A 72,089-nucleotide genomic window follows, 5' to 3' on the forward strand; every position below is an offset into this window, starting at 1 on the left:
TGATGCTGCCACCTTGTGAGGACGGAGATTTCTGCCACTTCTTTGAAAGCACCTTTCCCAAATTGCATACACGGATAGATTGTAGGGCTGGGTGAATACCTTTTGATGATATAGTATAGAATTTATTATTTAATAGTACTTTGCAATCAAAAATCATGTTTAAATAGGAAGGGGTTTAAATAATTTCAACATGAATTTTACTTGGAACTACTCTTAGCTAATTAGTAATATATATATATATTTACTTATTTTTACTTATTATATATAATATAAATATAGAAATTAGCCTAAATTACTACAGGCAGAAGAAGATGGGCGGTGCCTGTGGCTCAAAGGAGTAGGGTGTTGGCCCCATATAACAGAGGTGGTGAGTTCAAACCCAGCCTCAGCCAAAAACTGCAAAAAATAAAAAAAGAAGAAGAAGAAAAAGGGAAATGAGGAGAAATTAAAAATAGAAAGGCTTTAAAATCATTAACACTAAGAAAGTCATTTATTTTTTGTCACTTGCGTTTAGATTGAATTTACATATAATAGTCTAATTAATTTTCTTTTTTTTTGTTTTCAAAGTTTTTATCATATATGAGTGATGACATTTTAGATAGATTTTGTCTCCATTGATAGTATTATGTAATTGTTCTTCTTTATCTGTTAATATAATGAGTTACATTATTGGTTTTCTTTTTTTTTTTTTCTTTATTGTTGGGGATTAATTGAGGGTACAATAAGCCAGGTTACACTGATTGCAATTGTTAGGCAAAGTCCCTCTTGCAATCATGTCTTGCCCCCATAAAGTGTGACACACACTAAGGCCCCACCCCCCTCCCTCCATCCCTCTTTCTGCTTCACCCCCATAACCTTAATTGTCATTAATTGTCCTCATATCAAAATTGAGTACATAGGATTCATGCTTCTCCATTCTTGTGATGCTTTACTAAGAATAATGTCTCCCACTTCCATCCAGGTTAATACGAAGGATGTAAAGTCTCCATTTTTTTTTTAATGGCTGAATAGTATTCCATGGTATACATATACCACAGCTTGTTAATCCATTCCTGGGTTGGTGGGCATTTAGGCTGTTTCCAAATTTTGGCGATTGTAAATTGAGCTGCAATAAACAGTCTAGTACAAGTGTCCTTATGATAAAAGGATTTTTTTCCTTCTGGGTAGATGCCCAGTAATGGGATTGCAGGATCAAATGGGAGGTCTAGCTTGAGTGCTTTGAGGTTTCTCCATACTTCCTTCCAGAAAGGTTGTACTAGTTTGCAGTCCCACCAGCAGTGTAAAAGTGTTCCCTTCTCTCCACATCCACGCCAGCATCTGCAGTTTTGAGATTTTGTGATGTGGGCCATTCTCACTGGGGTTAGATGATATCTCAGGGTTGTTTTGATTTGCATTTCTCTAATATATAGAGATTATGAACATTTTTTTCATGTGTTTGTCAGCCATTTGTCTGCCATCTTTAGAGAAAGTTCTATTCATGTCTCTTGCCCATTGATATATGGGATTGTTGGCTTTTTTCATGTGGATTAATTTGAGTTCTCTATAGATCCTAGTTATCAAGCTTTTGTCTGATTGAAAATATGCAAATATCCTTTCCCATTGTGTAGGTTGTCTCTTTGCTTTGGTTATTGTCTCCTTAGCTGTACACAAGCTTTTCGGTTTAAGGAAGTCCCCTTTGTTTATTTTTGTTGTTGTTGCAATTGCCATGGCAATCTTCTTCATGAAGTGTTTCCCCAGGCCAATATCTTCCAGTGTTTTTGCTGTGCTTTCTTGGAGGATTTTTATTGTTTCATGCCTTAAATTTAAGTCCTTTATCCATCTTGAATCAATTTTTGTGAGTGGGGAAAGGTGTGGGTCCAGTTTCAGTCTTTTACATGTAGACATCCAGTTCTCCCAACACCATTTATTGAATAGGGAGTCTTTCCCCCAAGGTAGGTTCTTGTTTGGTTTATCGAAGATTAAGTGATTGTAAGATGTTAGTTTCGTTTCCTGGTTTCCAATTCGATTCCAAGTGTCTATGTCTCTGTTTTGTGCCAGTACCATGCTGTCTTGACCGCTATGGCTTTGTAGTACAGACTAAAATCCGTATGGTGATGCCCCCAGCTTTATTTTTATTACTAAGAAGTGCCTTAGCTATACGGGGTTTTTTCTGGTTCCATACAAAACGCAGAATCATTTTTTCCAAATCTTGAAAGTACGATGTTGGTATTTTGATAGGAATGGCATTGAATAGGTAGATTGCTTTGGGAAGTATAGACATTTTAACAATGTTGATTCTTCCTGTCCGTGAGCATGGTACGTTCTTCCATTTGTTAATATCCTCTGCTATTTCCTTTCTGAGGATTTCATAGTTTTCTTTATAGAGGTCCTTCACCTCCTTCGTTAGGTATATTCCTAGGTATTTGATTTTCTTTGAAACTATGGTGAAGGGAGTTGTGTCCTTAATTAGCTTCTCATCTTGACTGTTATTGGCGTATACAAAGGCTACAGACTTGTGGACATTGATTTTATATCCTGAAACATTACTGTATTTTTTGATGACTTCCAGGAGTCTTGCGGTTGAGTCTTTGGGGTTCTCTAAGTATAAGATCATGTCATCAGCAAAGAGGGAGAGTTTGACCTCCTCTGCTCCCATTTGGATTCCCTTTATTTCCTTGTCTTGCCTAATTGTATTGGCTAGAACTTCCAGCACTACATTGAATAGTAAAGGTGACAGAGGACAACCTTGTCTGGTTCCAGTTCTAAGAGGAAAAGCTTTCAGTTTTACTCCATTCAGTAAAATATTGGCTGTGGGTTTGTCATAGATAGCTTCAATCAGTTTTAGAAATGTGCCACCTATGCCTATACTCTTCAGTGTTCTAATTAGAAAAGGATGCTGATTTTATCAAATGCTTTTTCTGCATCTATTGAGAGGATCATGTGATCTTTATATTTGCCTCTGTGAATATGGTGGATAACGTTTATGGACTTGCATAAGTTAAACCAGCCTTGCATCCCTGGGATGAAGCCTACTTGATCATGATGAATGACTTTTTTGATGATAAGCTGTAATCTATTGGCTAGGATTTTGTTGAGAATTTTTGCATCTATATTCATGAGTGAGATTGGTCTGAAATTCTCCTTTTTGTTTGGGTCTTTTCCTGGTTTTTCTATCAGGTTGATGTTTGCTTCATAGAATGTGCTGGGGAAGATTCCTTCTTCCTCAATTTTTTGGAATAATTTCTGCAGTACAGGAATAAGCTCTTTCTTGAAGGTTTGATAGAATTTTGGAGTGAAGCCATCTGGATCAGGGCATTTTTTGGTTGGAAGATTTTTTATTGTTTCTTTGATCTCAGTGCTTGAAATTGGTCTGTTCAGGAGCTCTATTTCTTCCTGGCTGAGTCTAGGGAGAGGGTGTGATTCCAAATATTGATCCATTTCCTTCACATTGTCAAATTTCTGGGCATAGAGTTCTGGTAGTATTCAGAGATGATCTCTTGTATCTCTGTGGATCAGTTGTTATTTCCCCTTTATCATTTCTGATGGAGGTTACTAGAGATTTTACTTTTCTATTCCTCGTTAGTCTGGCCAATGTTTTACCTATTTTATTTATTTTTTCAAAAAACCAACTCCTTGTTTCATTAATTTTCTGAATGATTCTTTTGTTTTCAATTTCATTGATCTCTGATTTGATTTTGGATATTTCTTTTCTTCTACTGAGTTTAGGCTTAGACTGTTCTTTTTCCAATTCCATAAGATCTCTTGTTAGATTGTTGATGCGCTCTCTTTCTGTTTTTCGAATATAGGCATCTAAAGCGATGAATTTTCCTCTCGAAACTGCTTTTGCAGTATCCCACAGGTTTTGGTAGCTTGTGTCTTCATTGTCGTTATGCTCAAGGAAGTTAATGATTTCCTGTTTTATTTCTTCCTGCACCCATCTGGTATTCAACAGAAGATTGTTTAATTTCCATGCCTTTGGAGCATTTTTGTTAGAGTTGAGTTCCACCTTTAGTGCCTTATGGTCTGAGAAGATACAAGGTAAAATTTCAATTCTTTTGATTCTGTTGATATTTGTTTTGTGTCCCAGGATATGATCAATTTTGGAGAATGTTCCATGGGGTGATGAGAAGAATGTATATTCTTTATCTTTGGGATGGAGTGTTCTATATGCGTCTATCAAGCAGAGTTGTTCTAGGGTCTCATTTAAATCTCTTATATCTTTGTTTAATTTCTGTTTAGAGGATCTGTCCAGCTCTGTAAGAGGAGTGTTAAAGTCCCCTGTTATGATGGTATTATCAGATATCGTATTGCTCAGACTGAGTAAGGTCTGTTTCAAGAATCTGGGAGCATTTAAATTGGGTGCATAAATATTTAGAATTGAAATGTCTTCTTGTTGTGTTTTTCCCTTGACCAATATAAAGTGACCATGTTTGTCTTTTTTTACTTTAGTTGCTTTAAATCCACATGTATCTGAAAATAAGATTGCAACTCCTCTTTTCTTCTGAATTCCATTTGCCTGAAAAATTGTCTTCTAACCCTTGACTCGGAGCTTTAATTTGTCTTTTGAAGCCAGTTGTGTTTCTTGTAGACAGGAAATGGATGACTTGTGTTTTTTAATCCAGTCAGCCAATCTATGTCTCTTCAGTGGGGAATTCAAGCCATTAACATTTATTGAGATAATTGATAAGTGTGGTAGTATTCTATTCGTCTTATTTTGTGAGAGTGCATTGCTTAGTTTTATCTTTTGCATCAGTGTGGAGGATAGGTTCTGTCCTTTAATTTCTGAGTTCTTACTTTGCTGCTGATCCATTGTGGTGGTCAGTGTGCAGAACAGGTTGAAGTATTTCCTGTAGAGCTGGTCTTGTTGTGGCGAATTTCCTCAATGTTTGTATATCCGTAAATGATTTGATTTCTCCGTCAATTTTGAAGCTTAGCTTAGCAGGGTACAGAATTCTGCACTGGAAATTGTTCTGTTTAAGTAGATTAAAGGTAGATGACCATTGTCTTCTTGCTTGAAAAGTTTCATTAGGGTCACTCTGATGGATTTGCCCCTGTAGGTCAACTGGCGCTTACTCCTGGCAGCTTGCAGAATCTTTTCTTTTGTCTTGACTTTGGACAGGTTCATCACAATGTGTCTTGGAGCAGCTCGGTTAGATATCCCTCTGAAAGCAGTGTGTCAGAATCTTTGGTGATATTTGGGAAATGTTCTTTTATAATATTCTCTAGTATGGCTTCCATTCCTCTGGGGCATTCTTCTTCCCTTTCTGGGATTCCTATAACTCATACGTTGGAGCGCTTCATAAAGTCCCATAATTCTGACAGTGAACGTTCTGCTTTCTCTCTCTTCTTTTCTGCCTCTTTTACCATCTGAGTTATCTCAAGATCTTTGTCTTCTACCTCTGAAATTCTTTCTTCTGCATCGTCTAACCTGTTGCTGATACTTTCCATTGCATCTTTAAGTTCCCTAATTGACTGTTTCAGTTCCTTCAGCTCTGCTATATCCTTGTTATATTCTTCATATCGTTCGTCTCTTATTTGATTCTGTTTTTGGATTTCCTTTTGGTTATTTTCCACTTTATTAGCAGTTTCCTTCATTGTTTTCATCATTTCCTTTATTGTTTTCAACATGTGTATTCTAAATTCCCTTTCTGTCATTTGTAACATTTCTTTATAGGTGGAATCATCTGCAGTAGCTACCTCATGGTCCCTTGGTGGGGTTGTTCTGGACTGGTTCTTCATGTTGCCTGGAGTTTTCTGCTGATTCTTCCTCCTGAGTGATTTCTTTTATCTGTTTCCTTGCCCTAATTTTCCTTTCACTTCCTCTTGCTCTTTAAGTTCTCGTTCCTGTGGACTAAGGGTTACAGGACCAGAAGGGTGAGATGGTTGAAGAGCAAAAAAGGGATGAAAGAAAGGAGGACCAAGTGATAACAAAAAAAAAGAAAAATAGTGAAAGGAGAGGGGGTGGGTAAAAGGAATATTGACAAAAAGAAAAGAGGCACAGAAAGAGGGAGACAGAGCAATGTAGGTGTACAGTAGGATACTTTGACACAACCTTAAAAAAACCCCACCTTCTGTTGGTGCCCAGTTGGGTGGTTCCCTTGAGGTCAGCAGGTCTTTGCTAACCTGATCAGACACAATACCTCACCTCCAGCAAGTAGAGAGCTAAGACAAAAATGCTATAAATCAAACCAAAACAAGCAAATAGAAAACTTTACGGGATAAAATTGGGTGAAAAAACAATTAATAGCAGTAGAAACACTAGAAAAATGAAGTTCTAGTTATTGAAAAAGGCAGCAATGGAAAATTATGATTAAACTAGAATAATTGAGAAAGAAAAAGGATCTGTATGGAAAAGGTTGAAATTGAAAAACAAAACAACATCAAAATAAACAAAAAAACAACCAAACCAAAAAAAAAAAAAAAAAACACAACCAAAAACAAAGCAGTATGTATATGTTATTGAATATTGTCTGGGCAACATGTGGTCTTCTGGGGCATGAGTTGTTAATCACAGTTCTGATATGACTGGAGGCTGCTAGTTTCTCAAACCCCAGCAGGTAGACACCCTAAATCTCTCTTCAGCCCACTTAAAAGGCACTTTGAACTTGTAAACTTGCTGAGCAGAAGCTTTCCCAGGAAAGTGCTTGTCGCTGGAATCACTGCTGAAGTGGCTATCCACTTACCCAGTGTGCCAAAACTGGTCTCAGTCTGCCCCTGAGATTTAGGGCTGCAAGGTGGCTCAGACCCCACCCTTAGGCTACTTGGTCACTGGGTTACTAGCTCCCACCCGATTCTAGCTCTGCGACCCTGAGGGCGGAGCTTGCCGGGGCAGATCGCTCCCAATGGCTCCCTGTGACCCACAGCCAAACACTATTAGCTCCGTCTGGCTCAGTGGCTCAGACTGGGGCCCTAGACAATGGCCAAAGTTCTCTGCACTCCCGCTCAGGCTCTCCCCAAGGCAGTTCAACTGAGTGCCAAGTCCAAAGACACCAAAACAGTTCACAAGGCCTTTCTGGTTTGCAGTCTCGCTGCTACTGAACTTACAGTTGCGGGCGGGTTTAGACGGATTGAACACATGCAACCACTTGCCATTTTTCCATTGTTTTAGTCCTCCTCTTGGGGTCCAGAAGTCTCTCGCTGACTCCCTGTATCCTCACAGGGGTGATGATAGGCAGATCCCACCAGCCAGAGATGCCTGGAGTCCTATGTCCCCAGACTCACGGTGCCCAGATGCAAGGAAGCTGTTACTCGGCCGCCATCTTGCTCCTCCTCAATAGTCTAATTAATTTTCAAAACTATTATGAAAGTAAACTAGACATCAAAAATGTACTTTTGTTTATAAGGCAATTTGTTTTGTTTTGTTTGTTTGTTTATTTGTTTTTCTTTCCTTTTTCTTAGAAGAACAAATAAGGGACGGGAATCAGAGTGAAATGCTTTTCCTGGTCAGATTACCGGCAATCATTGAACCAAAAGACTTTATAGAGAAAGGCAAAACTGAGTCAGTGGCTTGCTATTTTATTTATTTTTTATTTTTCATGAATTTTTTTGTATTGAATTATTTTTAGTGTTCATTTGAAGTTTTTCTTGAATATTTATTTACTTTTTGAGACAGAGTCTCACTTTGCCACCCTTGGTAAAGTGCTGTAGCATCACAACTCACAACAACTTCAAATTCTAGGGCTTAAGCAATTCTTTTGCCTCAGCCTCCCAGGTACCTGGGACTACAGGCGCCTGCCACCACACCGACAATTTTTTTTAGAGACAGGATCTTGCTGTGGCTCAGGCTTGTCTTAAACTCCTGAGCTCAGGCGGTCTACCCACCTTGGCCTCCCAGAGTTCTAGGATTATAGGCCTGAGCAACTACGCCTGGCCTGGCTGGCTGTTTTAGATAAGTGATTTAGAAAAGAGTGAACATGAGGTTTAAACCATTGTTAATGTTAGAGAAATTAAGAAAAATTAATGGCATATAATTTTCTCTATGAGGGAGTTGCACCAAAGTAGTTATCAATGCAGGCCTGGGTGCAAAATTACTAAAATGCATCTTCCTTGTCTCTGCATACATTTCTTTCTCCTTGAGTTCAATTAGCTAAAATTTATTTCAGTTTTTCTTTCTTTTAAATTAGGCTGTGAGAAATAATGTGTGTGGACGTCTGACTCTTACTGAACTGTCTTACAATGCAGAGCTCCTAGAAAGAGATTAGAATGTCATAGTTTTGAAGAAAGTTATAATTTCTTTTACTTTCAAACAGAAATGCATAAAATTGATTATTATATAACCAGGAACACAATGCAACCTAAAGCTACAGAGATTTCACCTTACAACACTCAAGAAACAATACTTGAAAAGAAGCATCACTGTATTTGCATACTGTTAAAACCCATTTTATTTGTTTTTTGGGAGATTTTTGATGCTGATTTTAAATTCAGCATCAACATTATTTAAAACATTGCATTTTCCACTCACAATACAGTGCTTTTAAAACATAATATTATTTCCTTCCCCTGTACGCATGTTTCATTTTCAAGCATTGAGGTTGCATTCTCAATACCAGTAATTCGCTATAGCAGCCCAACTTCAAATCTGCCACATAATTTGCTACAAATCTGGATCTTTCTATGTGTTGCTGTGTGGAACAATGCGACATCTACACTTTGGTTGGTTTAATCAACCTCTTCGATGGTGGGGCTGGAGGAAGCACCACCAGAAGGAGGACGCCACCACCAGGGAGGCCCCCAGGCGTTTCTCCCACACTCTGGCACAACTTGGTAATGATGGGGCTGCAGACTTTTTCCAGCTCTGTATGCTGATGTTCAGTTTCTTCCTTCTCCGCTGTCTGGTTCTTATCAAGCCAGTTGCTAATCTCATTACACAGGTCAGGAATCTTCTCTTTGTCCTTATTGTTGATCTTGCCTTGAACTTCCTCATCTTCAACAGTTGCTTTCATGCTGCAAGCGAGCACAGGACTCATGAATTCTTGATGAAACCTTGTCCCTCTGCTTCTCATGTTCAGCCTTGTACTTCTCAGCTCCCTGCACCAGACATTCAATGTCTTCCTTGCTCAAACGTCCCTTGTCCTTAGTGATGGTCATCTTATTCTCTTGTCCTGTACTCCTCTCCACAGCAGAGACATTGAGAATGCCGTTGGCATCAGTCTGAGGAACGCCACAGGGGCAGGAGGTACAAACTTGCCAAGCAAGTAGTCATCCTCAGTAATGGCCCACTCACCTTCATAAACCTGGATGCTGGTTCTACCCATATTTTTGGATGGGTAAAATGTCCTATCTGTGAAGGTCTGTGTCTGCTTAGTAAGCATGGGAGTAGTGGGCTCACTGAGCACAGTCATAACTCCACCAGCAGTTTCAAGACCGAGAGAAAGAGGAGTGACATCCAATAGTAGCAAATCTTGAACATTCTCAGATTTGTTACCAGACAGGATGGCCGCCTGGACAGCTGCACCGCAAGCCACAGCCTCATCAGGGTGGATGCTCTTATTCAGTTATTTTGCACTGATGAAGTCTTGGAGAAGCTTCTGAGTCTTTGGAATATGGGTAGAACCAGCAGCCAGGATAATGCCACGAATCTGTGGCTTGTCAAGTTTTGCATCTTGAAGGGTTTTCACTACAGGGTCCAGGGTGCCACGGAACAGATCCGCATTCAGTTCTTCAAATCAGACAGGGGTAATGGAAGTAGAGAAGTTGATTCCTTCATAAAGGGAATGAATCTCAATACTGGCCTGGGTGCTGGAAGACAGAGTACGCTCAGCACGTTGGCAAGCAGTACGGAGGCGCAGGACAGCTGTCTTATCCTCACGGACACCCTTGTTTGCACTCAAACTTAGCAATAAAAGGTAAAATGGTTGACCATTTGGTTGCCAAAGTCTTCTCCACCCAAGTGAGTGTCTCCAACTGTAGATTTGACCTCAAAGACTCCATCCTCAACAGGGATGACTGACACCTCCAGGGTGTCAGTCAAGGTCAAAGTTCAGCACATTTCTTTCGGCTCCAACCTTTTTGTCTGAGCCATAAGCAAAGACAGCAGCAGTTGGCCTGTTTACCATCCTGAGAACTCTGAGACCAGCAGTGGTTCCAGCGTCTTTGGTGGCCTGACGCTGAGAATCGCTGATGTCAGCCGGAACTGTGACCACAGCACTGGTAACAGTCTTTTCAAGGCAGGCTTCTGCAGTTTCCCTCATCTTTGTCAGAACCATGGGCAACGCTTCCTCTGAGCAGAAATCTTTGTATTCTGCTTGGAACTTGGGCCTGCCAGCGTCGTTCACCACCTGGCAGGGCCAACGCTTCCTATCAGACTGGACACCATCCTCATCAAACCTGCATCCGATCAGACACTTGGCATCTGAACATCTAAAACTGTGTGCATGGGGTTCATTGCAACTTGATTTTTTGCAGCATCCCCAATCATTTGTTTGGCATCAGCAAAGGCAACCTAGCTTGGAGTGGTTCAGTTTCCTTGATTATTGCAATTATCTTGACTTCTGGAGACACCCCCACAAGAGTAAGTGGTACCAAGATCAACACCAACTGCAGGTTCCTGAGACTCTGTTACTCACAGAGCTGGCTCAGGCTGTGAAGGACGCACAGAAGACGCAGGAGCCGCCAGACCTCAGTGAGGCATTTTATTTATTCATCAGGGAGAAAAGCTTGCCTTTTAAAGCTCGTTTTCATTTATAGTTGACAATCAAATGGACCATTCTGGTTCTGTAAGTTATATCAAGTTATTTCCCATTGTATTTCAAATATATCCCTTTAGCTAAAATCTGCCGAAATTGAGTTTGTCATTTGCAACTAAGGGAGTTGAAGGGTTTCTGTGCATGACATACTTTTACCTTTAAAATTAATATTCCCGTTTTACCTATTTCTTATACTTTCATAATTAACAGATCATTTGTAAGAGAGTCATTTAAACGCATAGTTTTTTGTTTTCCATAGATTCAGCCTAACCTAATCACTACTCCCCAATTTCCTACTGGTTCATTTTCACTAATTTAAACCATTTTCAAGGAATCCCATTTACTGTGGAAATCACTTCAAGTAAATAACCCACTTTCTTCAGCCACTGGATCTGTTTCTCACTGTCTGAAAACCCCAACTTGGTAATTTGACCTAAAAAATTACACTAAGGGAGCAGAAAAAAAATATTTGGAAGGGATAATTTATCCAAGATGGGGTTTGACTCTCATTAGAGCCCTTGAAACTATCTGGAAACATGTGAATTCAGCAAAAATCCTTCTTAGAGTAAATTAAGGAACGTATTACGATGCCTATGATTGAACAGGCTGATGAGTTTTAACTATGCCCTGCTGCCTGATAACTTCCTTGAAAGAAATTTCATCTTATTTTTGCAAAGGCTTGGAATTGCTTCCAGTAATATGTGAAACTCATCAGTTTCTATTTATACTTCTTTAATATTTAGGCCTCGATGGGCATCAGTGCACTCAGCACCCTACAGAGACTCATGGTCTTGTTTACATATTGACTCGACCTGGACTGGCATTTGTGATAATGATCCGAAGACATTTATATTCTTTACAAAACTGCCTAATAAAACGTTGACATTTGTTTGTTTGGAAGGCTGCACTTTATGGTGTTTTAATTACAGCCTTACATTATTACCTTTTTAATTACTTGAGGGCATATAAGTTAGACATGTTATGGTTCTTTATTAAAAAAAGAAGAAAAGAAACAAGAAGAATATCAAACGGCAATTATCATTGTTGCTCAAACATTGCGAACGTGAACTTGTAATATAATGTACTACCTCCATTACTGAAATGTTCCTTGATAATTATTCATAGACACAGCAACTACTGCGATCTTATTTTTTACCAATGCTTTTTATTGAAAATACTTGTCCCTGAACAGATAATAAATTTTCTGCATGCTTTTTGTACTGAGTGTACTGTGGGGAAATATCACAGTGATCAAAAAGCTCATTTTCTAAAATGGCAGTAAGTAAAAATAGATGTTTATGCATGAAGCAACCTGACTTTTAAAATATTTTCAGTAGTATGATTTTAGTGCTGATCACATAGGTCAATGCAGATTGAGGCTTACATTTTGGATTTAATTAGCACAGCAGTGCTAAAAAGCTAGGGAAAATAACAAACAGGTTTCAAATACAGGCAAATTAAGTGATTGAGTAGCAGCCGTGATTAGAGCATCAATATCGCATTACTGCTCGAGTTTCACCACAGGAATAGAAAACAGAAAGAAAAGCGTGTTGGTTTGTTTAGGTCATTTCACTAATAGTTTTTGCTTATAGCACTTCATGTGAATTTATAAGATTATCACAAAAATGAAAAAATAGATTGACTATCTAGTAGCAATAGTGTTGTACACTTTGTAGAACCCTGAGATTTTTTGTGCTTAACCCAAGGCTGTAATTCACTGCAAAAAAAAAAAAAAACCTCTGGAGACATCAAATTCTACCAGAACTATTTCCATGAAGCACTTAAAATTGTCAATACTAACTTATGGCAGCCGTCACACATCCTGCCAGCCACGTCCTGAAATCTCAGTGGTGTTTATACTTCGACTCAGAATATCAAACAGCATTATACCAAAACGTGTGTTATCCAAAGCTTCAGATTCCCTTTCTGTCTAGACACTGAGTGTTCCTACCTAAAGCTGCAATCTTTGAGTGTCGTGCTTCCTGCAAAATTGGTGCCGTTCTGGGGGGATTTGGGATGTCTATTTTTGTTTGCCGTTAATACAGTCACTTAAGGTGCCACACAATTAGTGTTTGCATGATACAATTTTTTTATCCTTTTCTTCTGACTTCCCTGTGTCCTTGTATTGAAAGCAGATCCGTAATACGGCCCACACACCAGTCTACAAAAGCCGGTGTTACTGTGAGTCCTGGAGCACAGTTGTACTTGTTGAAACATCCCTTATGTGAAAGTGGGAAGATGAGGAGGCAGAGACTTGGACCTGGGAATTTTCTACCCATACTCTGCCAAGGAGGAGAGGCCAGAACAGGAGAAATTCCTCTTCCTAAAACTGACTTGAGTTTCTAGCTTCTCAGCATGAGAGCCTGTGTGGGTATTGCCATTGAAATAATATTAAACTCATGAATGATTCTTTTCTAGAGAACAAAATTTTCAATCTGCCATTTTATAAATAATACAGTCCCAAAATATCTGACTTTATTTTTATTTATTTATTTTTATTATTATTAAATCATAGCTGTGTACATTAATGCGACCATGGGGCACCATACACTGGTGTTATAGACTGACACATTTTCATCACACTGGTTAACATAGCCTTCCTGGCATTTTCTTAGTTATTGTGTTAAGACATTTACATTCCACATTTACTAACTTTCACCTATACCCTTGTAAGATGCACCGCAGGTGCAGCCGAGTAACAGCTTCCTTGCATCTGGGCACCGTGAGTCTGGGGATATAGGACTCCAGGCATCTCTGGCTGCTGGGATCTGCCTATCATCACCCCTGAGAGGATACAGGGAGTCAGCGAGAGACTTCTGGACCCCAAGAGGAGGACTAAAACAGTGGAAAACCGGCAAGTGGTCACGTGTGTTCAATCCGTCTAAACCCGCCCGCACCGGTAAGTTCAGTAGCAGCGAGACTGCAAACCAGAAAGGCCTTACCTGTGAACTGTTTTGGTGTCTTTGGACTTGGCACTCAGCTGAACTGCCTTGGGGAGAGCCTGAGTGGGAGTGTGGAGAACTTTGGCCTTTGTCTAGGGCCCCACTCTGAGCCGCTGAGCCAGACGGAGCTAATAGTGTTGGGCTCTGGGTCACAGGCAGACATTGTGAGGGATCTGCCCCGGCAAGCTCCGCCCTCAGGGTCACAGAGCTGGAATTGGGTGGGAGCTGGTAACCCAGTGACCAAGTAGCCTAAGGGTGGGGTCTGAGCCGCCTTGCAGCCCTAACCCTCGGGGGCAGAGGGAGACCAGTTTTGACACACAGGGTAAGTGGATAGCCACTTCAGCAGTGATTCCAGCAACAAGCACTTCCCTGAGAAAGCTTCTGCTCAGTAAGTGAACAAGTTCAAAGTGCCTTTTAAGTGGTCTGAAGAGAGATTTAGGGTGTCTACCTGCTGGGGTTTGAGAAACTAGCAGCCTCCAGTGGTATCAGAACTGTGATTAACATCTCATACCCCAGAAGACCACGTGTTGCCCAGACAATATTCAATAACATATACATACTGCTTTGTTTTTGGTTGTGTTTTTTTTTTTTTTTTTTTTTTTTGGTTTGGTTGTTTTTTTTGTTTATTTTGATGTTGTGGATTGTTGTTTTGTTTTTTAAGTTCAACCTTTTCCATACAGATCCTTTTTCTTTCTCAATTTCTCTAGTTTAATTATAATTTCCCATTGCTGCCTATTTCAATAATTAGAACTTCATTTTTATTAGTGTTTCTACCGCTATTTTTTTTTTTTCCAGCCAATTTTATCCCGTAAAGTTTTCTGTTTGATTGTTTTGGTTTGATTTACAGCATTTTTGTCTTTCCCCTCTACTTGGTGGAGGTGGGGTACTGTGTCTGATCAGGTTAGCAAAGACCTGCTGACCTCAAGGGAACCACCCCACTGGGCACCCCCAGAAGGTGTTTTTTTTTTTTAAGGTTGTATCAAACTACCCTACTGTACACATATATTGCTCTGTCTCCCTCTTTCTGTGCCTCTCTTCTTTTTGTCAATATTCCTTTTACCCACCCCCTCTCCTTTCTCTATTTTTCTTATCACTCGGTCCTCCTTTCTTTCATCCCTTTTTTGCTCTTCTCATCCCTTCTCACCCTTCTGGTCCTGTAACCCTTAGTCCACAGGCACGAGAACTTGAAGAGCAATAGGAAGAGAAAGGAAAATTAGGGCAAGAAAACAGATAAAAGAAATAACCCATGAGGAAGAATCAGCAGAAAACTCCAGGCAACATGAAGAACTAGTCCAGAACAACCCCACCAAGGGACCATGAGGTAGCTACTGCAGAGGATTCCACCTATACAGAAATGTTAGGAAAGACAGAAAGAGAATTTAGAATACACATGTTGAAAACAATGAAAGAAATAATGGAAACAATGAAGGAAATTGCTAATAAAGTGGAAAATAATCAAAAGGAAATCCAAAAACAGAATCAAATAAGAGATGAACGATATGAAGAATATAAAAAGGATATAGCAGAGCTGAAGGAACTGAAACAGTCAATCAGGGAACTTAAAGATGCAATGGAAAGTATCAGCAACAGGTTAGATCATGCAGAAGAAAGAATTTCAGAGGTAGAAGACAAAGTTTTTGAGATAACTCAGATATTAAAAGAGGCAGAAAAGAAGAGAGAGAAAGCAGAACGTTCACTGTCAGAATTATGGGACTTTATGAAGCATTCCAACATATGAGTTATAAGAATCCCAGAAGGGGAAGAAGAATGCTCCAGAGGAATGGAAGCCATACTAGAGAATATTATAAAAGAAAATTTCCCAAATATCACCAAAGATTCTGACACACTGCTTTCAGAGGGCTATCGGACCCCAGGTCGCCTCAACTCTAACCGAGCTTCTCCAAGACACATTGTGATGAACCTATCCAAAGTCAAGACAAAAGAAAAGATTCTGCAAGCTGCTAGGAGTAAGCGCCAGTTGACCTACAGGGGAAAATCCATCAGATTGACCGCAGACTTCTCTAATGAAACTTTCCAAGCAAGAAGACAATGGTCATCTACCTTTAATCTACTTAAACAGAACAATTTCCAGGGCAGAATTCTGTACCCTGCTAAGCTAAGCTTCAAAATTGATGGAGAAATCAAATCATTTACGTATATACAAACATTGAGGAAATTCGCCACAACAAGGCCAGCTCTACAGGAAATACTTCAACCTGTTCTGCACACTGACCACCACAATGGATCAGCAGCAAAGTAAGAACTCAGAAATTAAAGAACAGAACCAAACCTCCACACTGATGCAAAAGATAAAACTAAGCAATGGACTCTCACAAAATAAGATGAATAGAATACTACCACACTTATCAATTATCTCAATAAATGTTAATGGCTTGAATTCCCCACTGAAGAGACATACATTGGTTGACTGGATTAAAAAACACAAGCCATCCATTTGCTGTCTGCAAGAAACACACCTGGCTTCAAAAGACAAATTAAAGCTCCCAGTCAAGGATTGGAAGACAATTTTTCAGGCAAATGGAATTCAGAAGAAAAGAGGAGTTGCAATCTTATTTTCAGATACCTGTGGATTTAAAGCAACTAAAGTCAAAAAAGACAAAGATGGTCACTTTATATTGGTCACGGGAAAAATACAACAAGAAGACATTTCAATTCTAAATATCTATGCACCCAATTTAAATGCTCCCAGATTCTTGAAACAGACCTTACTCAGTCTGAGCAATATGATATCTGATAATACCATAATAACAGGGGACCTTAACACTCCTCTTACAGAGCTGGACAGATCCTCTAAACAGAAATTAAACAAGGATATAAGAGACTTAAATGAGACCCTAGAACAACTGTGCTTGATAGACGCATATAGAACACTCCATCCCAAAGATAAAGAATATACATTCTTCTCATCACCCCATGGAACATTCTCCAAAATTGATCATATCCTGGGACACAAAACAAATATCAACAGAATCAAAAGAATTGAAATTTTACCTTGTATCTTCTCAGACCATAAGGCACTAAAGGTGGAACTCAACTCTAACAAAAATGCTCCAAAGGCATGGAAATTAAACCATCTTCTGTTGAATACCAGATGGGTGCAGGAAGAAATAAAACAGGAAATCATTAACTTCCTTGAGCATAACGACAATGAAGACACAAGCTACCAAAACCTGTGGGATACTGCAAAAGCAGTTTTGAGAGGAAAATTCATCGCTTTAGATGCCTACATTCGAAAAACAGAAAGAGAGCTCATCAAAAATCTCACAAGAGATCTTATGGAATTGGAAAAAGAACAATCTAAGCCTAAACTCAGTAGAAAAAAAGAAATATCCAAAATCAAATCAGAGATCAATGAAATTGAAAACAAAAGAATCATTCAGAAAATTAATGAAACAAGGAGTTGGTTTTTTGAAAAAATAAATAAAATAGATAAAACATTGGCCAGACTAACGAGGAATAGAAAAGTAAAATCTCTAGTAACCTCCATCAGAAATGATAAAGGGGAAATAACAACTGATCCACAGAGATACAAGAGATCATCTCTGAATACTACCAGAACTCTATGCCCAGAAATTTGACAATGTGAAGGAAATGGATCAATATTTGGAATGACACCCTCTCCCTAGACTTAGCCAGGAAGAAATAGAGCTCCTGAACAGACCAATTTCAAGCACTGAGATCAAGGAAACAATAAAAAATCTTCCAACCAAAAAATGCCCTGGTCCAGATGGCTTCACTCCAGAATTCTATCAAACCTTCAAGGAAGAGCTTATTCCTGTACTGCAGAAATTATTCCAAAAAATTGAGGAAGAAGGAATCTTCCCCAGCACATTCTATGAAGCAAACATCACCCTGATACCAAAACCAGGAAAAGACCCAAACAGAATTTCAGACCAATCTCACTCATGAACATAGATGCAAAAATTCTCAACAAAATCCTAGCCAATAGATTACAGCTTATTATCAAAAAAGTCATTCATCATGATCAAGTAGGCTTCATCCCAGGGATGCAAGGCTGGTTTAACATACGCAAGTCCATAAACGTTATCCACCATATTAACAGAGGCAAAAATAAAGATCACATGATCCTCTCAATAGATGCAGAAAAAGCATTTGATAAAATCCAGCATCCTTTTCTAATTAGAAAACTGAAGAGTATAGGCATAGGTGGCATGTTTCTAAAACTGATTGAAGCTATCTATGACAAACCCACAGCCAATATTTTACTGAATGGAGTAAAACTCAAAGCTTTTCCTCTTAGAACTGGAACCAGACAAGGTTGTCCTCTGTCACCTTTACTATTCAACATAGTGCTGGAAGTTCTAGCCAATACAATTAGGCAAGACAAGGAAATAAAGGGAATCCAAATGGGAGCAGAGGAGGTCAAACTCTCCCTCTTTGCTGACGACATGATCTTATTCTTAGAGAACCCCAAAGACTCAACCACAAGACTCCTATAAGTCATCAAAAAATACAGTAATGTTTCAGGATATAAAATCAATGTCCACAAGTCAGTAGCCTTTGTGTACACCAATAACAGTCAAGATGAGAAGCTAATTAAGGTCACAACTCCCTTCACCATAGTTTCAAAGAAAATGAAATACCTAGGAATATACCTAACGAAGGAGGTGAAGGACCTCTATAAAGAAAACTATGAAATCCTCAGAAAGGAATTAGCAGAGGATATTAACAAATGGAAGAACATATCATGCTCATGGATGGGAAGAATCAACATTGTTAAAATGTCTATACTTCCCAAAGCAATCTACCTATTCAATGCCACTATCAAAATACCAACATCGTACTTTCAAGATTTGGAAAAAATGATTCTGCGTTTTGTATGGAACCGGAAAAAAACCCGTATAGCTAAGGCAGTTCTCTGTAACAAAAATAAAGCTGGGGGCATCAGCATACGGATTTTAGTCTGTACTACAAAGCCATAGTGCTCAAGACAGCATGGTACTGGCACAAAAACAGAGACATAGACACTTGGAATCGAATTGAAAACCAAGAAATGAAACTAACATTTTACAACCACCTAATCTTTAATAAACCAAACAAGAACATACCTTGGGGGAAAGACTCCCTATTCAATAAATGGTGTTGGGAGAACTGGATGTCTACATGTAAAAGACTGAAACTGGACCCACACCTTTCCCCACTCACAAAAATTGATTCAAGATGGATAAAGGACTTAAATTTAAGGCATGAAACAATAAAAATCCTCCAAGAAAGCATAGGAATAACACTGGAAGATATTGGCCTAGGGAAAGACTTCATGAAGAAGACTGCCATGGCAATTGCAACAACAACAAAAATAAACAAATGGGACTTCATTAAACTGAAAAGCTTCTGTACAGCTAAGGAGACAATAACCAAAGCAAAGAGACAACCTACACAATGGGAAAGGATATTTGCATATTTTCAATCAGACAAAAGCTTGATAACTAGGATCTATAGAGAACTCAAATTAATCCACATGAAAAAAGCCAACAATCCCTTATATCAATGGGCAAGAGACATGAATAGAACTTTCTCCAAAGACGACAGACGAATGGCTAACAAACACATGAAAAAATGTTCATCATCTCTATATATTAGAGAAATGCAAATCAAAACAACCCTGAGATATCATCTAACCCCAGTGAGAATGGCCCACATCACAAAATCTCAAAACTGTAGATGCTGGCGTGGATGTGGAGAGAAGGGAACACTTTTACACTGCTGGTGGGACTGCCAACTAGTACAACCTTTCTGGAAGGAAGTATGGAGAAACCTCAAAGCACTCAAGCTAGACCTCCCATTTGATCCTGCAATCCCATTACTGGGCATCTACCCAGAAGGAAAGAAATCCTTTTATCATAAGGACACTTGTACTAGACTGTTTATTGCAGCTCAATTTACAATCGCCAAAATGTGGAAATAGCCTAAATGCCCACCAACCCAGGAATGGATTAACAAGCTGTGTTATATGTATACCATGGAATACTATTCAGCCATTAAAAAAAAAAATGGAGACTTTACATCCTTTGTATTAACCTGGATGGACGTGGAAGACATTATTCTTAGTAAAGCATCACAAGAATGGAGAAGCATGAATCCTATGTACTCAATTTTGATATGAGGACAATTAATGACAATTATGGTTATGGGGGGGGAAACAGAAAGAGGGAAGGATGGAGGGGGGTGGGGCCTTGGTGTGTGTCACACTTTATGGGGGCAAAACATGATTGCAAGAGGGACTTTACCTAACAATTGCAATCAGTGTAACCTGGCTTATTGTACCCTCAATGAATCTCCAACAATTAAAAAAAAAAAAAAACACATTGTACCCCACATATGCATAAATGTATTCATGATCTGTGTGTATATGACTTAATAAAAGGAAAAATTAAATAAAAAATTAGCTGGGCATTGTGGTGGGGGCCTGTAGACCCAGCCACTTGGGAGTCTGAGGGAAGGGGATTTCTGGAGCCCAAGAGTTTGAGGTTGCCGTGATCTGTGACACCAAGCACTCTACCGAGTGTGACGAAGTGAGACTCTGTCTCAAAAAGATTTTTTTTTTTAATAAATGTTATTTTTATATTTTCCCACAAGTTGTATTTCCCATTTATGGTGCTTTTTACTCTTTATATCTATCCAACTGTCTGTCTATATTTATCATTTCCGTTCAGCTTGAAATTTTTTCTTTACATATCTGGGAGTGCAAATTTGCTACTGATGAACTGTCTCAGCTTTATTCGGCTGCAATATTTTTATTTCACCATCAGTTTTGAAGGCTAACGATTTGCATTGTAGGTTGACAACTTTTTATCTTTCTTTTTAATATATTATTCCATTTTTTTTTCCTAATGAGAAAATAGCAGACATTCCTTTCATGGTAATTCTGGCTACTTTTTAGATCACCTGTCCATTCGCAGTATCCCCCAATGTAACTAAAACAAACGTTGGCATGATCTCATTTGTATTTATTTTGATCAGTTCTTATCTGTATTAATCAATTTTTATATTGATCAATTTTTATCTGTGAGTTATTATTTTTCAGTAAAACAAATCTGGAAAATAATTTATTCATGCATTTTTTTCTGCAACTTCTCTCACACTTCCTTTATGGAGATGCTTTGATATTTGAAATATTTGGATCTAGGTGAAGTAGCCCTAATTCAAAAACTAAAAATCTGAAATGCTCCAAAATTCAAAACTTTTGAGCACTGATGGGATGTGACAAGTGGAAAATTCCCTACTTGATCTTACGCCACACCCACAGTTGAAATGTGTTTTGTGCACAAAATTATTTAAATTATTACATAAAATTACTTTCTGGCTGTGTGTGTAAAGTGTCTGTGAAACATTAAAAAATGTCATGCCCTGACAAGGGTCCTATCCCCAACTTATTTCTTACGTATATGCAAATATTTCAAAATCTGAAAAAAATCACAAAATCTAAAGCAGTTCTGGTACCGAGAATTTTGGATTAACTATACTCAATCTGTATGATCTCTCAGCTCATTTTTGTTGTTGTTGTTTTTGCTTTTTTTATTTAAATCATTTGTTTTTTTCTCTGCATTCAAATTTTTATAATTTCTCTCGCCAACTCAGGTTTACTTAGATTTTCTACACAGGGTTAATTTTCAGTATGTCAACTCAGTGAATTTTCATTACAGATATTTTATTTTCAGGATATGAATTTTAGTTCAGTCTCTTTTAGTTTCCATTTTTAATTTAACTTGCTCATATTTTTTCTCATTTATGTGAATTATTTTTACTTTGAACACTTTAGCACATTTATAATAGATTTTTTACAAACCTTGTCTGCTAATTCTAATATTTCTGTTATCTCTGTAGTTCCCCATTTTTTAATCTAGATTTATTTCCTGCTGTTTATGGTTAAGAGTTTTATGCTTTTATGTAATGTCTAGTTTATTGTGGTTATAGTGCTGTCAAATTTTGAGCATCTGGATTGAATTACCTTTCTCCGAAGAGTTTTGAGTAAAATCTGGCAGTTAGCTGATTTACTAGAGGCTCAGTGTGGTATCACTATAGTTGATTTACTAGAGGCTCAGGGTGGTACCCCTGGAGCTTACTTTCAGGTTTTGAAAGTCATTACTTCTATATTATTGTGTTAATATGAGTGTATAATATTACTTCTAAATAGTCTACTTCAAATACGTGACCATTCTAGTTTCTCAACTGAATATTCAGGAATTTAAGTAAAGTGTTTAGGGGATTAAATTTGAAATGTTGTTTTCTATTTAAAAGCTTAATTTATCACATCTCAAACAAGAAACAGTACAATTAATCGAAGTATGCACCCAAAACTATCAACACAGTTTCACCATATTTTTTGTTTCTATTTTATTTATTTATTTATTTATTTATTTATTTATTGGATTAAGGTTCAATATACAAATACCCCTTGTGTACCCTTCACAATTAGAGAGTGAAAGTTAACATGACAACACAAAATATGAAATACGTAGACATAATTCTTCAGAAATATATAGTATTTCCACATGGAAAACCTCTAACTATTATGGAAGATATAAAAAGACACATGCCTGCATATATTGCAAAATTGTTATTGATGATAGTTTTTAATTTTTTTTATTTTTTGCAGTTTTTGGGCCAGGTTTGAACCCACCACCTTCGGCATATGGGGCTGCACCCTACCCTTTTGAGTCACAGGCTCCGCCCTTATTGATGATTTTTTTTTTACCTGTTTAGGGTTCAGAAGGATTGTAGCAAACAGCTGGCCCACGGTGGGGCACACATGTGTGGTATTGGGTGTTATTATATGTTAAGTACCTTCAGGCTTCTGTACGTTCATGATAAGGGTCAACAATTTTGTCATCTTAATGGGAGCTTGTTTGTGCCAGCAGTGAAGAATCTTGGAGGGTGAGTGCTGATGAAATCATGAGAGATGTTTTCCACAACTTATTAAGTATTGAATATTTTTTCTCGCAAGAAGTGACCCAAAGTCTAGAAGAAGTGGTAGTGAGTTGGTGCAAGATCTGGTTGAGTAGGGTGGGTGACAGTTTCCAGGTCCAGCCCTGGTAGTCTGAGCAGTGTTGCTCATGAGACATGTTTTCTTGCAAGAAGCTTGGCCTGTCTCTACCGACCAATCTTGGCTGCTTAATCGCAAGCAACCTCCTCATGTTATCCAGATGGATGCGGTAGCCATCTGCTATAGTTAGCTGACCAGGTTTCACGGAACTATAGTGATTTTTACTGGTGCTGGACCACCAAACACACACCATTAGCTTTTTCTGATGAATAGTCGGTTTTAAACCATGTTTAACTTTATCTTTAACAACACTTCATCTTTAAACAACCATTGTGTCAAATGCTTGCAGTTGCCAAAAAGAACCCATTTTTCATCACATGTAACAATACGGTGTAGAAATGGTGTGGCTTTATGTCGTGACAGCCATGAGAGGCAAACTTACAATTTGTCTTTTGACACTTGTTTAATTTATGTGGAACCCATCTCTTTAGCTCTGTTACTTTGCCAGTTTGTTTCAAATGATCCAATATTATTGGCGTAGTAATGTTATATTTTGCTGCTAATTCACACATAGAATGAGATGGATTTGCTGTGACTATAGCTTTCAGCTCATCCTTACCTTCCTTGGTCTCAGGTCACCCACATGCCTCATTTTCAAGATTAAAATCACCAGAATGCAACTTCCCAAACCACAGAGAAGTCCTATGTCTTCATTAGTCACATCCTCCCCAACACTTCACTGATATTTGAAGCTGTCTGTGCTAGGTTGCTCCCACCACAGAACTCATACTCAAAACCTACGTGAATTTCTGACTGACCCATCATTTTACCAAAACTGTTCTCAAAAACTTTTGAAAGATGAGGATGCACCTTCAGAACAAAAGTGAAACGTCAGAGATATTAGCTGCAAACTTAGTCCTTAATGAAATAGGACATACTTTTTTCTTTTTTTTTTTGTAGAGACAGAGTCTCACTCTATGGCCCTTGGTAGAGTGCCGTGGCCTCACACAGCTCACAGCAACCTCCAACTCCTGGGCTTAAGCGATTCTCTTGCCTCAGCCTCCTGAGTAGCTGGGACTACAGGCGCCCGCCACAACACCCGGCTATTTTTTGGTTGCCCTTTGGCCGGGGCTGGGTTTGAACCCGTCACCCTCGGTATATGGGGCCGGCGCCTTACCGACTGAGCCACAGGTGCCGCCCGAAATCGGACATACTTAATGGTGTCTGTACTGTGGCTGAGTAGAAATCCTCAGTGTTCTAGAACTATGTGGGTTCTGGAATTTCCACCCAGTTCAGGATCCTCTCCAAGGCTCCCAGCACATGCCCAGTAGAATATGGCCAAAGACCCAAGAGCAAACTCCTGCATCTTTCTCAGAAACCTTATCTGGGCACTTTCCACCTTTGTTACCCTGCGGTACAAATTCCAATCGCTTCAGCAGACCTAAAATCCAGTGTCTGTTTTATCTGTTTAGCAAGTCTGCTTTTTTCTATTTGTATGGTATCTCTCCATCAATTGGTGTGGAAAGTACTTCTAGGCAGAAAATAGGGTGCAAGTGGGGTCTATCGAAGACCTCAGCTTTGCATTGCTTTTTGTGCGATGTTAGAAAACATTTTCTTTGAAACTTACCTCCAATTTTAAGCATTATGCTATTTATTCTTATACCTAAAACATACTTTCAAATCATATCAACTAGCAAACAGTAATTCGTAGTCTCATTAAGCTTTGTAAAGGAATCTTGAGGCAAGGAATGTATATCATCAGAAAAACCTACCTGTGATCCAGTCAACACAGGTCTTTTTTTATGACTGAGGCTTTTAAAACAATAAGTAAGGGGTTCTAGCAATTAAGTTCATGAACTCATCCTAGAAAAAGTGCTACATACCTCCTTGCTGAATATCACTTTGGTCACCTTTGAAGTACTCCACTTGGGAAGATAGGCACCTAGTCCACCCTTAAAAGGAATTTTGGAACACTTTCTCTGAAAAGGCCATCAAAGCCATCATTTATTACCTTCGATGTCCTGAGTGCCATTAAAATATCTTCCTTTCAATATTTCCCTTATGCTTGGCTAAAGAAAAAAGCCACCGGGGGACATGTCGGGTGGATAGGGAGGGTGTTCCAAACAGTTACTTGTTTACTGGCTAAAAACTCCCTCACCGTGTCAGCTGGTGCACTGTTGTGATCCAAGAACCATGAGTGAGGCTTGGTGCCCATAGCACAGTGATTACAGCATGGACCATGTTCACCGAGGCTGGTGGGTTTGAACCCAGCCCAGGCCTGTTAAACAACGATGACAACTGCAAGAAAAAGAAAGAGAAAGAAAGAATTACTGAGAACATGTAGAAAACCCCCAATATCACCAGTCTTAGCTCCCACCGTTAACATTTCTGCTCATTGTTCAGATCCTCCTTTTTGTCCCCACCTGAGCTAAGTTCCCCAGTCCTGGTCTCAGAGCTTTCCCCAGGCATGTTAGGAAGACAGTGGGGATTATTATCTAGAATTGCTGCTCCTACAGTGTACAGGCGTACAGGTTTCAGAAGAAAAAAAAGTCCTCTTTAATAGAATAAATGAGCTTTTCACAGCTCAGCGTAGGGCTCTGTGAGCTCACTGGGCCTGTTGTGTGTCACTCTGTCACCTTCCATACTCCCCTTGGCCACCATACAGCTCAGCGTGGGGCTATGTGAGCTCACTGGGCCTGTTGTGTGTCACTCTGTCACCTTCCATACTCCCCTTGGCCACCATACAGCTCAGCGTGGGGCTATGTGAGCTCACTGGGCCTGTTGTGTGTCACTCTGTCACCTTCCATACTCCCCTTGGCCACCTGGCACTGGTGGTGATTTTCAGCAAAGCGCTACATAGCAATTTTTCTAGGATGAGTTCATGAACTTAGTTGTCAGACCTCTTACTCTGCTATTGAAATTTCGTGACGGTTCCCTGTTACTTTTGTAACAGGTTACCGGAGGCTGCCTGCATTCCTTACCTTAGGACACCCCCGTCACTCCAATCTCTGGTTCTGAAGTCACACTTTCTCTGACATTTCTGCTTCCCTGGGAACACGTTAGGCTCAAACAGCTCATCTTGAGTGACCCCCCCATTCTAAGATCCTTAATCACATTTTTGAAGTCCCTTAGGATTGAGGAATCAAAATGTGGATTTTTTTTTTTTTTTTGAGGGTGGGAATTAATTTTCCTGCTTACCTCAGATTCGGAAAAGCAGAAGATGCTGTAAACAATTTATACTTGGAGATTCGTTTGAAATGGTCTGTCTGTGTTTCTATCTGATCCAGTGATGATCAGCTGATAGGCCCAGGACACTGGTGTGCCATGAGAGGATCTTAAGTGTGCTGCAAACATTTTTAAAGATCATTAATTAAATTATTTTCTAGGCCAGGATCAGTGGCTCACACCTGTAATCCTATCACTCTGGAAGGCTGAGGTGGGTGGGATTGCTTGAGCTTAGGAATTTGAGAGCTCAGTTCTGAACAAGGGCCAGACCCTGTCTTTAATAAAAACAAAAACAATTAGCCTGGTATTGTAACAGCACCTGTAGTCCCAGCCACTTGGGAGGCTGAGGCAAGAGGATCACTTGAGCCCAAGTGTTTGAGGTTGCTGTGAGCTCTCACACCACAGCACTCTACCCAGGGTGACAGAGCGAGACTTTCTAAATAAATAAATAAACAATTTTTGAAGGAAGTTCAAAGCACAGTGAGTATATTCTACTTTTTGCTCTTTTTCTTGATCAATATAATTTAAATGTGCCACATGGACCTTTAACTATGGGTTCAAGTGTGCCACGAGACTGAACAGGTTGAAAAACTCTGGGATCTGATCAATTTTAGTTATAAGTCACTAAGCCAGACCTTCATATAGATCTGAAATGTTTAAGAATTGTCATATATAAGTAACCTCAAAATACAAATGTTGCTCAGTTAACAAAGACTATTTTACTTCTATGGATATAGTACTAATTGAATGTTTATTTTTAAAACCCATTATATTAATATTGATAAGACCCATCAAATACATAATTTTATTGTCCTGAAATGACTCATTTTCTTCTAGGAGATTTGTAAAGCCCCATTGCCCAGTAATAGGTATTGAATGGCAGAATACCTCAATTAAAGAGCCATTATCCCAGGAATGTTCTTATCTTACCTTTCAATTGTTATAACCTGCAGATGTGGTTATGGGTTTAAGATTATTTTAAGAGTGAGAAGAGCTTCATTATGAAACCACAGGTTAAGGGAATAGCCATCAACCTGCTACTAAAATAATTTAAAGTAAGTGATTTTGCATCCATGGGTATTACCTTTAATGATGCCATACACTGAAGCAGTTTGGTCTTCAGACTTTTATTAGTATCTTGTTTTCTTGCTGAAAATGAGTTTTATACTTTCTGTAATTTTGTCTTGTATATTTTGCAGGCGGTAAGCCATGCTTTGGATCATTAGTGCTATTTTTTTGCATATTTAGCAAGAAAGCATCCTTTCCTTAGTATTGGGGAAGTCTCAGACAGGAATATAATTTGCCACTAAGGCAGAAGGGAGACTCTAGGCAGCTCAGCTAACCACTTCCAGCCTGGAAATGTTGCAACACGCCACACTAAAAGAAAGGAATTGAATGTCCTTTCAGAGAGAAGAAATGAAATGTCAGAGGCAATACAATTTTTTATCAGAAAGAACATTCAGCACATGAAAACTTTTCTTTTTTTTATTGTTTCTTTTTTCTTTTCTTTTTTTTTTTTATTAAATCATAGCTGTGTACATTGATATGATCATGGGGCATTATTCACTAGCTTCACAGACCGTTTGACACACTTTCATCACACTGGTTAACATGGCCTTCCTGGCATTCTCTCAGTTACTGTGCCAAGACACTTACATTCCACATTTACCAAGTTTCACATATACCCTTGTAAGATGCACCGCTGGTGTAATCCCACCAATCCCCTTGCCTCTACCCACCTCCTCCCTCCCTTCCCTCCCTTTCCCCCTTCCCCCTATGTTTTCAATTTTTTTTCCCAGAAACATATAAGTATAAATTCCACATTCTAGTACAGTAAGTCGACCACTCAAGGGAGTGTCACAAACTGGTCAACATATGGAGGTGGTCAACACCGGAATGAAGCCTGTTGGACTGATACGTACATGTGGTGCATGTCCAGTCTGTGAAAATTAGGTCAGCTTAAGGTGGTGGTCAATGTAGGGAGGTGCTCAGCAATGGAGGTTGTACTCATAATCTGAGTGAACAGATTTTGAGGTTCACATATGTAATTGGAAAAAAGACATAATCCTAAGATCTTATATACCTTGTTTATTTTTTTGTTTCAAAATATGATTGAAATATTTTGTGTACAAATATTTTTGGTGTACAAATATTTTTGGTGACCTGTTATCAATTTTGTTGCAATTGAGTCAGGGTTACGAGTGTGTCCATGCAGATAAGCTTCTCTGTACCTTTCAGGTAGGATTTTGCCCTCCCCCCCACCCCCTTCCCTCTTTTGATTTCCACCAAGTTTTACTTTGCCCTGTCTCACGTGGGCTGACGGGTTAGCTCCAGTTTAACAGTGAGTCCACGGGGAGTTTGGTTTTCATTCTCTAGATACTTCACTTAGAATAATGGTCTCCAGTTCCATCAAAATTGTTGCCCAAAGTCTTACTCTATCTTTTTTCTTGGGTGAGCAGGACTCCATAGGATACATGTATCACATTTTATTAACCCACTCATGAATGGATGGGCACTTGGGCTGATTCCTCCACAACTTTGCAATTGTGAATTGTGCTGCAGGATCATTCACATGGAGGTGTCTGACTGATAAAAATGATTTCTTTTCCTTTGAGTAGATATGCACGACATTTATGAATGTTTATTTGTGGTCCTAATTCAAGCTCCGTGATTCTCGTGATTGACCCCAAGCATATCAATGGTTTTAGCAGTTCACAGTTATGACTACCTGAAATCTAGTTATTTGTTACCAAAAAATATACTCCCAAGTCAGGTTTCATCTATTTACATAAACGCAGGTAGTGATTTTTTACGTAGGATCTCAAAATATAGAGGAAGTCTCAGGCTAAAAGCTTCTGCTTATTTAACATGATAACACAGGATTTTATACATCAATTGTGTAGTAACAACAGAGTGTCTTTCTTTCCATTCTCCTCGACTGTACTAAATGTTAGTAAATTACTGTAAAATAAAAGAGTGAACAGATTTTGACAAAGTTGAAATCCCTAGGAATGTCCCATGAATATAAGACCAAGGGACAGAAGAAGTGAGAGCCAGTTGCAAAGACGTGGACTATGTCCTTCAGCTCAGGAGCGATAGAGAAGATGTAGTATGAGGTGGAGAATTACTCAGCCATTAAAAAGGAATAAAATAATGTCTTTTGCAGCAACTAGGATGGGATTGGAGATCTTTATCCGAAGTGAAGCATCTCAGGACTGGAAAACTAAACACCACATGTTCCCATTGATAAGTGGGAGTTAATAGATGGGTCACAGGGGCACAAAGCCAGTAAAGAAGGAGGGTGAGGTGGGTGTGGGATGAAATATTTTAGGTACAGTAACACTGTTCTGGTGAGCGGCATGCTAAAAGCCCAGACTTTACAGCATTACACAAGATCTCTACACAACGAAAACACTCGTATCTTCTTAATATTTTGAGATTTCAAACATTGTTAAAAAAAAGAAGTGAGAGTTGATTGATTTGACATGCCATATAAATAGTTGGCATTCAGTGACTGGAACATATTGGGAGAACTTTTATTTTTGATAATTAAAAAAAGATCCTTCCCTGACTTCCTTCTCATCCTGTCCCGCTAGGTGTTTATCTCCACCTTAGCAGTGAAATATCCCTGTTACTACTTTATTTGATTGGAAGCAGTTGTCTGTCTCCCCTTTCTTGTTCTTGTGGCTGTTCAGTCTTACAAACTTCTAGGTAACAGAAGGAATGACATCTTTAGGAATTACCACCCTAGGAGTTATTTAGCTGAGGCTCATTATGGTGGCTCTTTTGAAAAACTAGCCGGGCCTTGTGGTGGGTGTTTATAGTCCCAGCTAGTCTGGAGGCTGAGGCAAGAGATGGCTGATCCCAAGAACTTGAGCTTGCTGTGAGTTATGACGCATGACACTCTACCCATAGAGTGAAAGAAAGAAAGAAAGAAAGAAAGAAAGAAAGAAAGAAAGAAAGAAAGAAAGAAAGAAAGAAAGAAAGAAAGAAAGAAAGAAAGAAAGAAAGAAAGAAAAAAAGGAAGGAAGGAAGGAAGGAAGGAAGGAAGGAAGGAAGGAAGGAAGGAAGGAAGGAAGGAAGGAAGGAAGAAAGAAAGAGAGGGAGAGAGGGAGGGAAAGGGAAGGAAGAAAGAGAGAAAGAGAAGCCCTCTCTTCTTTAGTTTTCTGGAATTTTGGAAGTCAGCTGAGCATTCTCTTCCTATCTGTCTAAATATATTTGATATAATTGTGCCCATCCCTGGATAAAGAAACTGTGGTATATATACACATTAGAACATTATCCAGGCATAAAAATAAATGGCATCCTCTCCTTCTCAGCAACATGGATGAACCGATGGTGCATGTTCTCACTCAGACGTGGGAGCTAAGGAGGGGATTTCATGAAGATAGAGAGTCAACTGGTGGTTATCAGAGTCTGGGAAGTGGGGCTGGGGAAGGGAGAATAAAGTGGGGATGGTTAATGGATACAAATATATAGTTAGACAGGAAAATTAGACCTAGTGTTCCATAGACCAGTAGGGTCATGATAGTTAACAATAATCATGAAAGAGGGAGGAAGAAAAAGAAGGAAGGAAATTAGGCGAGTCTTTAATAATAGAGAAAAACATCTATACCAAAAAAAAAATGATGGCTCTTTTCACTATCTGTTTGAACGTTTGAGTATTCGTAACTGTTTTTGCTTTCGTCAAATATTTGTTCTATACCATAAAAATCAATTATTTTTAGTATGGTAAGGTGCATTATTAGTCTCACCATAGTCTTAGGTTTTGTTGGGAAAATTTTGTATGATAATGAAATTGAGTATTGATGGGTCATTTTTCTAATCATTTTCAGTAAGTTAATTAGTAAATGTTATGTATAGCATTAGCAGATTAATCTGGTAAGCAATAGTTACAATAAACAGAGCCAGAAATAGCACAGGAATAGTACAAGAATGTGTGTGTCGAAATGTCTCACATTAAAAGGAATATCAAATTGCTGCTTTACTGTTAATACATACTAGTACGTGGAGAGTTTAAAATGATTTAAATTTAATTAGAAAAATGCATAGATACTCCATATCTCAATGAAAACAGAAATTTTTCTGTCCTAGAAATCAAACTGCTTGATTCAATTACACTGGACACTACAAAATTATTTTAAAACGTTTGCTGTTCTATATCCCTCTATGCACTAGAATCTTCTAAACCCAATATAGCAAATTAGTATTTCATGCTCTATTAGGTAATTATTTTATCTTTTTATAGAGTTACAGAAAATACTTTGTTAGGAGATACCTCTCCCTTTTTCTCAGTGAATGTGTCTGAGAATATTAGAAAAAAATTTAAAAACTCTTAGGAATTTTTCCAAGAAAATCTTGCTAAAAATATGGTTTCCAAAATGAATAGCACTTGAGAGAATGGGGAGAAATATTTCCTTTACAAAGCCTGTCCTCCAAGGCAAGCCCTCTCTTCTTCAGTTTTCTGGAATTTTGGAAGTCAGCTGACATTCTCTTCTTATCTGTCTAAATATATTTGATAGAATTGTGCCCATCCCTGGATAAAGAAACTGTGGTATATGTACACATTAGAACGTTATCCAGGCATAAAAATAATGGCATTCTCTCCTCAGCAACATGGATGAACCGATGGTGCATGTTCTCACTCAGACGTGGGAGCTAAGGAGGGGATTTCATGAAGATAGAGAGTCAACTGGTGGTTATCAGAGTCTGGAGAGTGGGGCTGGGGAAGGGAGAATAAAGTGGGGATGGTTAATGGATACAAATATATAGTTAGACAGGAAAATTAGACCTAGTGTTCCATAGACCAGTAGGGTGGTGATAGTTAACAATAATCTATTTCACATTACAAAATTGGTAGAAAACAAGAGTTTGAATGTCCTACTATAAACAAAGGATACATAATTAAGGTGGTGGCTCTCCCAATTTCCCAGATTTTTTTTTTTTTTGTGGAGACAGAGTCTCACTTTGTCGCCCTGGGTAGGGTGCCGTGGTCTCACACAGCTCACAGCAACCTCCAACTCCTGGGCTTAGGCGATTCTCTTGCCTCAGCCTCCAAGTAGCTAGGACTACAGACGCCCGCCACAACGCCCTGCTATTTTTTTTTTGTTGCAGTTTGGCCGGGGCCAAGTTTGAACCCACCACCCTCAGTATATGGGGCCGGCGCCCTTCTCACTGAGCCACAGGTGCCGCCCCTCAGATTTGATCTTTATACCTTATATCATAGTATCAAAATATTCCATGTACCCCCCCATTCTACATCTAATATATATCAGTAAGAAAAAAAGTAAATAAATATGCAGTAAATAAATAAAATACAGATAGTTACATCCACTCTCTAACATGTGTGTGTTTTGCTCGATTTTAAAACTAAAAATTTGGCACCTTCATCTTAGAAAATATTTGTAAAAAGACTTCTGATAACTATTTTTCTTTTGTATCATATAAACTTATGATTTTCATTCTAGCCTCGATCTTTTGGCAAACATACAGTTCATATATATATATATATATATATATATTTACTTATTTATTTATGGAATTGTCCTGGGAGATTTGAAATGTAACATAATCCCTGTCTCCCTAGCGTTGGTCTTTGCTATGTCCTTTGACACCCTCATCTTACCCACACTGCCTTCCCATCCTGGTCCTAACACATGCATTTTGTCATGTCTGATGTTTATTAGATCTACAAAATAGCTTTCCAGTTGTATTAAACATTCCTTAAGGTTATCACAAATTTAGACATTGCTTCATAGAAAGGTAAACAGATCTCCATTACTTATCCGACAGCTTTGTTTTTTTTTTTTTTTTGTATGTGATTCTGTGCCTATGTACGTGTGTGCATGTGTGTTACATGGAATGTTCATGTGATTTCTGGATGAAATTATTAAGTGAAGATATAGCATAGCAGTTTATTAAGTTGTATAAATACAGTTTTACTTTGTTTATAATAAACTAGGCCTTATTTGGTATTTAATAGACTCATACATTTGAAGCAAACACGCTGATTCTTAAAACATTTTTTATTAAATTCCTTCAAATTAGAAGGCAAATGTAAAAGCCTTTTAGTATTTGTACATAACTCAACAGCATCAATAAATAATAAGTGAGCAATAGTCTTATAACCAATAATAATAAGTGATCAATATTCTTATAACCAATTCAGATCAAATATATATTTGTGCCTTTCAGTAAATAAGCAAAAAGTGTATTTCTTACTATGTTTTTATTTCTATTCAATAGAAACTAGATTCACAAATTGACTCTATACCTTTTTACCCTACTCAATTTCTCTTTTTCTATTGGTGATGAATGGTTTCACTCAAAACCTGTTACGTTTTATTCAATCTGTATGCACACACTCAGATTTTCCTAACTTTTTCAAAGCCCAATCTTCAAGGCATGGAATGTGTGTGTATCAAAATCCAATATGCATTTAACATTTTTAATACATTTTGACTATATAAGCTGCATTCTCTAATTAAAATCATCTTTTTTCAGATTTTCAGTTAGTGTATTTATAGTGGCACCAAAAATCCAACACCAAAAGGCTTGCAAGTGAAGTAAAAGTATAAGCTGACCAACAAGAGGCTCAGAGATGGAATCAGTGTCTCAAAGACACGCCCTATCCCCAGAGCCCCTCTCCACTCTGCCAGACACAGTGCAGAATCCTTATTATGACTATTAAGTGTCCTGATCAATCATCACGGTGATTATATAAGCAGTTCTTGGGGTCAGTCGGAAAAATTTCAAGGACATGCATAAAAGGAGAAGCCATTTCCAAGTCTGTCTTGTAAGTATGGAAGATGTGTCTCAGCAACTCCATGCTCTCAAGTTTCCACTCTTATCTTGCAACAAGAACTGTGTCCCAGGTCACGTGTCACTGACAAAGGCTGGCGGTTCACAACCAGTCAAAATTCACTGCCTGCTTGAGAAGGGGCTCGGGGTTCCCTCAGTCACGTGGCCTTCTGATAATAAAATTAAGTCAGGACTTAACAAAAGAAAATGGAAAGAAAAGTGTGTGTGGGGTAGACCATAATCACCCTCTCCCAACACATCTTGTCCTTAGCCACCACTGTGCTTCACCTGAAGTCACTTTTATCCATCCACGTGGGCATTACTGAGTCCGGTCTCTATCCGTCATCTTTCAGGATATAACCACAGTGACCACGTTTGCTTATAAAAGGCCTCTCTGGAACATTCTCACACAGCACTAACTTGGACTTAACCCTAAGAGCTGACATACTGTTTTGCTTGTCTCTACATATTTCAGTACCAAACCTAACCAATTGTCTTTTCTTTGGAATGATTTTTTTTTTTTTTTGTCTTTTTTCCCTATTTCCTTGCTTGTAACCACCATACTAGTTCTGACATTGACTGCTTTAGAATTTTATTACACTAACATATTTCTAAATATGTTTCTTAGGCCAGGCGCAGTGGCTCACGCCTATAATCCTAGCATTCTGGGAGGCCGAGGCAGGTGGATTACCTGAGCTCATGGGTTCAAGACCTGCCTGAGCAAGAGTGAGACGCTGTCTCTAAAAATAGCCGGGCATTGTGGTGGAGGCCTGTAGTTTCAGCTATTCGGGAGGCTGAGGCAAAAGAATCTCTTAAGCCCCAGAGTTTGAGGTTGCTGTGAGCCACGACACTACAGCACTCTCCCGAGGGTGACCTAATGAGACTCTGTCTTAAAATAAATAAATAAACTTCCTATTCCTGTGTTGGTCCCCTCTACACCATAATGTTTACTTGAATTTGTCTGTTAGCTCTACTTTAAACACTGTGCATGCCTAATCATAGTCCTAATAGATTTCACACAGGACGTTTCCTTACTCTGTACCAAGGGGAATGGCAGATTCTAATAACTGTGCAGAGAAGTAGACATGCCCAGTCCCTTTATTCAAGGAGTCTACATTCTCACATGAAACCAAGGGGCTTATAATATTTTTCACATGAAGCCAGATAATTAAACAGATAATCACAATAAAGTATAATGACCACTTTAAGAAAGAAATAATTTAAAAAATATTCTCACCATAAGCCATCTAAATTATTTCACTAATATTCTGAAAAGTGCTTGTTATGCAACCATATCGTCAAAATATCAATGTTCAGCTCTTCGGTTAAGTTGACTATCTGATTCTACCACACACATTTAGTAAGAAGTTCGGTTCTGTCTTCTTGGCTTCTAACTTTTCATCGTTTACTTGGAATATAGTCTTACCCCAATTCCACCTTTCTGAAGATAAATCTTTCCTCTCTTAACCATTCCTCTGATAACTATTCTATTTCTCCAAACTCTTTTGTCACTTATAGCCAGTACTATTCAACTTACATAAAGTGATAATATTTTATCTATTCCATTCTTTACACATCTAAATCGACAATAAGTTTGTATGCTTCTTAACCCAGCCTTGTATTTCATATTTATTATTTTTTATTCGACTGCATAGCTAAGTCAGTGTTGAACTCACAGAACAGAGATATTCAAATTTTGAATAAACTATTTTACTTTTGCTTTATTAGCAGAATTAGCATTACTAGAAATAAGTGGTATTAATAAAATTCACCTGATGCGAGGGTATTTTGCTTCAAAAGTCATTTACTTCTAAATATCATTTTATATAAGTTTGGCAGGAAAACATGAAATTTTCATATAACTTTCCCTATCAAAAATGAAGGCTTTAAAAATTATTTTGTAAATAGAGAGACCCAGCTGTTTTGTGAACTTTCTGGATTCCTGGGTTCTTGAATAACTGTTGTGACAGTGTACATAAGCTTTATTTTTCCAATTACTAGTTAACAAGATGAAGCTAATTTTAATTTTAGAAAAAGAAAGATTGCTTGATAATTTTGAAGGTTTGGAATATACATTTCCTTAGCTAAAAAACACATTTTATTTCAGTCCAGATTTAAAAGAATACTCCTATTGTTACAAAATATTTATTGTATAAAACAAATAGAGGGTTTATTTTTGTCTCAGGCTGGAATAAAGGAAACATGTTCCTTACTGAATATGCTGTATTATGTTTCATTTGAAGAAATTATAGCTGAGTTCTTCGGTAAAACAGTTCAATAGTATTCAGACCTAATTTATTTTTTCAGTTGTCTTCAATATGATTCTGTTACCTCTCCGAACATCTTTGAAATATAAATGACCAGTGAGGACATGTTGATACCTGAACGGTGACAGATTCCCCATAATGGTTCATTATACTGTATACCGTGATAAATAGGACTTAGTGGCAGTCATTTCTTACAAGTACCTTTTTATAAATTTTAAAATAAAATTTCCAAACCCCCGTCTAACATTCTTCAATCTACCTATGAATTGTGAAGCTCCAATTTTGTCAAGTGCTCCTTCCTTTCCTGCTGCTTACAACAGGTGAGGATTTTCTGAAGTTGCCCATGGGACCATTAAAGGAGGCTCTTTAATAGTTTTATTGAACGACATTACAAAACGTGGTGCCCTGCTTATCTGTTTCTTAATAGCTTTTCTGTACAGGTCCAAAAGAGTGATGACTAACAGTTCATGTTTCGAACAGTAAATTTGTTTAACTATCATCAAGCCTACTAATCACTCTTAGATAACGTACATCACTCTTTTCTCAAATTATTTTACACCTTTTCCAGAAGACAGGGCCACTGTCATTATGTCTTACCCTTATCATTTGGTAACTAGTGGTACCTAAAGAGAATTTTTTTTTTTTTTTACATATGGGAAAGATTTTCAGTCTGTGCAATTTACCTAACATAAAAAGCTGTTTTTGTTTTTTGGTTGTTTTGGTGTTTGTTAATCAAGCCAATGTATTATCTATGCACTTTCTGAGCTATGATTTTTTTTTTAAAGTTTAAAGTCATTTCTCATTTGTCTGTTTTTTGATGTGTGTAGATTCGTTTTCTGCAGTTATATTCAACTCTCTCTGACTTGGAGTTTGGGCGATCATTACCTCATATAAATTATTTTTTCCTGCTTTACATAAAATGCCCTTGTTAACTATAATAACTACTACTTGAATTAATGCCTCCCGCAGTGTTCTGGAGGACCAGCTTCCCTGGAGTGTCTTGCCCTCCTAGTTGTGTCTTTCTGATTTTTCCTCTGTCGGTGACTATGAACTCAGTTACACACCTAACGTGGCTCCTGGAGCACTCATCTATTTACAATAGGTTCAATATTTTTTTTCTCATTTCAGGTTAGTATCTTTTTCTCTTTAATATTGGGATTCATATTTTTCAAAAGATGTTCAAAATATAAATAATTCAAGTTTAAGAAAAGTATTCACCTACAATTCATCAAGTCTCTTTATAGGCAGCTGGTGGCAAAGCGTATTCTGTTGGTTGAAAAACTATTTCCAGCCACTCTTTGGCAGCACTGCACTGGCCCCTGCTGAGCTTGCCCTGTGAGGGACAGGGCGCGGTGGCTGTGAGTGCAGAGGGGGCCCAGGGCATGGTGGGTCTCAGTGCGGAGGTGGCCTGGGGCACAGTGTCTGTGATCGCAGAGGGGTCCCAGGGCATGGTGGGTCTCAGTGCGGAGGTGGCCTGGGGCACAGTGGCTGTGATGGCAGAGGGGGCCCAGGGCATGGTGGGTCTCAGTGCGGAGGTGGCCTGGGGCACAGTGGCTGTGAACGCAGAGGGGGCCCAGGGCATGGTGGGTCTCAGTGCGGAGGTGGCCTGGGGCACAGTGGCTGTGATGGCAGAGGGGGCCCAGGGCATGGTGGGTCTCAGTGCGGAGGTGGCCTGGGGCACAGTGGCTGTGAACGCAGAGGGGGCCCAGGGCATGGTGGGTCTCAGTGCGGAGGTGGCCTGGGGCACAGTGGCTGTGATCGCAGAGGGGTCCCAGGGCATGGTGGGTCTCAGTGCGGAGGTGGCCTGGGGCACAGTGGCTGTGATGGCAGAGGGGGCCCAGGGCACGGTGGGTCTCAGTGCGGAGGTGGCCTGGGGCACAGTGGCTGTGAGCCCAGAGGGGGCCCAGGGCATGGTGGGTCTCAGTGCAGAGGGGGCTGGTGCACAGTGGCTGTGAGCGCATAGGGTGCTGGGGTGCTTCCTCAGGGAGCAGGTGCACTCGCAGTGCACCCTGGGACCCGCAGTGCACCTGCTGCCCCAGGCTCCGCGCAGAATCTGTGTGCAGCTCGGAACCTCAGCGCTGAGCTGATTGGGGGATGTTCTTTCCTCCTGTACCTGAGGCAGGGACGGAGCTGTGGGCGTGCTGGATGAGCCTGGGCCTAAACCCTCTCAGGATCTGCTCCATAGGAGGAATGGAAATCTACGGAGATACCCCGAGACTTGGGGAAGGAGATTACAACCCGAGAAAGCCTGGTGGGGCCAGCAAGCCCCGGGATCCGGCAGGAAGCGTCGCATCCCGGAGCTCCAGCCCTGACACCGCTGTACCTGCGGGGCTGCGCTTTGAACTGTGACAGTCACCTCCAGCGCTTTAAGACGTCGTGTTATCCGCAGTTTGGTGGGAACGCCCGAAGCCCCCACGGCCGCCTCCCGAGGTTTGCGGACACAGATTCAGTGAGAGGGAAAAGTGTCACTGCGTTTTCTCCACAACATGGAGTGGCCTTACGCACGGAGGGGAGTGTTAACTGCGGGAAAGAAACAGCTGAGTAACAGTAACAATAATAACCGCGCCACACGGGGGAGAAACTGAGTTTTCCTTCAGTCTGAAGGGGAACCTCTTCCCCTTCACTTCCCCTCTCCCCTCAGGCCCCCACCCTGTCACCTGCAGTGTCCCCCCGCTCTGTCCTCCACACCTCCTCCTCCTGAGCCTCCTTTCCCTGCTGACTTCTGAATTTTCACTGTTTTCTTCCAACATCCGCGGCTGTCACTGCTCTGGGTGGTGGCGACGTCTACACTGGACGGGACCGTTCATTCTCTTGACCCGGTCACAGCGTCTTCATAGTTATATTCCTGGTCTGTCATTGGCAGAACGAGGCCCGTGCTCCTTACAGAAGCCAAGTTCAAGTTCCCTGGTCTCTGGCCCTGCCCTTCACGCCCCCTGCTGTCAGCACCCAGCATGGCTCTGACTCTGTTAGAACCTCCAACGCATGGAACTCCATCACCTTTTTTTTTTTTTTTGTTGGGGATTCATTGAGGGTACAAGAAACCAGGTTACACTGATTGCATTTGTTAGGTAAAGTCCCTCTTACAATCTTTTCTTGCCCCCAAAAGGCGTGTCACACACCAAGGCCCCACCCCCTCCCTCCTTCCCTCTCTCTGCTCTTCCTCCCCACCCCTCCCTCCATCACCTTTTTTTATATCTTGAAGAATCTACTTCTATGCTGTCCGCCTTGATTAGATTCAGTTACAGAAGAATTCCAGCGATTTATGTAAATACTCCCTTCTCAAAAACCTGGAGCTGGATTCTTCATTTCTTTTTTTTTTTTTTTTTCTTTTTTCTTTTTTGAGACAGAGTCTCACTATGCTGCCCTTGGTGGAGTATGGTGGTGTCACAGCTCACAGCAACCTCAAACCCTTGGGCTCAAGGGATTCTCCTGCCTCAGCCTTGCAAGTAGCTGGGACTACAGGCACCAACACCCGGCTTGTGTTTTTAGAGACAGGGGTCTCCCTCTGGCTCAGGCTGGTCTATCCATCTGCTCAGCCTCCCAAAGTGCTAGGATGACAGGTGTGAGCCACTGTGCCCGGCTGAATTCTTCACTTCCTACATGTGGGCTGTGTATAAGGGCTGTCTTTCAAACAGTGAAGAGTAAACAGTGACTTTCCTTTGGCAATCTGTCTGGCATGGGGTGGGAGTAAGGCATCAGAGTGACTGTCTACCTTACTTACCTCGTCCTCTGGGTAAGTCCACACTTTGGTCTTGACTTTAGAAAGGCTGCTGGTGGGGGAGCCTTGCCTTTCTCCTGTCTGCAACTTCCTCTCTTCTAATCCACATGCCTCTTAGTTTCTCTGGTACTTAGAGACTTCACTCCCACTTCCTCCTCTCTACAAGATTCCACTCTGTTCTCAGTCATTCTTCTCCTTTTCTGGTTCCACACAGTAGAAGCTGAGGGGAAGAACTACCCCGATTCCCTCTGAGTAGAAGCATTTATTTCCTAAACTTCCACCTCCCAAGAGGAGCTGGCAGTGGTAGCTGAGAGGTAAATCTCTCTCGAGGCATCACGTTACAAGAACAGACACTTAGGTACAGACAGAGAGGCTAAAATTGCTGAGAAAACTTTCAGGTTTCACCAGTGAATTGAGTCAAGATTTTAATACACTTTTCTTTCTAAAAGAACATATTTTTCATTGAGAAACAGAGTTCTTTATCTGTTGCTGGAAGCCCATTCCCACTGGCCAATTTCTCAGCACTGAATCAAGCCCAGCGACACTCTCCTAATTTTTCTTTGTTAATTCTGATCCTTCTTTTGTTTCCTCAGCCAGCATATACCAAATGTCTTCTTGGTAGAATTTCTCAGAAATTAGTCTAGGGCCTCTGCTTTTCTTCTTCCAGCTCCAGATATTTCTACCTGGATATACATTAGCACCTGACACCTGATATGTCCGCCATCTAATCTTACCCTTGTTTTTCTTTCTGCCTCATTCCAACCCCCCCTCCCAATATTATTTTATACACAGACTGTTGAGCTCAAGGGTTATGCTCCAGCTTTATGATATTTGGAAAGTTATTTGGTAGATAATGAGGGACGCCTGGGTCTCCCTGGGAAGAAGGTGAGTGTCCTGCCTTGGTGCCGCTGGAACAATTGCCACACCTCAGTGAAAAAGAAGGAAAGCCTGCCAGTCGGCACTTAGTGTCTGTCTGCACAAGAATGCAGAGGGTTCCCCAGCCGTGGGCCAGCGGCATCCACAGCAGGGTCTGGAAGGTGACCTGGAGTTCCTAAGACTAATTATCATGGCTTTGTAAGATTAACATTGTCAACATAAATGAAAAAGTGAAAGTTCAGTGGAGAAGTAATTTGCCCAAGGCTGTTCACCTAGAAAGTAGGAAAACTCACCTTCATACCTCTAAGCCCCTGGCTATGTGTACATGTGCTCTGCATTATTTATGCTGAAGACATTGCACTTCATATGTACACACATATGTATTTAATTTGCACACATAACTCATACTGTGATCTATTTATCTGGTCAAGCTGGAGGACTGACTTTTTGTAAGCCCACTTCAGACATAATTATTACAATGGGAATATCCCTCCTGAGAAATGGCACCCATTAAATCCTTTAAATAATGGCTTTATTTTTACCCTCTTATGTAGCAGAGCTCTGAAAATACACGTATGAGGCATAGATAAATCAGTGTTGCTTCATGGAGAGAATTACTTTAAGGTTCTCTGTCAGCAATCATATTGCTCATAGGGTAAGCGGAGTGATTCATGCCATGACGTTTTTGGGAGTTCAAATGGCACGTTTGTGAACTAAAGGAAAAACCAAGGGAGAAGGCTCAACAACAAAGTGGAGAAGTTAGGTGAAAACTGCAGACAATCCCTTATTACACTCATATAAATTAATTTATTCAATGGTTTAAACACTTATATGTACACATCATACTACTTAAGATGTAACATTAATTATAATGAGAAATAATATGTGTTTTGTGGAATTCAAAAAGATTCAACGGGAAAAAAATGACTTCAAAGACAAATTACTTTTTCAATTACAAAGTGGTTAGATAAAATAAAAATTCTAGTTACGTTCACTGGAGGGCAGTGTTGTGACACTAATACCTCAAATGAGCCTTTTATCAGAAACACTTTCTGAACAGAGGAAGATGGATGCCTGTAATAAAATTCTTACTAAAAACTGAAGAATATAATACTTTAATTTTGTATAATTGATTAATTTTACCTCATATTTCATAATTTCTGTAAAGGGTACCCCATGGTATTCTTGATGGAACTAATAAAAATTAAAAATCAGCAAACAAGTGCAAGTTTACATACAAACAAGTTTTACCCTCCTACAGATACTTATTTCTAGAAATTTTAAATCATCCTTTCAGAAGAGACAATTAAGATGCCAAATCAAATATTAAAATCTTAAATACATGTAGAGCTGATGTCATAGTAAGGATTTTACTTTGGCTAAAAATTAAAGGGAAAAATTGAATAGGTAATTGCAGTTGCAGTCTGAAGATTCATTATAAATTCCAGAAAACCTAAAGTTTCCTTTCCTTGCTTTGTGAGGTTGGCTGAAAAGAGATAATGCCTATAGCAGTTCAATTTCGTAATGTTATCTTTTGAAACACAAAGGTTTTTAATTTTGATGAAATCCAGTTTGTCAATTTTTATTTTATTTTTCATGCATTAATACTCTAAGAAATGTTTGCCAGTCCCAAGATCAGGAAGATCCTATCCATGGATTCTTCTGTTTTTACAGTTTTAGCTCTTCCCTGCAGATCAAGGATATACCTTTAATTTGTGAATTTTGTTTCTCTAATTTATCTGTTTAGTTTTACTTGATGAATAAATATTACATGTTTTTATTGTATACCATGTGATGGTTTGAAATATTATACATTGTGGAATGGATAATGCAAACTAATTAACATGGCATTATGTCACATAATAACTATTTTTTTGCAGTGAAAACACTTTTATTTCTAAATACACTATTTACAGCCAATGTGTAATTATTGCTTGGTAAGGACGTAGTATTGTCATTTTCTTAATGGTTTTTAAGGATTCTTTCTTCCTTCTTGCTGTCTTCCTCTGTGATTAGATATTTTCTCTGGTCCTGTGCTTCAGTTTCTTACTTCTGGTCATTTGTGTCTTTACTATAGGTTTTTGCTTTTGTTTGCCTGGGGCTGTGGAGGGCCGGCCTGGTGCTGGGGGCAGTGCCCACCAGTGGGTGTTGTGGGCAGGGACTTGTCACCAGATTTCCCTGGAATGAGCCCAGCTGGGGTCTGAGACAATATCCCCTGCTCACGTCCCTCTTTTCCCCCCAAGCTGAGGACTGGCACAGTGCCATGTGGGGGGTACAGGTGTTGTCAACCATCCAGGCCCAGCGGTTCTCAGCCTGTGGGTCATGACCCCTTTGTTCAATTTGCAACAACGCAGCCATTAGGAAGGTTGAGAACCACTGATCCAGTCTACGCTCCTCCACCTGCTTTTTCTTGTTTCCGGGCTGCACCTGCTGCTGTAATCTCTCACCTGCTTTCCTTAGCCTGTCTAAACGTATTTCCACCTGTGGATAATTATTCAGATTGATGCTTCACAGAGAGACAAGCACTGGGAAGTTCTGTTCTCCTTTGCTGCTGACAGCTGACTCCAAATTACTTTTTTAATGTATAGTGCAAGGTGTGTATCCAAGTTCACCCTCTGTATGTGTGTATCAGATTATCCCAGTATAATTAGTAAAAAACAAACAAACAAACAAACAAAAACTATCCTTTACCTGTTGATTGCTTTGTGAAAAGTAATTTGACTTTGCTGCTGGACCTTGAATTCATTTCTGTTAATCTGTATGTCTATCCTCACGCCACATTGCCTTGATTTATTTAGAGTTATAATAAGTTTTGAAATACAGAGTGAAAGTTTTTCAATTATGTTCTTTTTTTTTTTTTTTTGCTTATGAGAAACAAAGGCAGATTTAATTTAGGAAGGAGAAATGGAAAGTTTAGAGCACTTCCTAAGAGACTTGGCAGTGGGTCCCTCTGGTGAAGGAGAAGGTGACAACTTCAGTTCTGAGCCTTTTCAAGATTGTTTTAGTTATACCGAGGCCTAACTGCCATATAAAATTCACAATTATTTTGTCAAATTTTACGTTTTTAAAGCCTAACCAAATACTAGTAGAAACTGTTTGCATTGTATTTCCTGAATAATTTGGGGGCGATTACCATCTTAATAATATGGAATCTTCCAGTTCATAAATGTGGACCATGCCTCTGTTTATTAAGTTTTCTTTTTCTTTCTCTCCACAGTGTTTTAAATTTCTTAGTGACAATTCTTGAACTTCTTTTATTAAATTTATTCCCAAATATTTTACACATTTTCATGTTATCATGAATAAAATTATTTTCTGAATTATATTTTTAAAGTTTTTCATTGTACGAAAAAGAAATTGAATTGCTTGTTATGTGTTGGGCTTGTATTCCATAACCCTGCTTAATTAATTCTAACAGAGTTTTGTTTGTTTTTTGTTTTTGTTTTTTATTTTTATTTCTGTAATGACAGAGTCTTGCTCTGTCACCAAGGCTAGAGTCCAGTCCTCATCATAACTCACTGCAACCTCAAGCTCTTGGGCTCAAACTATCCTCCTGCCTCTGCCTCCAATGTGAAGGGATACAATCTTTTCCCCTGGGGTAAAGTGAAAGAGCACATTAATGAATGGATACAGTCCCTTCCCCTGGGGTAAGGTGAATGAGGACATTAATGAAGGGATACAGTCCCTTCCCCTGGGGTAAGGTGAATGAGGACATTAATGAAGGGATACAGTCCCTTCCCCTGGGGTAAGGTGAATGAGGACATTAATGAAGGGATACAGTCCCTTCCCCTGGGGTAAGGTGAATGAGGACATTAATGAAGGGATACAGTCCCTTCCCCTGGGGTAAGGTGAATGAGGACATTAATGAACAGGTGCTGTCCCTCCCTCTAGGGACGTGGCGAATGAGCCATTAGAGAATGGACACAGTCCATTCATGAAATTGGCCAGGCTTAGGAAATTTACATGAAATGGACCAGGACAAGGAAATGAGGGGGTCTCCTGAATGGGGGATCCCTGTATCTACCATGGGCCTGTGAAATGCTCACAGTGGAGTAGCAGAGACAGAGCCGGGCTCTGGGTCCAAGGATGGTTCTGGAGGTGGCACCGGCAGGAGCGTGGGCTGTTCCCTGGTCTCCCTCCACTAACCAGGGACCCCTGGGCTTCTGCTGTGCTGTCTCTGCCGCATTCGGTTCTCCAGCGCTGCCTCCCCTCTCTCAGTGCCAACACCTGGCCGGGATGCAGAAGGCGGCCGGCAGGTCCTCCCAGGTTATGGGCGCTGACCAACCGGGGTTCACCGCCCAGTATCACCAGCAGCGCCTGCCAGATGCAGAGCCCGGGCCGCACGGCGTGGCTGCCTGGCGGCAGGTGACAGCGGGGCTCTAGAAGCACGATCTCTGGTGCAGCATCTTTCGAGAAAGTGTGGGGCGTGGAGGCCGTGACACCTGCCATGGCAAGAAGAGCCTGAGCAGAGCCCTGCAGGGACTTCCTGCCGCCACCCATCTGTCACTGGGCACCAGGGCACTCCCCGGGGACACAAGCTACCTCGAGCCACGTTCTCGAGAAGGGCCTCACGTGCGTTTCGGTCCTGAACCAAGGTCACCCCTGCCAAGAAGAGGGTGTATGTGGGGAGGCCTGGAGCTGTTTCCCAGACCTTAGTCAGCCACATGGAGTCCAACTGGGGGCACTGGCACGTGACAAGGGGAGGTGGCGGGAACACACCTGCCTTGTGAGCTGTCAGCAGGTTGTGGGAAGGAAGGAATCCCTGTGCAGAGAACCCACCTCGCTCAGCACCAGAGAACCTGCACTGGCGCCAACACGGGAGCGCGAGGCCCAAGTGTGTGGGCTGCGTGGACACCTGCCGGAGTCAGGTCAGGGGATCCATCAGCTGAGCCCGAGGGACTGAGGCTGCCTTGAGCCATGAGGCCATAGCACTCAACCAAGGGCCACAGAGTGAGAGTCTGTCTCAAAAAACAAACAAAGAAACAAAACAAAGGAAAGGAAAGGGAAAAGAAAAGAAAATAATGATAGAGACATTTTACAGGAAAATATACTTTACCCATATGAACCCACCAGGGATGCTAAAAGTCTAAAGAGCAAAGTAACCTAAAAGGAAAGAGAAATGTTTTAAAAAGCATCCCTCAAATAAAGCACCAAGATAGTTTAATTTGGAATAAAAATATATATATATTTTTAAAGAAAACGTGATGTTTCTTTTGTAGCTAATAGACTAAACGTGTACACTTTCCTCAGAACATACATAAAAGGGCCAGCCCATAAGTTTGTTTCTGTGAAACTTAAATGTAGTTAAAACATTTATCTACATAATTTTATAAGGACTCCCTTTATCACTACATAGTATACTTACTGTATACAGTATTAAACAGCAAGGTTTGTTGGCATCAATACCGAGCTTTAAATATCTTTGGCTCTTGACTTAGCTAACGATATCTGGTGAATTTGATATAGCTATAATTCAGCCCTAACTATTTTTGAAAAACACACCCGAGCTTGTGTACAGTGTATGTGCTGACCCACCATTTCTCTGCTGTATGACTCTCTGTATTGTTCAGCTTATGATATATAGAGCAAAAACTTGGAATTTTCACTCTCCTATTTGGCTTTCATATCAAAATTACTTTTCCTGGCACATAAAATGTCTTATAACCTTTTCCAGCTTTGCTTTTGTTGAAAACTTATCACTGCTCTTCCGGAACGTATTTTACGCTCACCTTCTCAGATCACTTGAACGCTTGCTCCCTGCACACTTTATCCTCTAATATCGGAGTCATCCCTTCTCTGCTTAATGACGATGGAATAATTTTAAGCCCATATTTTATAATCCTTGATTTGCTCATCATCTTGATCTTATGTGAATCCTAAAAATCTGAAAATCTGCTTATGTGAAAGAAAATACTTGCACAAACAGCCTTGTAGGGACACAAAACCATTTTTAAAAACAATAAAAACTAGTTGTATTCCCTTCAATCTGACAAGAAAAATGATTTTAATTTAGAATCCATTCTTTTTCTAGTTCTTCTCCATATCCATAACTGAATTTTATATAATGATCAAACGATACTTATTTAGAAAGAGGTAAAATACAATGTTAAATAATTTTAAGTTATATTTTATGGGATTTTTATATGAAATCATTTTCATATATTAATTCAGTCAATACTAATATAAAAGAAAACAGATGTCTGATCATCCATTCTCTGTGTAATGTGTTTATAGGAAGAAAATCGAAGTTAAAAAGTAACATGAGATAACAGGAAAGAGCCAATGTATTTCACTAGACAACTGAGGTTATGATTATTCTTGGACAAATAACAAAATCACCCTGAGACAAAACCATAAAGAAATTATAAATTATAAATGGATAGAAAATTCTTCTTCCTGTCTCTTGGTTTTCCAAAGAAGATATTTTTTTCCCCTAAATTCACACCTTCTATTTATTGTATGCTTTTATTCATTATATTTCTGGAAAAGATAATAGTTTGTGCCTTGGGAAACCTGGGAAGAAGGCACACATGATTCCATTTCTAGCTTCTAATCTTCCAATGGAATGAAATTTGGAAGGGAGCAGGAGAATCAGCTTTTTGTATTTGCCCTTAATTCTGTTGTTCATTTATTGTGCAAATCTCTTTCTCATTAATCCCGAGCACGGTAACTGTGTCAGGCACTCTGTTACTGCTGTCGGAATAGTAGCTTATCATGGCTTACCCCTAAAAGCAATATTTCATAAGGTGCCAAAGATAGATTAGCTTACTAAAAAATATCTCACCAGGTTTTGTAAAAAATGGCAAATATATTCCAATATCTATATAGTAATTCAAAGGACCTAAATAATTTTGAAAAAGAATGAAGTTGGAAGACTTAAAGTCCCTGAATTATGGTTTCTGCCTGCAGTTGATGCGAGTTTAGAAATACAGATCAATGGAATATTAGAAAGGGCAGAAACGGATCCTTACATGTTGAAAGTGTTTGATAAAATTACCAGGTTTATTCAATTCATAAAGGGTAGCCACTCTAATAAACGGTGCAGTAAAAATGGAAAACAACAACAAAAAACCCCTGAGGCAGCTGTTTTTTAAAATTTGTATTATCATCCTCCCCACCAAATAGTTTTTTCAGACTTGTTTTCCTAATTATCCTCCAAACTGTGAGAAATGCAGTGTTAGTCTGACCCTGCCATTAAACAGCAGGCCCAAGATCTGGTAGGATTGTATGGTTTAAAGAAACTCAGTCCCCTATTTAGAAATATTACCGGTCCCTATCCAAAGTCTCAAAAAAGATATTTTATTTTAAAAGAATCCAATGCAGAGCCTGTAAAAGATTTTTAAAAGGTTGTGGCTTAAGCTGAGTAATTTAGCCAGGCTTATAATCTGTGCGCTCAAGTGATTTCAAACCTTTTTAGTCTAGAACACAAGCGTTTGATCTAAGGAAAACAAATACTGTTTCTCAGTGGAGATGGCTGGGGCTGCAGCTGCTTTATACTTACTTAGTGAAAAAACAATTGCGAGATTATTACTAAGTGTGGAGATAAGAGACTGGTTTTACCAAGGAAGTGAATCTGATGATGCTGAGTAATGTAGAAAAAAAAAAAAAATAAAACAGAAATAACCAGCTGCGTCCTGATGGAGCAGCTCAGCAGAATTTATTACTAAATTAGAAATGGCATATTCTGGAGTGTTTGGCAGGGCAGGCGGGATTTCAGGAGCAGTTCATTCCCCAGGGGGCCTCGCTGACTGGGTGGCCGGGGATAGAGCCTTCTGATGGTCAGTCCATCCACTGTGCTATTTGCTCTGTGAATTTGCCCCTGGCAAGCCAAAACGTGCTTATTTGTTCATGGATAGGAGTTCCTAATTCAAAGTTATGAATGGTAATAAAACTGTACTGGAAACAAAACAAAACAAAACAAACAAACAAACAAAAACTGAGTGACTCTACATAATGGCCAGACATGAATGTCTTAAATATACTTAGACATTAGGTTGCTGCCAAAGAAATATATGTGGACATTGACGTAGCCCTGGGCAGAAGTCAGCAGTCTTGTGGTGTGTTCAGACAAATGGGTTGTAGATGACTGAAAAAACAATCTTCTCGTAGGCTCCTTGGTTACAGAAGTTCCTGCAGAAATCAAGGTGGGTCAATTATATTCCCACCATAAAGGTTTAGTTACTAGCTCAGAAGAGGATTGGAATGCCAGCGAAAGTGCTTTATTCATATCTGAAAAGCTAATCAACTCGGTGTTATTTCATTCAGAGAGTAATATTTTGGGTGTTTACACATACATAACAGCTCTGCAAGCTTTTCTGTGGTTTCTATGGATATCATAGCTCCATCCTTAAAGCATACCTGAATATACTCAGATAATATTATGTTTCTTAAGTAAAAAAAGCATATCTGAGCATTTGACGTTAATTTTATTAACTCTTATCATTCGTATTCTTACTGGAACATATTTTATTTACAAATACAGAATGTATAATATGTAATTATTATTTTAGATTAAAAGGAGCATAATTATGTGGGCATGTTGGAAGTGATGCCTAGAAATCTCCATCTTTTATATTTATCCACTTATTTACTCTTTTTTTTAGAGACAGGGTCTCACTTTGTCACCCTCAGTAGAGTGTTGTGGCGTCACAGCTCACAGCAACCTCCAGCTCCTAGGCTTAGGCGATTCTCTTGCCTCAGCCTCCCAAGTAGCTGGAACTACAGGCACCCACCACAACACCTGGCTATTTTTTTTGTTGCAGTTTGGCAGGGGCCGGGTTTGAACCCACCACCCTCAGTATATGGGGCCAGCGCCCTACTTACTGTGCCACAGGCGCCGCCCCCCCTTTTTTAAATTTATTTTTGCAGTTTTTGGCCAGGGCTGGGTTTGAACCCGCCACCTCCGGTATATGGGGCCAGCACCCTACTCCTTGAGCCACAGGCACCACCCATCAGTTATTTACTGTTTCTCGTGCACTTGATTTCTTTCTGAAGATCCTGGCTTCTCTTGGGCATCAATTTTCTGTAACTCAAAATGATTCCTTTATTATTTCTTATAGTTTGACTTTTCTAAACACATATTTATTGCATTTTTTAAAGCATTTGCACCGATTACAGCATTCTATTTTTTTGTTGTTTTCTTTATTTCAGCACTTTAAAGCTTCCTTTCATTGTCTTCTGGTTTCATTTATCCTCACATCAGCATAACTGATATTATTCTCTGCTATCCAATGGATATATTTTTTCTTATGTTGCTTTTAATTTTCTTTTTTAACTGATTGTTAACATCTTTCTGCTAACAAAAGTAAGAAATACAACAATCTGGGGATTTCTTAGGTGATAAAATCAATAAAATTTGATCATGATTAGAATGTGTGTATGTGTGTGAAGGCTGTTGGATTTAAAAAAGAAATTAACAATGAATGGATGTTTTATATTCTTGGGTAAAAATGATTAAAGTAACAATTACTCCAGTTAGGAATATAAGATCATTTTTATACTGATGAAAATAGGGAATAATTTACACTAAAAATATTCTTGAGGATAGAGGCAAAATTTATTCTCATGTGAATTGAGTCAATCCCTAGTTCAGAGTGTAAGTGAGTGATGCACAGTGACCCCACGGTCAATCATTTTATAGCTTTGATTGTGTATTTCTGATGCATTTGCATGTGCAATGGATTTAGCTATTGAATTTAAAACTCATTCCTTACCAGAAAATTTGCTGAGCTGAATTTAATGCCAGCTAAATTCTGAAGAATTTTTTTTTTGTTATTGTTGTTTTTTTATAGTGAAAGAATGGTAAATGTGAAAGGTTTTGGTACAGCAGGTAATTTGATGTCAAATTTATAGCACAAAACTATTCTTTTATGTTACCCCAAAAAGCCCACAAGGAAAACAAAAAAAATTAGTTTTAGCATCTAATAATTTTATTATATTATTTATATTTGTTTTTTCCTTTTTTTATTGTTTGGGATTCACTGAGGGTAAAAGAATTAGGTTACATTGATTGCGGTTGTCAGGTAGAGGCCCTCTTGTAATTACGTCCCATCCCCTTTAGATTTGATTTTTAAAAACCGATTTAATATATACAGGGTGGTCATAAGGTTTGTGTGCAATTTAAATAGTTGTCTAAACTGCACATAAACTTTATGGACACCTGTTATATATATTACATCATATATATTTATAATATATGCATGTATATGATATATGTTATAATTACATATATTGTAAATATATTGAATATAGAGATTATAACTATATATAACATATAATTATAATGCCCAATTATATACTATATACCTTATACATATGCATATACATATGGGTTTTTGCAATTGTAATGAAATAAAATTTCAACTAGTATAATTTGACTTATTTAGTAACGTCTATAATTGTTACAAGACTATGTGCCAATCAAGAATAAATAGAAAATATTTTGTTTTTTTCATTCTGTTTATTTATAAGCCTTCTGATTCGAAAATTATTTAAGTTGTTTGTTATCAAACTACCTATATCCTTAATTAACATCAAAGATAATAGAATTCTATGCTACAGCCCATCAGTACTATTTATTACTGTCTTCCAACTAGTGTCTTCAATCCATATGCTGAAATGAAAATTGTGCTATCTTGCTTTTAAATACTAAGGGTATTGGGTGGCGCCTAGGGCTCAAAGGACTAGGGCACCGCCAGCTCCATGTGCCAGAGGTGGTGGGTTCAAACCCAGCCCTGGCCAAAAACTGCAAAAAAAAAAAAAAAAAACTAAGGATATTGTTATTCATCCTATTTTGTCCTAATCTGCTTATATCTAATATCTATAAATTCCTTAATAATAAACATTCTGGTATAAATATCTTTGTTATGATGTGCTTTTTGGTCTTCTGGGTATATGCCCAGTAGAGGGATTACAGCCCTACTATGAAACTAATTCAGGGTTTTCACATGAAAGCTATAACCCAGTTACAACCTAAGAATAGGGGGAAAGGGAGGGGAGGGAGGGGGGAGGTGGATAGAGGGAAGGGGATTGGTGGGATTACACCAGCGGTGCATCTTACAAGGGTATATGTGAAACTTGGTAAACAGTCTGTGAAGCTAGTGAATGATGCCCCATGATTATATCAATGTACACAGCTATGATTTAATAAAAAAAAATAAAAAAATTCCTTAATAATATGCTTATAATTCTTTCTTCTCTCATATCATGGAAGCTGTGATTCAACAGCAAATTCCTTCCATGATAGAGTTAAATTCCTTTCCGGTTTGGGAAACCATAGGTGAGATGGTCACTATGCAGCCATCACTTGGAAGGTCATTGAGCAAATAATTATTGAACACTTACTATAAACTTGACTTTGCAGTTATCATGTAAATAGTTTCATCTCTTTTCTACCATATTCATTAATTAATTCAGTGAACCATTAACATTCTATGTTCAGGAACTCTTCTTTGGACTGGGTTTGTAAGCAGAGGAATGTACGAACTGGAAATTCTGTGCTCATGGAGTGTAATCTCTGCTGGAGTATTTAGTTACACACAGATGATGGGTTAGTATTCAGGTAGATAAGTAGAGGCATAGTTCAAGACAGCGGTAAGATCTATGAAGAAAGATCAAACAGGCAAGTGACTGGAAAGTGACTTTGTGTTTACTGAGAGAGTGTTATAAGGAAAGGGTTTTTAAAGGAGCTTCAAACACGTTGGACTAACAGCCGCAGGACAGTGAAAGACATTTCTGCGGAACAATATCCAGAAGGACACATGGTCTAAGATGGGAGCGAGACTTGTGGCTGGAAGACTGAGTGAGACAGAAAGTTCCACCCAAATCACACAGTTTCATTCCTTACCCTCTAGTCAAACCCTGTTAAAATTCCATTATAACTCTTCCTGGATATTAAAGTTTCAAAATGCCTAGACAAGTTGTAAGTGACTGTTTTCTTTATTTAAATGAACGTTTTTTCACTGTATTTGCACAACTCTGTGGAGAATTATTAACTGGAGCAGCTGAGATCACTGGTGAGATGGTTACAGCAGCCTGGCTCTGCTCTCCTGGCCAAACACCCACCAGGGGCTTGTTCACCTACTTTGGTTGTAGGAATGTGAACATTTCTGCTCCTTCCTCAGGATCCTTAGTTTTTCTCCTAATATCTCGCTGATTGTATACCTGTTGTCTGATTATATTGACTTAACATATTCTACTGCTATAACCTGACACAGAATTGTCCCAAATATATGTAGCCACGTAATTACACTTTTATATAATAATTCATCTCAATCTCTAACACAGCCACACACGAGGCCGTTAGGCCAGTCTAATTTTTTAGATTCTTGACTTAATTTCTTCTTTTCCACATCAAAGACCTACAATAACTGCTTATGAAATAAGGTCAATTCGAACTATTTGTTAAAGAAATAAAATCTCTTTTCATTATTTTAGACTGGTTTGAAAATTAGACACTCATCTGAACGCTGATGCTAGTGCGATTTTCTAAAAATGGCCAGTAAATAGAACGATAAAATCTTGTGAAGTTTAGTTCAACTGCTCAGCGACGTAATATAAATAGAGTCGGACATCCTTGACCCCTGCTTTCTCTGCAGTTACTTTTTGAGAATTGACTAAATTAATAATGGGACAGAGGACAATTTTGTTCCTTTTGTTGCTGATAAGATCTGTACATCTTACATCTATTAAAACTGGAAAGTGATAAAAACAATGTAGTGGAATGGAAAACAAAATTCTCACTGTCTGACCCCCCACCATTCAGTGTGGAACATCCAGCAGCTGCTTTTGGGAAAGCCTCCTGAGCTCAAGTTCCCACCCTTTCCTCAAAATTCAAACTTTATACTTTACCCTGCTTCCAATTGCCTTGCTTTACACATTCAAATTTCATTTGCTTCTCCTCTTTGATTATGGAGTTTCTATATGGGGGAATACGTGTATAATGTCCAGTAGTATTGTATCAATACAAATGTGAGGTTAAATGGAAAATACTCACCTGTTATTTTCTTTATATACTCATGGGGCAAAAGGAAGGATCCAGGAGATACTTGGTATTTTTTTTTTTTTTTAGCAGAGTTAAGCAATGTGCCAAGTATTCAGTAATAATATCCTTCCTTAAAACTTTAGAGTGGCCGGGCGGCGCCTGTGGCTCAGTGAGTAGGGCGCCGGCCCCATATGCCGAGGGTGGCGGGTTCAAACCCAGCCCCAGCCAAACTGCAACAAAAAAATAGCCGGGCGTTGTGGCGGGCGCCTGTAGTCCCAGCTACTCGGGAGGCTGAGGCAAGAGAATTGCTTAAGCCCAGGAGTTGGAGGTTGCTGTGAGCTGTGTGAGGCCACGGCACTCTACCGAGGGCCATAAAGTGAGACTCTGTCTCTACAAAAAAAAAAAAAAAAACTTTAGAGTGGCCATGGAAAATGTTTGTTTCTGTAAGTAATTTATTTGATGGTAACTTAAAGAGAAAAAATGATATCTAGGGCTTGCCTGGAGATAAGTCTATTGTATGTGATTTTTTTATTGCCCAATTTTATTCATGCTTCATTGTAGAAGGGTATGTGCGTAGGAAGACTTAAAGAGAGTCTCCTTGTCTTCACATGTCTGGATTATAGAAGTGTAAAATGTACATAATGTATAATTACTCTCATACACTAGAGTAAGTTGGAAACCCCACAAGAGAAAAGATACTATAATAAAAGAAGGCTCATGCGGCCTTTACTGTGTAGCACACACTGTTCTATGTTGTCATGTATACATTAAGTAATTTAACCTTACAACAATCCTTTGTGGTAAGCAGAGTTCTCATTCACATATCTGAAATGAGAAAATCAAGCCACAGGAAGTGGCTTGCCCAGGGTCACAGAGCAAACAGCTGATAGGACCCTGATTCTAGTGTATGCTAAGTGAGAACAAGTCCTGTCTACTCAGCCCGTACTGTGTCAGCACAGATGATCACGGGGAATAAAAGAAAAAGTGCCTGCCTCGTGGGTCACCTGAGATAGGGTCAGATTACAACACTTTACACCCAAGGCAATTGGTTGCAGATTAGCCACAAGGTAAAGAAGCATTATTTGGTTTTTAAAATTCATACAAAGGAAATTCAGACTACTGAGCCAAGAATTTCCAAAAGCCTAACTGACTAATACAAAGCTGTTCAATCTACCTTCAAGTTTTAAATCTCCTTTGCTGTATGTCCTGTGGTTTTCCATGGGATTTGCCGTACATGATCTGGGATTTAAAATATTCTCCTTGCCTGGCCCTGTGGAAGGTGTAAATGGCATGAAGATGTTACCTGTATTGATTAAAATGGGATCATTTGGGGGTCATCATTATTTATTCTACTTCTATATTTGAGATCTTCAAGGAATATTCAAAATACATACAATTCAATAAACAGGAAAATTTAAATAAAATCTTTTCTGTTTGCATCTAAGATCAAGACAGCAACATGAGCAATGAGACATGATTGATCCTTCACATTTTTTTCTATGTAGGTTTTGATCATTTGTTCAAAGTTTTCATTTTATAAATGAATAAATTTTCATTGAATATTTTGAATTCAAAGTATTTTGTGGGAAATTATTCTTAAGTTGCATCCACGGTCATTATGGAAGTTGTAATTATTGGTTATTATTTTTCATATTTGAAAATTGAGTTTAATAATACTTCAAAATAACATCAAGCTGGGTGATTTCTTCTGGGATGAGATGAAGAGGTTTTGAAATCACAGATATTTGGGAATCATTTTTCCCAGGGGAGGTTGTTGAAAAGTCCATCATTGCTGTCTCTGTTCCAGACTGACGGACTGACAGAGAAAAATGTAACCGATAGCCCAAGGATTTTGAAATAACTATTAGATCTACTATCCGTGGTTTGGTCATTTTAAGTAAAGATTCCTTTGCAACTTATTTTAAATTGATAATTTCTTGGATGCTTGGAAAATCTAATAATTAAAATTATCTTTCAGCAAAGGTTCGTTAACTCAGACAAGAAGAGATAAGGGGAATGTGCTTGCGATAGCTGGTTCAATTTCATCACTGAAACAGTTCAATTTGCTTCTGAATTTTTGGAGCTAATGTTTAGTGCAGTACATTATTTCTGATAATAACACATTGATTTTTTATGATGCAACCAAAGCCATTAGCCTGATTTAGCATGAAGATTTACAAAGACTGGATAAAGGGAAAGTGAATTAAGGAAAGGACACTCAGAAAAAGAAATACTTCTAAAAAGGACAAAAGAAATTTAGGGCACTATAGAAATTGAGAAAATGAGAACTAAGAAGCAGAAGTCACTGTGAACAAGAGGAAAAGGGAAATTGAATCGAAACAGAGACAAAAGAGACAGCAGATTAGTTGGTAGATCTATTTTCCTTCTCAATTCTCAAGATTCTGATTTCTGAAAAGCTCTAATTACCTGTCGTTGAAGGTCTCACTCCTCACTTTACTGAGGATTATAAAAAGACAAACAATAAAGCAGTGTGCTATATAGTTTATAGTTTTTTGTTACGATTGCCTTTTCATGATATGGGGAAAAATACTCAAGATACATGATGTAAGCAGTTAGCTTAATTTCTAAACAAAATAATGAAGGAAAAATTTGATTACATTTATTTTTTGACCTTAGATGTTCCATGAATTTATCAGATGTATACATCAAAGATTTCAAATTTCTTATCCTCCAATTTTAACTAGCTAGAGATTTTCTTAAGTGTAATACATCTTTATGAGAAATAAGTGATATTTATTTACTATTTTCATAACTCTTCAAAGGTGTAATTTTTCTATACTTAAACCTAACATTCCTTTCACCATAATATAAAGTAGAAGAGTGGTATGGGTAAGCGAAACTCTAAAAATAGCAGATTACTATTATTATTTAACATAAATGTGCACTCACTTTTTCCAGCAGCCCATCTGAAGTTTCCAAAAGGAATAGACAGAAAAAACACCCACAGCACAACGAGCCAACAATAGCTGCTTTTGCCATTATCCAAGGTGAAAATCCTCATAATTCTTGGGGGCATCTGGTAGAGTTCTTAGAACTCTTTTGCTTCAGTATTGGGGAAATTTTGTCCCAGAGCAAAAACATCTGCACCCCAATAGCTATTTTTTTTTTTTTTTTGAGACAGAGCCTCAAGCTCTGTCTGGGTAGAGTGCTGCGGCATCACAGCTCAAAGTAACCTCCAAGTCCTGGGCTCAAGTGATTCTCCTGCCTCTGCTTCCCAAGTAGCTGGGATTACAGGCACATGCCACAATGCCCAGCTATTTTTTGTTGTTGTTGTTGTTGTTGTTGTAGCCATCATTATTGTTTGGCGGAGCTGGGCTGGATTAGAACCCCCCAGCTCAGGTGCATGTGGCTGGTGCCTTAGCTGCTTGAGCCACAGGTGCCGAGCCACCAATAGCTAATTGTAAAGAAAATATCTAAAAAAAGTTTCAACTGGGTCTGTGAACTAAGTCCAATAATATTTTGGGGAATACAAAAGTATATAGTGCCCAGGAAGCTGTAATTCAAAATATTTAGAATCCCATTAAAAAATAAAAAGTATCCAAAAACCAGATCCATGATTAGGATAAAAATCAACCAGATGAAAAGAGCTTAGAAATAATAGGAATTATAGAAATAGTGGAGAAAGACATTAAAATAAGTGTTATGACTGTTAAATTAATTGAGCAGAAGGCCATTACCCTGATGCTATGCATGTATGTTGTGTTCCTACATAACAAACCACAATCTAACTTATTATTTAAACAAACTAAAACTTAACTTAGGAGTATAATAAACAGTGGAGTTTCAGCCGATAACCAGTAGCCAGGTTTCAGCCAATTAGCAGGCAGCCTCCTCTTCAGGCCCTGGCCAAATAAGGCAGGTGCCCAGGTGTAGCCACAAGATTGTTTCTCTTCTTTGCTTCACTTTCTAGTCTACAAAACTCACTACTGACCCCGCGGGGCAGAACTCTCAACCTTTACTTTGGTTTGAGTGCTGCCCGACTCATGAATTGCCCTTGGTTTACATAAACTCTGACAAATTTAATTTGTCTAAAGTGTTTTCTTTTTTATTTTTGTGGTATAAAAATTAAAAAAAAGCTAGGTATTTGTTAAGTAGATATTTTTTAAAAGATCGAAATAGAATGACAACAAAAGAAAACTATAACAACTGAGAATACACCAGGCAGGATGATTTGCAGACATTGCTAAAGGATAGATTGCACATTGAGGAATTAGTGAGTTTGAAGACATAAATAGTGAGGAAAACTATGAAAAATAAACACAGAAAATTAAAAGGATTGAAAAACATGAGGAGAGCGGCAAGTGGCCCAATACATTTATGTTTGGAGAGTTCAAATGAGAAGGGAAGAAACAGGCAGTAGCAAGCCTGCTGAAGGAAATAAAGCCGTAATTCTTCCTGTGTTTAAACGAACATGATGCAGCATATCAAAAAGGATAATTAACTCATGTCAACACACCCCCAGTGTCAGGAGGGGAAAAGGAAAGTATATGATCTTATGGTTCTCATACTGTATAAAACTACTATTATGTAACTTGGAAATAGTTTATGAAGAGAGACAAATATAATGAACTCTAAAGCAACCACTAAAATGAACAAAAACAGTTATAGCTAAAAAAACCCAACAAAGTAAATATAAGGTAACATAAAATACAAGTATATTCAACCCAACAAAGGTATAAAAATAAAGGTCAAGGCAAATAAAAGTTATCCATGTTATGTCCCTTGAGCTCGGAAGTTCAAGACCAGCCTGAGCAGGATTGAGATCCCATCTCTACAGAGAAAAGAAAAATTGAGCAGGTGTGGTGGCAGGTGCCTGTGGTCCCAGCTGCTCCGGAGGCTTGGAAAGGAGGATTTCTTGGGCTTAAGGGTTTGTGGTTTCTGTGAGGTATGATGATGCCAGGGCGCTTTACCCAGGGCGACAGAGTGAGACTCATTCTCAAAAGAGGAAAAAAAAATGTAGGTGTAGCAATGTAATATATAAAAATCAAAACATATCAATAACATTGAAAGTAAATAGTTGAAATTCCCCAGTTAAAACTTGAGATTGCACAATTGATAAAATTTTCAAGAATCAATTATTTTCTGTCTACAAGAAGCCTACTTTAAATATAAACTACAAATAGGTTAAAATTAAAACAATGGGAAAAGATATCCCTTGGTTGCACCAGTGATATACTTATATTGATGATGTTAATACAGAAAACACTTTTCAGAATAAAGAAGATAGTGGATGATAGAGAAGACCATTTTATAATGAAAAAAATCAATTTATCAAGAAGATATCTTGATTCTAAATATTAAGCATCTAATAACAAAACTTCAAAATCTGTGAAGTATAACTTTATACCTGCAAGAAGAAATAATAAAAATTCTCAAATACATTCAGAGTGTTAAAAATACATCACTAAGGGTGGTGCCTGTGGCTCAAAGGAGTAGGGCGCTGGCCCCATATACCAGAGGCGGTGGGTTCAAACCTGGGCCCTGCCAAAAACTGCAAAAAAAAAAAAAAAAAAAAAAGGAATGCTGTAATTTATCATAGCACATGTTAAAAGCAGAGGACAGGAATATTAAACATAAATTTATGCTTATAATTCAGCAATTTGTATTTAAAAAAAACGGTTTCTAGAAACCACCAAAGCCCATTTAAAAAGTAGAAAATATGAATATAATATGAATATTTTATTTCTTTTTTCTTTTTTATTTCTATTTATAATTAAACAGTTCACAGTTAAAAATATTTTCACAAACAAAAGTTAATCTAGGTATCTTTATTGGCAAATTTTACCAAACATTCAAAGAAAAAATAAGACCAATTTGCTTGATACTGACTGATAGCAAAAGCAAAGACTTGCAAACAACGATTAAAAAAAAAAAAAGGAAAAGCACTGGCTGATGAAAATAAATGCAAAAATTTTTACAAAGGAAAAACAAATCCAGCAATTTGTAAAAAAGGTAATGAAACATGACCAAGCCGGGGGCTTCTGAGAAATGCTAGATCAATTAGAAAGAGCATGTCTGTTACAGGGGAATCGATGAACTGTGTTATATTCAACAATGAAATATGACTAAGTAATAAGGTAGAAAGAATTATTTATACATGCAACAACATGAGCGAATCTTGAAATAATTATGCCGAATTTTTTTCGTCTTAGTAAAGTATCCCAAGAATGGAAGAAAAAGTATCCAATGTACTCAGGACTATTATGAAACCAATTTATAATCACCCACACTTTCATATGAAAGATAAAACACAACTATAGCCCAGGATGAAGGAGGGAGGAGGAGGGGAGGGAGGAGAGGAGGGAGGTTGGATGGAGGGAGGGTAAACGGTGGGACCTCCCCTACGGTGCATATTGCAAGGATACATGTCAAATCTAGTAAAAGTAGAGTATAAATGTCTTAATACAATAATTAAGTAAATGAGGTAAAAGCTATATTAACCGTTTGATGTAAGCATTCCAAATTGTATATAAAATCAGCACATTGTAGCCCATAAACGCATGAATGCATAAAAAAGTAAACAAGTATCACATAAAAAATAAATAAAAATCCAGACAAAATATGTACATATACTATGATTACATTGGTAAGAAATTCTAGAAAGCACAAAAAAATGTGGGATGAAGCCAGCAGGTGGATGTCTCCCAGGCTTGTGTGTGATGGGGCAGGCAGAGCCTGGAGGAGAGTAAGGGGCTGTTCCTAAGAAGCAAGAGGGAACTTCTGGTGACGAGGGATGTGACCATTAACCTGATTGGGGTCACAGTGCATGAGCATCTCCATAGATCAAAACATACCAAATTGCTTACATCAAATATTTGCGATGTGTTTTTGTCAACTACATATTAATAACACTATATACAGAAGAACATGGTACTTTGTGACCGGTATTTAGTAAAAAGTAATCATCGGTAGAGCACAGAGGAAATGGGCCGCTAATTCAGTTTTGTGGTACTTAAAAAAATAAGAGATTCTCAGGTCATTTTGAAGTAATTATTCTTTTTTAACTAATGGCAACAATTTTGCCATTGAAAGATTTTTAAAAAGGCCAGTGGCTGGGACTCGTAAGCTGCTTATTCCTCCTTTTATTCAGACCATCAATGATTCCTATGTGCTAACTGGATGTTTCTTGCTGATGTGAAAATATCAGAGAACAACAAAAATGTGTCCTAGTTCAAGGAAGATTTTCTTGCTAATACATGGAACAGAAAATAGAAAACAGGCGATGATAATGATGGTGATAACAGAGAGCCAGAAGGTAGATAGCAGGAAAAGCCTCCTTGAGAACTTAAATTACTGGAAAGTCACAGAGAAGCTCACCTGGAAATTTCCTCCTTCTGTTCACAATTTTTATGCTATAGATCACCTGGGTAATTACTTAAAATGTCAAGAAGACTTGTGTTCCTGGATTCAGGTTATTTTTTTTTGAAATAACAGATTCAGTAGTGTTAGAAGTAACACTGTCATCAAACATAAAGTTATACACTAAAACAAAATAGCATTTCACCTGAAGTGAAATAAATAAAGTACCTTGATAGCTTTATATCCGTTCAGGCCAGATTTTGCTGCCACGTGAGTTCGGCGTTAGACCTCATAGTTCACCTGCAATGTCGTGGCGTTAACGTGTATCTATTCCACCTTATTGAACCGATTTTGGGAACATGTTGCTGATGAGGGCGTAATACAGGATAGCCACAGTACTGGGGAGGAAAAAATAATAAGTAGAAAGGATAGAATAAAATAAAGCGCACAAAAAATTAGTTCTGCTAATCCATAAAATGAGTGCAATAAGTAAGGGTAAGGTTTTCGAGCAAGAAAGCCTTTGTTTTACAGCTGGCTTCCAATTTACCAGACATGAGACCTTGAACAAAATCATCTAAAAAATCAGTTTAACTATCTAGAAGATGAGTATGAAAATAGTGTCAAGAGAGATTGTTGACATCAGGCACCGTGACTTATGCCTGTAATCCCAACACTCTGGGAGGCTGAAAGGGGAGGATTGCTTGACTCAGCAGTTTGAGACAAGCCTGAGAAACAGGGAGATTCCATCTCTGCTAAATATAGAGAAAATTATCTTGGGGTTGTGGTGGACACCGGTAATCCTGGCTAATTGGAAGGCAGAGGCAGCAGGATTTCTTGAGCGCAGAGTTTGAGGTTGCTATGTGCTGGGCTGAGGTTTCAACACTCTATTTAGCTTGGGCAACAGAGAAAGACTCTGTCTCAATTAAAGAGAAAAGAATGACTGTTAAAACCTGGTCGAAGTGTGAGTGGTTAAACAGGTGCACAGATTTATATCTAAATAATTATTTATTTATATATTATTTATACCTAAACAATTCAGAAATGTCCTTTATTCATTCACTGCTTACTGGATAACAAGTATTAACTTGCAGAGTGTATTTGGTAGATATGTGAATTGTTTTGTTCCAGTGAAAAGATAATCTCAAAGTTTGTGATTTATACACTTCTAGGATGTTAACCACATCGAGCGGTTTTATACCTATGCTACTAATCCTATTCTAACATTATTTTTAAATGTATAAATGCACAGATCTTCAAATGTCTTTAAGCCAGTCTTACCATATTGTGGATTCTAGTAAGAGTGAGTTGAATAAAATATTTTATATACTTTAACTTTATATTTGTATGTACATTTTATGATAGGAACCTTGTCAGATTATTAACATTCTGAAAATTACATTTTAATGATATTAACATCATAGGCCTGGTTTGACAATTAAATATGATGAGTTATGAGACAGCTAAGTGCCCAGTAACTTAGTACAGGTTAGTTTTACTGTTGTTATTGGATGCTTCCCAGCCTTGAGAGAAAAAAATTAGTGGTCTTCCTTTCGAAGAAAAGAAACTCAGGAACTGTATGTGAGCCATGTCCATTTAGAATTTCATATGACTTCAACCATTAAGAATGTTGTTGAGTTTCGTCAATAACTAGGAAGTATTTTGCCAACTTTTTATATCCAGACAACTCAACTCTTAGAATAGGAAGCAGAAAAAAAAAAATACTGATATTTTACTATGTAGGCCTTTTTATAACTATTCATAACATTGATTCTTATTTAATCTATACAACAGCACTATGTAGAAGTTAATCTGTTCTCTGTTTTATGAAGATACTGAAGCTTAGTGAGTTTGAATTATTTTATCAGTATCATAAAACTCATTTCTTACAAAACTTTGCATTTGAGACATTTTTCACTCTACCAAGATTTTGTTCTTTCACTACTATTGTACAGCCTGTTAGAAGGGATAAAACACACCCATGAGGTGTCTTTATTTCTTTGGTCTCAATTTCTGTATTTGAAAATCAAGAATAATGATATAAATGAACTGGTAGAACAATTCTCTTGGGTTAAGACGAGAATCTCTATGCCTTTTGATATAAAATATCATTCCCACCCAGCAGACTAATATCTCACACATCACACAAACAGGTGATAATTATGGCACATAAGATCTATTTCATCTTCATATAAAATGTGTTCTTTCCTTTTCTTTTTATTGATTTTGCCTGAATTTAAGTTAAAAATTAAGACAAATGCTTATAGATTATATAGATAGAGCTATGGCTTTCCTGGTTATGCCGGTAAATATTAGGTGTACAGGAAACAGGAAACATTTAAATATGTATTTCTATGAAACCAATTTATAGCTTTCTTTTTTTTTATTAAATCATAACTGTATACAATGATATGATTATGGGGCATCATACACTCACTTCATAAACCATTTGACACATTTTTATCACAGTGGTTAACATAGCCTTTCCAGCGTTATCTCAGTTACTGTGGAATACTATGCAGCCTTAAAGAAAGATGGAGACTTTACCTCTTTCATGTTTACATGGATGGAGCTGGAACATATTCTTCTTAGTAAAGTATCCCAAGAATGGAAGAAAAAATACCCAATGTACAATTTATAGCTTTCTTATGAAAGCTATAACCCAATTATAGCCCAAGAAGAAAGGAAAGGAGAGAGGGAGGGGAAGGGAGAGGAGGGGGGAGGCTGGGTGAAGGGAGGGTCATTGGTGGGATTACACCTGCAGTGCATCTTACAAGGGTACATGTGAAACTTACTAAATGTAGAATATAAATGTCTTAACACAATAACTAAGAAAATGTGGTGAAGGTTATGTTAACCAATTTGATGAAAACATTTCAAATGGTATATAAAACCAGCACATTGTACCCCATGATTGCATTAATGTACACAGCTGTGATTTAATAAAATATATACATATTTTTTTAAATAACTCACAAGTCGGTTTTTGTTTAAGAGATGGATTCTAAATAGGAAACTACATGAACACAGTATTCTTTTCCATGCTTTCCGTCATGTAGACCTAGATGCTCTCTCTCCCTCTCTCTCTCTCTCTATATATATATATATATACATACACATATATATATTTCCACAAAAACTTATATATGCTACCAATTTGTTAAACCTGAAATTCTAACTGCATTATGTATTTTCCCCTTACAATATTTTGATTGACAAAACACGATATAATCGTCAACAATGGAAAATGACCGATAAACAAATTCAAAATAATTATTTCAAAGTTTTGTTGAACTTATATTCAGGTAAAGTGTGAAATTTTTAGGCCAAAGTACCCTCGATGCTGCCATCTCACTTCATTCACTTTTGGTTGACTTCTGCATGTCTCTGTTGGGAATTTCAGAGGCATTTTTGAGTTGACAAGCAGGGCTCTGACAAGGAAGGGGCCCTCCCTGCAGGGAAACTTCAGTTTGGAGCTGACATTTGTTACTCACCAGCTGATCGTCCCTATATTTGTTGTTATTTATTTTGCTATTGGTTAAACTGTGTTATTCTATTAGTGAGAGTTTCTTTTCTAGAAAACAGTGATAATAACCATCCATTGGGTGGTTCTGAGAATGAAGTAAAATTCTTCATACAGAACACATATGACTCTCAAAATGTGAACTAAAAAATATGATTAATATACACATTTTTATAGGGATTTAGCAACTGTCTTTGTGTGTTTTCTGTTAGTCACAATGAATAATATGAGTGGGGGCTAGCACATGAAGGACTGTTTTCATTCCTATCCGATTTGTACGGAAAGAATACTTCCCTGAATTGCATCGAACTCTAAATGGTATTCATTTTATTTAAAGAATGGCCTTGGTTCACAGAGCAGCATTTGTATCTTTTCTTTACCAGACAACAAAACATGCAGGGACCTCCGAGTATTCATTCCATTCTTTGTTTCTTAATTCGATGTATAACTAGAGATACATGTTCACGGTTTTGTAGCCGTGAGATAACCCAGCAGTTGCATTAGAATCACTGTTGACTATTGTAGATAATAATTGTCACTGTGTACATGCAGATAATATTTATCTACTTTCAAATAAAGACTTGTATTCAAGCCTACCACAGCTCTGGAAATTGGAAATTCTCAAATGGGGGTCGTAATCATCACATCACAGTTTGGGCATGCAATTTAAGAGAGCTTATCACTTATTATCACTGCTTTGTTGTGGTTGTGGTAGATTGCCAATGATTCAATGTTGTGATTTTACTCCTATTATTTAAATTTTAATTTTAAATAATACTGGCATGGGAAATAAAGTTTTTGTGGATTTACAATAAGCAGTGAAACTTAATGACTTGGAAGTTCAGCTCTACAGTTAGATTATGTGGCTCAAATCTCCTATGTTTTTCCCAGTGGCTCTCTGACCAGGGACAAGCTTCTTAATCTATGGCGAACGTCAACTCTCAAAGGGGGAGAATAAAACTGTTACTTTGTTAAGTTAAATTAATAAAAATAAGTGAGTTAACATATTGAAATTATAGGTATAGAGAACAGGGACCGAAGAAATAAATGTTCAGTAAATTTGACTTTATTCATCAAAAAGAAGGTATGTATTAAAAGAAAAAAATATATAGTTTTAAAACCTAATAACTTGGATTACTAGGTTATAGATAATTTACATGCTAGCCTTGATCTGTGATTTAGTATGGGATATATAGGCTTTAAAACATTTTTTTCTCTTTGTTTTAAATCATGTTAAAATATTCTGTGAGTTGGTTATTAAGGTAGAGTAGCTTAATATACTTCTATTAGTGAAATCTATTAACTACTTATATTACTATCTATTAAATATTAAAAAATGAAGTAGTAGAAATAGTCTTCAAAGATTTTTAAAAACATATTTTCAACATATGTAACATTTTTCTATACAAAAATTAAGTGAAATTGAACTCAGGTAAATTTAAACAATAAATGTATCAAACTTTAATTATTCTAGTAAGTTAGAGTAGTATACTATATTGTAGTAAATTGTATAATACACTATGTACTTTACATGATTTTTTTATCATTTAATTCTAACAGTAACATTAAAATATAGTCTATCAATATTTATATCTTATCAATGAGAAAACTGAGCCTTAAGGAAATTAAACAATCTGCCTAAGTCACATAGCTAGTAATTTTCCTATCTGGAATTAAAATTCTGCTGTGTTTGATGCCAGAGCTAAAACATTAGTGACACCAATGTGCTGTTTTCTCCCCTCTGACTTTATCTTCCTGGACTGTTCTTCATCAAAAGAGACTTATTAACAATTAACATGTTTGTTGCTGCTTCACACTGGCCCCTGGAATGACAAACTTGTGTATGGATAAATGTATAATGTCAAGGTAACAAAATTCTGTGCAGCAAAGAGAGCAATACACAAAGTGAAAAGGCAGCCCACAACCTGGGGGGAAACATTTTCAAAGTACCCCTCTGATAAGGGATTAATAACTAATCATCAATAATTAATTTTGTAGAAAATACAAAAATCTCAAACCACTCAACAGGAAAAAAGAATCAAATAACCTTATTAAAAATTGGAGAAAGGAGCTGAATAGACATTTTGCAAAACAAGATGAACAGATGGCCTGCAGGTATGCGGAAACAAAAATTTTAACATCATTAATTGTAGGAGAAATGCAAATGAAAACTATAACAAGATAGCGTCTTACCCCGGTGAAAGTTATCTTTATTCAAAATATAGGTAATAACAAATCTGTTGAGGATTTGCAGGAAGGGGGAACCTCATACATGGTGGGAATGTGAATTAGTGCAACCATCACGGACAACATTATAAGGGCTCTTCAAAAACTAAAAATACAACTTGATATGACCCCCCAGTGCCAGTGCTTGGTGCATATTGAAAAGAATGGAAATCAGAATATTGAAAAGGTATCTGCAGTCCTATGTTTATTGCACCACTAGTCCCAATAGCCAAGAGCTGTAATTAACCTAAGTGTCCATCAATGGATGATTGGGTAAAGAAACTGTGCTTTGTACACACAATGAAATATCATTCAGTCCCCAAAAGAATGAAATCCTGTCATCTGCAGCAACATGGAACTGGAGAACATTGGGTGAAGTGGGATGAGCTGAGCACAGAAAGATAAGTCTTGCACGTCCTTACTCACATGTGGGAGCTGAATATTAAAACAATTGATGTTATGGAGACAGAGTATGACGATTATCAAAGGCTGGGAAAGGTAGCTGGCAGGGAGACATAAAGTGAGGCTGGTTAGTGGGCACAAATATATAGTTAGCTAATTAGATAGAATGACTAATATTTGATAGCACCACAAAGTGGCTATAGTAAAAATAATTTATCATGTATTTCAAAATAGTTAAAAGAGTGTAATTGAATGTTTCATTTCAAAGAAATGAGGAATCCATTGATGCCGTAATAACTCTGTTTTAATTATTATACATTACTATCTGGATTTGTATTAAAACATCATGTGTATCCTACAAATACATACAACTATTTTGTATACATAATAATTAAAAATAATTGATGGGCACACCTATAACTTTGACTCATACTGTACAAAAGCAACTCGTATAACCAAAACGTCTGTAACCCTGTAATATTCTAGAAATTAAAAAAGTAGAATAAAAGATAATACAATTAATTCTTCTCTCCTCCTAGGGATTTAATAAGGTCAAATAAGATAAAATTGGCATAAGGATAAGCTTTCTTCAAAAGAGGGGATAAATCAATACGAACAAAGTTATTTCAATGAATAAATTAAGAAAATATAAAGATAGACCATCTTCCCTAAACAAGTGGTAAGTGCCATAGTCACTGTTTTCATATGGCAGATGGTCAAAGGATATTGTGTAGAGGCGGCGTTGTGACCAGAGCACCTGTTTGGCTGCTTAGAGTAGGGGGTTAGAGCACAAAGTCAGGTGGACCCAGATTTGAAATTCTGACTTGCCGCTTGCTGGTTGGGTGACTTTGGGCAGATTGTTTTATCTCACTAAGGTTTCAGTTTCCTCCCGTATTAAATGAGTATAATTGTACTGATACTATCCGGCTGTTGGGAGGATTAAATAAGATAGGAAAGGTGCTTAACAGAGCATGTGGAATGTGGAACATTTTCACGCATGGTGGTAATTTCCTTATTGCAAGTACAGTAGCATTTCCTGTCCGTATGTAACTGGGAATGATTAAAAAAAATAACACCTCCCCACAAACCAAATAAAATTGCAAGCACTGTTATAAGATTTACTACATACACCAATATTACAAAAATTGTGATCCTGGGTCAATACCTCATTATGTATAACATACCACAGTTATGTAACATTTATGCAATTATGCAGTTAAAATATCCAGAAATCTACTATTTTTTGAAGGAATGAAAAAAAAAAAGCCTTATGTTTACCCTCTTTATACGTATCACAGAAACAGGTAACATAATTCATATATGCTTAAAATGTACAAATACTGTGAAATGTTACAATTCATATATTTTATAAAGCATCTTAGGGCAAGAATTTTAAACAAGTGTACACCCTAACATGTACACCAATGATTTGCTGAACACCTTAAATAATTTTCAGTTTCTATGTACTGGGAATATAGATGACTTAACTGTTTATTACACTTGAGCAAGTATCCCATTTGGGCAGTTATATTCAGACTCTGCCTAAAACATCTTCATTCTATAACAAGATTCCTTTTAGGGCATAGAGAGGGAAGTTTAATCATTTAGATAGGCAGGCAGAGGTTCTTTCATGTGAGGTTCTTTCATGTTTTCTACATTGGACGTAATTTGTTTTTGAAAGCCTTAAAATAATTCCACTCCTTGACAAAGATAGAAAAATACCTAGTGAAAAATAAAGGTGTTATATTTTTATTTGGTGACAGATTACTCATCACAAGTTATTTTGAATCTTTAAGGGTGGAATGAATGACCGTTATCCTCATATGTCTGCCTGTCAAATACCTCCAAGAACAAACTGACTAAAAAAAGTCAAGGTACATCAGTGATAGTACTTTGAATTATTATAAGCTTGTTTTCATAAATTACATCATTTGAGGTTCTTTTATATATATATACACACACACACACATATATATACACATATATATATTTTTTATTAAGTCATATACACATAGATCATGAATATGGGAATGAGACCTGAACAGAAGCTCGGAGGAAGACAGGTGCATGGTCTACAGACGCTTGAGGTTCTTTTTTTTTATTATTTACTATTTATTTATTTATTTATTATTAAATCATAACTGTGTACATTGATATGATCATGGGGCATCATACACTAGCTTCATATACTGTTTGACACATTTTCATCACACTGGTCATTAACTAACCAGGTAAATTTCTAATGCAAAACACATGAACTGGAACAGATGTGGACGTTTGCTTTGTTGGAAAAGTGCTAGGGCAAGGATGCCACCTTGTGAAAGAACAGCAACATGATAAAATAAAAGACGATTTGGTTAAGGACATGCACCTGTTTTAAAAGAACCTCATCATCATAAATGAAACATCAGTGTAAAACAGGTGCATGTCCTTAACGAAATCGTCTTTTATTTTATCATGTTGCTGTTCTCCACAAGGTGGCATCCTTGCCCTAGCACTTTTCCAACAAAGCAAACGTCCACATCTGTTCCAGTTCATGTGTTTTGCATTAGAAATTTACCTGGTTAGTTCATGAGTAGAATAAAGGTGTGGTTTTCTAATGAAAGGAACACGATTAACTGGAATAAGAAGAGTATTCAAAATGAAAACTTCCCCAATTGATGTACCAAGGCAGTGTCTCCAAATAACATTCCAATATTCAGTCCTTTCTTTGTTACCACAGCTAATGTGTGATAGAAATGTTTGCATACTTTCTGCATTGGATGCCGCAGGTACTGAAAAATCTTATCCCTTTGATAATAACAATGAAATGCCATCTTTCTGTGAGGACTCAAAGGACATTGAGTTGTCTTCCTTTTCCCCGGTTTCCAAAATGCTACGAAAAGCCAGTCCCATATATCATTGCATTGCAGTCTTGCCTGAAATCGATTTGGAATTATTCAGAATGGATATAAGCTTTCCTCAAACAAAAGTCATTGCAAGCTGTGGAGGCAGATCCACAAAGGCTTAGAAGCTTTATTTACCATTTGCCTTTAATTACTTTTCTGGCTTTGAGAAAGGTTGGAAATGCCCGAAGCAACATTTCAATAACTGCAGTTTTTCTGCCAGGTAAGACAGAAGACTGGCAGAGAGCCGCAGGAAGAATGAAGTATTCCAGGAAGAGCTGTAAGGTTGTCATGTTTGTTTTCCAGTTGAAAAGGGAATAGGATTCAAAGGAGTAAGAGGCAGACAGAGGCTGGAACAGTACGACAGAGCTGCAAGACAGGGATTCAGAGAGGGTGTTAGACTAATTTTGGCCTTTGCCCTGAAGAGTAATTTTCCACTTAGATTTTCCTTCTTCTAAAGCAGCAGTTCTCAATCTGTGGGTTGTGACCCACAGGAACTATATCTAAGGGTTGCGGCATTAGGAAGGATGAGAACTACTGTTCTAGAGCAAGTTGGTCCAAGTGGCACAGAGGGGACGAAATCTGGGTAGCTGGAAGGCCAAATACACAATAGAGAAAAGTACATTTCTCTAGTCCTGCTAAAAGTGCTTTGACGGTCGGCCATCTTCATCAGTTTACTAACTTACCTCTCTTTCATTTTTCTTTACTTTGTTTCTCTCTTCCTTCTTTTTTATTGTTAGATTTCCTGACTTCTCCTTGCATGAGAAATATTTTCCTCTAATTTCTTTAGATACAGATAGATACCTACTCACACCTGCGTTTCTAAAACATTGGTGTATAATGGAGAACCATTCAAGGAAGAACACCCAATATGCATTCATTAGCTCAAAGCTGAACATTTCTCTGGCTTATCTGGCCTGGCCTGAGAGAAAGCCAGGCGCTCTAGGGAGCTATTAATGGTTTTCTGCCTGTTGTGACAAATTTCTTATCCCTAATGTTGGAATTACTTTAAAATGTACAACACATAACCATCAAGATAGGATCAACTTAAATTTTGGCTTCATATAAAAAAGCATTAACTTTTTTCACTGACAAAATACATAATTATAATCAGAAATGTGTCTTCTTCTTTTTTAAATTTTTTTTCCTGCTTGGTGGGGATTCCAGAAGCATGGATGTTTGTATAATAGTGCACAATGTAAATCTATGCCTAACAAGACGCATTGAAATGCCATAAAGCCCAGGACATACACACAATTGTATTTTAGTCCTAAACTGATATGCTGCTGCTGCTGTGTGAGGCCGGCGACACCACATCCTGCAGCAGCTGGGCGCTATGCCTTTGTCACTCAGATGCTCATCATTTATATCACTTGATTCCACTGTACTTCTTACCGAATTATTAAAAGGCCATTTCACTTCCCTAGGACTAGGGATTTTTTCAAGTATCCAAATTTTCCTGTGGCTACAAGATTTAGGCCACTTACAGATGTCATATTCATATTTTTGAAGCAAAAAAAAAGTTATGGTTTTGAGAGTTTTCAAGGAAAGTGCAGTGGAATCGTCACTTACAGAGCAATAGTTGGACGTCATAAACCGCAGGAAGAAAGAGCTGGTTAGCTTAGAGTTCCTAAAAAAGCCCACACAAATATCGTAGAGTCAGGTAGTCAGTATCTTAAGTGAATCGTTTTGAAGAAAAAGTTACGTGCAGACAAAAAATCCAAGAGGAAAACAGGTAACAAAATTAGACCCATGTCAAGTGCAACCATGGGAATCACATAATGCCAGAAACAGCATGGAATGAAACAGCTTATGGCCTGATTCTCTGAAATTCTACTTAATTGGCTTGGCACCCATAGCTCAGTGGTTAGAGCGCCAGCCACAAAGCCCAGGGCTGGTGGGTTCAACCCAGCCCAGGCCTGCTAAACAACGACAACTACAATAAAAAAAATAGCTGGGCATTGTGGTAAGAGCCTGTAGTCCCTGCTTCTTGGGACGGTGAGGCAGGTGGAAAACTTGAGCCCAAGAGTTTGAGGTTGCTGTGAGCTATGACACCACAGCACTCTAACCAGGGCAGCACAGTAAGACCCTGCCTCAAAAGAAAAAAAAAAAAGTTTCATATGCGGAGACACTGTAACAGAGTCAGAAACCAAGAGGCTTGGTTCCAGTTCATTATACGGCAGATGGCAGAAAACATTACAGTATGTAAGTTAATATATTGAGTAAGAATGGAA

The 72,089-nt window shown here is 38.2% G+C and overlaps 1 pseudogene; it reads right to left on the reverse strand.

The window, feature by feature from the left end:
- Positions 1-8,640: 8,640 nt before the first annotated feature.
- Positions 8,641-36,063, reverse strand: LOC128595687 (heat shock cognate 71 kDa protein-like; annotated as a pseudogene).
- Positions 36,064-72,089: the final 36,026 nt, after the last annotated feature.

The sequence above is a fragment of the Nycticebus coucang genome, chromosome 10 (genome assembly GCF_027406575.1).
Source record: "Nycticebus coucang isolate mNycCou1 chromosome 10, mNycCou1.pri, whole genome shotgun sequence".
In the NCBI taxonomy this organism is placed as follows: domain Eukaryota; kingdom Metazoa; phylum Chordata; class Mammalia; order Primates; family Lorisidae; genus Nycticebus; species Nycticebus coucang.